At 34.5% G+C, this 72,089-nt stretch overlaps 8 non-coding genes across 8 annotated transcripts; 4 read left to right on the plus strand and 4 right to left on the minus strand.

Annotated features, from left to right (window-relative positions):
* Positions 1–14,131: 14,131 nt before the first annotated feature.
* On the minus strand, positions 14,132–14,203 carry Trnap-agg. The gene has a single exon. It is a non-coding gene; the product is annotated as a tRNA-Pro (tRNA).
* Positions 14,204–15,179: 976 nt separating this feature from the next.
* Trnap-agg lies at positions 15,180–15,251 on the plus strand. Its single transcript has one exon. It is a non-coding gene; the product is annotated as a tRNA-Pro (tRNA).
* Positions 15,252–16,882: 1,631 nt separating this feature from the next.
* Positions 16,883–16,954, minus strand: Trnap-agg. The gene has a single exon. It is a non-coding gene; the product is annotated as a tRNA-Pro (tRNA).
* A 514-nt stretch (positions 16,955–17,468) lies between these two features.
* Positions 17,469–17,540, minus strand: Trnap-agg. The gene has a single exon. It is a non-coding gene; the product is annotated as a tRNA-Pro (tRNA).
* A 1,277-nt stretch (positions 17,541–18,817) lies between these two features.
* Positions 18,818–18,889, minus strand: Trnap-agg. Its single transcript has one exon. It is a non-coding gene; the product is annotated as a tRNA-Pro (tRNA).
* A 2,111-nt stretch (positions 18,890–21,000) lies between these two features.
* Positions 21,001–21,072, plus strand: Trnap-agg. The gene has a single exon. It is a non-coding gene; the product is annotated as a tRNA-Pro (tRNA).
* A 383-nt stretch (positions 21,073–21,455) lies between these two features.
* Trnap-agg lies at positions 21,456–21,527 on the plus strand. The gene has a single exon. It is a non-coding gene; the product is annotated as a tRNA-Pro (tRNA).
* Positions 21,528–35,935: 14,408 nt separating this feature from the next.
* Positions 35,936–36,007, plus strand: Trnap-agg. Its single transcript has one exon. It is a non-coding gene; the product is annotated as a tRNA-Pro (tRNA).
* The last annotated feature ends 36,082 nt before the right edge of the window (positions 36,008–72,089 follow it).

Consider the following 72,089-nt stretch of genomic DNA (forward strand, 5'->3'; position numbering starts at 1 on the left):
ACTATCACTACTATCCTGCATGTTTACGTTCATGTATGTGTGAATGTTCTATTTTGGAGTACCATTTGTTTGTGATTGGCGATTGTGGTCCGACCATGCCCTTTCAATAGGAGTCATATCGTTTTTCTTTTTCATCGGTGTTTTTTTTAATATATCACACTTATCGGGACTTTTTGCAACATTCGGTATATGTCAATATCTTGCGTGTGTTTCTGCCCTTAAATTCTAACTGCTCTCATTAAAAACTTTATGGAACTCATCAATGTTAAGCGCGCTCATTCCATCAAAATGAAAATAAATGAAGAGTCAACATTTACTGACAAGATATGAAATTCATGAGTAATTATTTGAACCCCCAAATTCAACTTGAAACGAACATGAAAATCAAATTATATACTGATTCACGTTTAACTAACACACAAACATACATATCATGTTTATGATGAGAATATTCAGAATTATCTTAGAGGCCAAGCCGTTTTAATTTCTACCCTATCCTCGAATTTCCAAAGTCTAATTTTAATTGAAAATTATTTGAAAATTTGAATCCGCTTTATGAAATTTTGAACTTTATCCCTATGAATTTAGGGTCGTATTTGCAGCGCCAGCATTTTGTCATTCCATAAATTGAAATCTGATTAGGGGAGACCGGATTTTCGGACGTGTGGTTTCCATGGCACAGTCCAATCCGGAATTGTTTATTGTTATGGTTAGTCTGTGGTTAGTATTAGGCGTTGTGCTGGCGTACGATATGGCCGGTTAGGCTAACTTTATAGCTCTGGTTTTTAGTATAGAGCTATCGACGAGAAAGTACGATATGTGGGTGCAAATGAAGCTAAATTTGCATGGATTTTAGGATTAAATCAGCCGTGCAATCGGAAGCCAAACCGCGGTAAGAACTGCAGTTAAGTGTAATTACGGACTAAGTATAAACTGCACGTAAGAATTGGAAATTCTAAATGAAAGGTTTGGGAGCCGAACTACAATACTTCTTTGATGACTTCACAGAATCTTTGTAGATTTATCGAGCTAGATACGTTGCGGAAACTTCGGAGAAAACTGGAGGGATTGTTGGAAGTTGAGTCGTAATATAAGTAAAGAATATCGGAAACGAGCTTCCCTTTGCAAATCAAACCGTTTTTATCTGTGTAGTCGCTGAGAAAAACTTAGATACGGGACCGAGTGTTGAAGCTTTGTTGTTCAGCGAACGTTTGATGCTGAAACTAAACTTACAAGGATTCATGATTTAAGTTTGTTTCAGCACATTCTGTTTTCTATTGTAGTTTGTAGTGTGATGTAACATAGTTTCAAATAATAAAAAAAAACTTTTGTTTAAAGCAAACTCATCATCAGATCTCACTCATGTCTAAATAAAAGTTATTAAAAATATTATGTTTTTGCAATTTATGAAAACCTGGATAGGCTTTAGTAGTAGTAGTTTCACCAGATCGTGCGAGTCGGACCCATGTCACTGAGTTTTTCGTACAAATTTTAATAAGCTCAGAGAAAACTAATTTTAAAAAAAACGGCCGCCATGAAAATTTACGACCGTAGCAACAGTTGCTTAACATCAATTTTTATTTCACTAGAGAAATACATAATCGGTGAAAATTTAAACTTTCTTGCTGTTATGGTTCATGAGCTGTATCTTGTAACACAATGCCGTCACAATGCGACCAGACCTCTAGACGTCCAGAAGAACAGTGAGCAGAGCCTAAGTAACGTGGTTCCGAATACACCCTTTAACCGATACAGAACAAAAAAACTTAAGAAATAGCAATGTTTTAAAGAAAAACTGCTACTTTATTATTAAAATTATTCAAAATACTGATATTAAACACAACGAAGCAAGTCCCAACAAAATTCCATCTCTTGTAGCAGCAACACACCAGAAGTAAACCTAAATCATATGAAATCGAATTAATTACATCCAATTAGAGTCCCTTGAAAGCTTACACTTGGCATTTATGTAATGGTATGTAAGTACCGAACACTTTATCGTTCGCGCTAGGTTTAATTTGATTAAGTTGCTAATGGAGCCCGTTCGGCCCGATTCAATACTCAATAACCGATTTAAATAGTTCCTATATTGATTTTAAATGTATTTTTAACAGTTCACTCGATGAGAATTTCTATGTAGCTTCTTATTGATGTAAAAACTTAGAATGTTATAAGATAATATTGAGCAATAATACATTCTATCTATTTAAAACGTGATGTTTTGCCTTGCGCAGAATAGAAAATTACATGTCAAAGTTTATTTGAATTCCGTAATTTGAATATTTTCTATACTATTTTTAACTCATAAGTGTGCTTTTTCAAATGCGAATTCATATACATTTCAGATTTTCAGTTCGATAATTTTAACGATTACTCCTTACACCGAGCGATAAAGCTCACTATAGAATAAAATAATAATAGATAACTAGCCTCCTCGTAATTGATTCCTAAGGTATATTACAAGAGATCTTGTCATAAATAAAGTTCTTTTAAAATATTTGATAAACCATTTTATAAAGGCCTGTTTTCTAACGAATAGCAAAATGACTATGGCTACTTTTATCAATTTATTGTCAATATCAGGAAAGAGAAATAGCGTTGCTGATTTATGATATTGGGTTCTAGGTGAACGGAAAATAGAAAATATGTTATGTTGGAAGCTCTCAATAGAACGTACTTTAATTAATAATATTGAGTCGAGAAATTTAGAAGATGATAGAACTGTATTTGGTTTAAATCATGGACTCTTTAATGTTTATTAATAAAGTTATTTTCATACAGCTTTTTTAAATGAGGACGAACCGAGATGTCTTTATAATCTGGTTCCATCACAACCTTTGGGTACGGAACCCCAAAAAATAATAAGTTGAAATCTTTAGAAAAAGTAATTAAAATAGCAGTTATATAGCAAGCAGCAAGCACGCCTTAATTTATTCCGAATTTAACAATCAATTATCCAAGATGATTTTAACTATTATATTAATTTAATTTACGAATTATAACGAAAATATATCACTTACTCTATTTCATTAGTATAAAACAAATATCACTTGTGTGTAGTTTTAGTATTCCAAAGAGCAGGCAAGCCTTTGATGGCAGCCTAATTAGCATACTCCTATCTTTGCATCGAGCTCTACAAATAGAGTTCATTAAAACAAGTTGCTACCTCATTATTTTTCATAGGCAGTGCCTGAAAATTTAATTATGTGACATTTTTGCTTGATTTTTGAACAAATGTTGTTGAATACTTGAAAAGGCTAGTGAAAGTAGGTACCATTAAGTCATGTATGAAGTTGATAAAGCATGTTAAATCGATCCTGCACTTTATGGGTGCATAGGGGGTTTGGCGTGGTGATCTCAACCACTCGGCTCTCCGCGCAGTCAAATCAATGGAGAATAACCGGAAAGAAACTCCATAAAATCTTATGATTTATGTTTGCAAAAATAGCGTAAAATAAAATAAAATCATAGTTATTCGAAATTAGATAACTGGTACTGAATAGCTACTAAGTACATATTTAAGGAAAGGGAATCACTGCTTAAGGAATTCAAATTAAACATTTTGGATGTTAGTCTTCTCATAAATTTTTTGTCAAATCCTGTTTCAGAAATTACTAAATTACTATACTAATTACGTATAATAAAATTGTTCTTGATTATTTTTTTATTTCAACTCAATTTAATAAATATCCAACCTAAATATAAATATTAAAACCAGTTCTTACCTCATATCCATAAAGAGCGTATTCCGGAACAAATTAAGCGTCTCAGTGCCAAACTGGCTCGACACAAGTTTTGGTAGTATTTAATTACTGCTCATCTTCACTGCTTGCAAAACTATCTCAGTTGGAGTTTGTTTCATAAACAAGCTTGATACTTTATTAATTAGGACTTTAAGTTGCATCCGGCTAAATGACGGCTAGGTTTTATGTGATTTGCGGCCTTTTTTTGGGGGAAACCCACCTCCTAGGGAAGGAAGCGGGTAGAATCAGACTCTTACTGACTAAATCTAAACCGCCGTGAAATATTTCCGGCATTTATTCGGTGCTTGTCAATGCATAGCAATTCGTCACGCGCTGATTTGCGGCCTTTTTCCGGTTTAGAGCAGAAATCCTCTTTGGGGATGAAGCGGGTAGAGTCAGAGTCTTACTGACAAAATTTGAACCGCCGTGCAACGTCTCCCGAATTTAGACGGTACGCGGCAATGCATAGCAATTTATCACGCACCGATTGGGGATTACCACTGCTTGTTACAGTAAGAGAAAGAGATTGTGGCTGTGGAAGAGAAATGCCGCTCTAAGATGTATTCTATGGGCGTTTCTCTTCAACAACTTTACCAATCTAACATTGAAAAGTGAAAGGCCCCTTGTTCAAGTTAATGGTGTAGGTATTATTTGTGAGTGGGTAATTAATTACTATGATTTACTCACGTAGTTCTCGGGATTACTTGGCTAGTTTTAAAATCAACAGGAGTCTCTAATCATGAGCCGCGGGTGGTGGTGTGCCGAATTGAAGTTCGTCTTTCAAATACAAATAATTACAACACGATTGTAATATTGAACAATACCTCTCTGCTCTAGTGAAAATATTGTTTTCATACGAAAAACGTTGTCGAAAATAAATTATTATGTGTATATACGTTGTTTGCGGAAATTGGATACGCCCTGCGCCCGTTTAATTCCGACGGAATACCTGTGTGAGCTCCTAATCCTTCCGGACATACGGACAAGCTTTATTATTACAGCTACAGACTATATTATGTGTACGTACTACGTAATAAAAAATGTATCCCAGCAGAGGTCACGTGCTAGTTTAGACATTGTAGTCCAAGACTACTCAACCGATGGAATTTGTAAATTATAATGAATTATTTTTCTTATTGCAAATGATAATTTGATTTTTTCGGTATAAATGAGGAGATGAACTGTAAATAATTTTTTTTTAGCTTCCTAATACATAAATAACTGCCATAATAATTTCATCTATTTTAAAACAAACTCCGTCGGAATTACGTTTCATAATAATATTCGGAGAAGGACAATCCAAAAATGCGCAACAACATTTTGTAGATAGCAAGTATTTCAGTAACAATATTCCAAAATTCAGATGAACATATTTCGTGAAACATTCCACCTTTCATTACACCGTCCAAAGTACATTTATGAATAGTAAACACGTGTTCTTTGATCCGATGAAAAGAAAGGGTAACAAGGGCACATAAAGGAACTATAAAACTATAGATAAAGGGCTCAGGTATACCTTTGATCCTTTGAAATAAATTCTTCAGTCTTCTTGTGAACCCTTATTTCGATATACTTCAGAATACCAGGATTTATTTCCTCTATGTCACTGGTTCGAGTGGTAATTACCACCTACTCGTATTTATTTGTTGGTATCCATTAGGAAAATTAAGCTTCAAGAGATTTTTGGAATTTTGTCGAATTAGAAACCGATTTTATCTACATATCATTGCTTGTATTTATGACTAGCTGTTGCCCGCGACTTCGTCCCCGTGGGTAGAAGATATAAGTTATGATTTATACCTGCCCTGTTTTTTCACATTTTTTCATTGTATCTTCGCTCTTATTAGTCGCAGCGTGATGGTTTATAGCCTAAAGCCTTCCTCGATGAATGGTCTATTCAAACCAAAAATAATTTTTCAATTTGCACGAGTAGTTCCTGAGATTAGCGCGTTCAAACAAACAAACAAACTCTTCAGCTTTATATATTAGTATAGATTGTAGTATTAACTCAATAAAGAAGAATTCATTAAAGGTTTCTCTGCACATTTTAAGAAAGACGTGCTTAAACCAGATTCTATATTCTTTGATTGAATCATCCTCCATTCTCCTTTGAACTCTGACCAATGCCTGTACTCTTCAAGCACTGTAGTTTTTGGTAAAACAGAAGACAAACAAAACAAAAAACAAAGGGTATGGGTATCGAATAAGCCAAACAATACCAAATATGCAAAAAATCTTGAAATACCTAAAAGACAACTTAGTGATTTTTTAAGGTCTGTTGTTAATGCCCAGACCAGTCCAGTAATCCGAATGTAAATGTTCAAAAACTATATTGTAATTTAGACTAAGCTATTAAAATATGTACAAAAAACACATTAGTAAACCAATCTGGATTAAGTTAAACGGGACTATATAAGACGGAAGATATCAGAACTTTATGCACGATATACATCCTCAGCTGTTTTACTACCAATATCCATTAAGGCAATGCGAAATTCAGGATTTATGTCAGCCATCCGATATGAATGTGCAATACTTTAAGGCTCATATCTTGTAGCTTGGCCGGAAACATCGGGTTACGTTATAACGATGATATTTAAACCCGTCTAGGTTATAGTTTTTGTATAGTGTAGGTTTTTTTGGAGCAAGTAAGCATTATGTCTCAAGGAGTACAGGGTTGAAGGTATCCTTCAGGGTATTGAGGTTCGCCCTTTCTTATTTCAGGCTAGGTATGTATGTTCGAAATCTTGATTTTGGGTATGATTTTTTGAAAAATACCTATTGATGCCATACACAGATTAATAATGTTTTGATTTTACTGTAAACCACCTTATTTTCTGTTTTATAGGCACTAATAAATTATTTTTAAACTTTTACGGATTTTACAGTTAAATTATGCGCGAAATATCACTTAACTAAGAAGTTTATTATGTAACAGAAATATATAGGTTTGACAATGGGTGAACATAGAATTTATCGAACGTGAATCACAATTCGTAAAATCCTTGGAATATTTAGTGACACACGTTAGACACCAGCTGTTAGCTAAGAGGATTTACGTATCATTATCAGCATACATCATACTATTTGCAAGTCAGACTGAGGGTTTTGTTGAGGTGAGTACACATACACATATCGTTTTTTTTTATTGAACCAAGTCTCGACAATAATTAGAATAAGGATCCTGTATATGGGTACCTATGAAACAAAGCACGGTTAGCCGAGTGGTGTAGTTCACCACGCCATACCCACAGACGGTGACGTGTCGCGAGTTCGATCCCTGCATAGGACAAGCATTTGCGTGATCTTGAATGCTTGTCCTGAGGCTGGATGGCTTTGAATGGTTATGAAACCTCGAGCGCCACAAGGGCTAAAAGCCTTAGTAAGGTGCCGTATTTAAAAAAAAAAACAGTCTGTTCTTTGCCATAAACCCTTACGCAACTAGAAGTTGTTCACAAATGTGTCTGCTACCTAACATTTAGGCGAAAGCCTATAACGTTACAAGTGAATCAAATGAGCCTTGAAGAAACGCTAAGTACTAACATTTTTAGGCTTTTAACGACATCTTGCTGACGTAAGCAAAGTAGTTCGTTCACTTGAAGGTTCAACCTTTTGTGCTTTACTCTATTACGCGGTATCATTATATTTGCCTCAATCTTTATCGTATGAAGTAAAAACAGGCTGATATAAACAAGTATAATGAAAAGCATCACGAATAGTATTTAAATTGGTGACTTTTTTAAAGCCACTTAGTTACTGCTGGTATCCAAAGATATTTTTCAGAGAGTTTTAAAGTTCAAACAACTCACAAACACTGTCAGCGTCTGAAAATAAAAGTGGTATCTACTTTGGACTAACTAAGGTCGGAATCCAATCCAATTTACCAATGTCTTTTTGAATTCATATGAATTAAAAACATCGTGAGGAAACTAGCACACCTGAGATTTTTTTAATAATGTGCTAAGGCCTCATCAAAGTCTTACGAATAATCCAGTCTATTCAGTTCAGTCTGTAGTCTGATGAGAAAGTTCATAATTTATTATCAACCTTATGGTACAGACGGAAGTGCGATATTACATAATCAGCAAGTTACAGGAATTTAGCTGACGATTATAATTTCATAAACTGAATTAATTCCTCTATCCCATATGGTTGCATTAAGTAATAATGCCGCTGTATTTCTAAACACACTTGGACAAATTGGATATTATCGCAGCGACAATTTACACTGCCGTGTAACAAGTTGCTAGTAAATTGCCAACAGGCGCTAAGCGAGCAATGATTATTGAATTGTGTTGCGTATCTATCTTACAATTACGTCATTAGTAGGTATTACTTGGCTATTGTAGTTCTTATAGATTGTTTTGTATTTTGATGGTATATTAAGATAACTGATACATAATATGGTCAAGATTTGGACATTATTTCGAAGCACATAACAGCTTTTGTCTTCGTCGAATTGAAAGTTGTTTAAAATTTTTTTTGCTCATTCGTTTTTATAATATATAACGTATTGTTTTTTAGTGTTTCGTGCCTAAAAGGTGTAATGGAACCCTAATATTGAAACACCGCTATCTAACCATATGTCCTACTTTAAACAGGAGATACACTCATGAACCATTATGTAGTATTCATTTTCACAGATTTCAAAAACTACTAAAAACGGAGACTGAAATTGAGCAACGATGATTAAATTTATTGCCTATTTGAACGGCACTCTCCGCGTCACCAGCCCGTTTCACACTTGACCAGTCATTTCTAACTTGAAACTCATTCTACTTTTTCGACTCGCCCTAACTTCACCTACCTACTTCAAACTACAGCATCGCACCAGAGTGCTAAGTGATCCGGTCCCCGTAAAACCCGAAGCACAAGAGCATTACTATAAAACGTTAATCGATGCTCCCTTTACTGCCGCCCCAATGGGGCTGTAAAAGACTAAAAACTTCAGATGGTACTAACAGGCAATGTCTTAGTCTACAATCTGGAATTTTATAACGTGGTCTGTTGATACGAGTCTAAGTACTTGTGTCACAGATCAATTTAGATTCAGTTTTGTTCTGAGGATTTTTTACGATGTATCTATGATCTATTATTAAATATATGTTTTATGTATTATAATTATGTATAACCGTGATCCGTGGATTGCCCTCATAAATTTTGCTGCTTGAATATAAAATCCATCTAAAGGTTGTCTGTAAGAGATTACCCTTAGCGATTAGACCGTCCACTGAGGCAAAATGTTACTATTTATGGTTTTCAATTCCAATATAGTGTACGATGTGCCATTTGCTTTTAAGAGTTTTTTGAGTTTTTTTTGCTTATTTCCTTTAAGAGATGCGACACTATAATATGGAGAGGAATGATTCTGTTTCGCAATTATCTTACAGATTCTTCTTACCTTACAGATAAAAAAATAGGATAGGCATGATGAATTCAGCTGTGTGTAATGAAATACAATGCATTACCAGTCCCCAGCCGAATGTGGAAGACGTGTTGCACGGAGTTTCAGGTTAAGTCAGCAAGAGTTTTACACTGACCTCTTCCTCTAACGAAGAATTGACAAGAATCCCCTTGCCTCACCAAAAAAAGTATGGATTCAGCTTCTAAAACTATTTCATTTTTGTCCTTAAACCATTGACAAATTCTTCAAGTATTCTACTAATGACTGTATTTAATATTTATATAGTCTAAGTTAGGCAATAAAATAAACTTTGAATTTTTAGGCACTTAGCGATACATATTTAACGGCTTCGTTAAAAGACAGATATTAAACTACAAAGTTACTGGCGAATATATTATTCATTTTGGACATTTATTATCTTAACTTTGACAAACTGTTAACTATTAAAGTAATGACCTAAACGTTTTCTTGTGAATATATTATTTTATTCTGAGGACTATTCTTGATTTTGAAATTGTTTTATCAATGGCTCTTGAATGTTCAATTTCGTACTGAACTGAACACTTGTATGAAGCTCAATTGTTTCATGATTTTATGTCTATTACAAGTGGCTTTCATTTCAGCATATCGAGGTCGACCGTTGGACTTAGGCATCTCTTAAGTTACACCACAACACCCGGTCCTCGGCCCAATACTGGCTTCCTGACATGGTAATGTAAAAACAAAACTTTAACCAAATTATTGCTATAATCACATTCTAATTCATATCTCATTAAAAATCTAAACAGTATGAGTATACTAATATATGAAGTTGAAGAGTTTGTTTGTTTGTTTGAACGCGCTAATCTCAGGAACTACTGGTCCAAATTGAAAAATTCTTTTTGTGTTGAATAGACCATTCATCGAGGAAGGCTTTAGGCTATAAACCATCACGCTGCGACTAATAGGAGCTAAGATATAATGGAAAGTGTGAAAAAAACCGGGCAGGTATACCTAAATCATAATTTATACCTTCTACCCACGGGGACGAAGTCGCGGGCGACAGCTAGTCTTCTATAAAGTGCTTAACTAGCATTAAACGAAGCAGCAATGTATATAACTCCGTTAAAGCGTTAATTACCGAACGATCAGCTAATTTTGGACGACAAGCTGTTATAATGGGGTGGTATCACATATACATAGGTAGCTACATATTGTACGTAGGTTCATGCTTTGGGCAGTCATCTAACGCGGTCCACTTCGCATCGTACACTGTGACCTATAAAACGGCCTTCAGTATTAAATCTGTCAATTTATAACTAGTAGGTACTTATAAATATGATCAGGAATAAAAGGCTATTGAAATAATACAAAAAACATTGTTTAATTTAATATGGTTTTAGACTTTCGTTACTTATAATGGAAATAAATATACAGGTTAAGTAACGATTGCTACAGTCATGAGTTTGATGGGTGGTTATGTTATTTATATGTTCTGTAGCCTATTTTAACGAAACCCTCAGTTTCGCGAGCCCGTTTCACAGATAAAGTGTGTTTAAATAACACTAACCAACATTTTTTACACTTCGATAACTTATAAAACAGACTTTTGTATCGGACTGTACAGTGAAAGACACATACATCATGTGAAAACGCGTAAAAGAATTTAAGGCTTAAAGTAAAAGAAATAAAATCGGTTGTTTCATGTTATTGTACCTATATTCCTGCATCCAACTATACTACATTAGCTATTCTACTAATAATTGATAGGGTTGTTTGATTTTTCTTTTCAAGGTCATTGTGAATCAACTTTGAGTCGTTGTTGGTCAATGTTGTGTGGAAATTATAGGTTAAGTTTTCACAGAATACATAAATATTTCCATTATTGAGTCAATCATTGATATACCTATTTATATTACTACAAGCCAATAGCAACTTTGTTGGTAAGGAGCGTCTAATTTAGAATTTCACTTAGACTACTCGTGTTTGTTGTTTAGAGGTTTCATTTCAACCCGGTTATTAAAAATGGCGTCGTCTACATTTCTATTAGTTTTATGTACGTGGCGTTTGTCTGATGACACTGTAAATGTGATATGAAATAAAGCTACTGTAAGCAACAAACAAAACCTATGTCACAAATTTCAACCCACGTCCAATTTCATCCTCACCGCACAGACTTTTACTATTTCAGTGTTCATTCGAGTAAAAAATTTGCCGTCCTCCGTCCATTATGACGACTGACAATAATAATAATTTTAGTGACATCGTAAAAACTCCATTTAGCCACAATGTCGGGAGGAGCATTCAGATGGAAAATGTCGCGACATACCGACATGTACCGGTGTAGCACGTTGTTAGTATCGTGTTGCGTGACATTGGACGCTAGGATTGTAATGTCAGATTCAATCTAGATGGATACGCTGTGAAATAATGCACTGTTACTCTTTGTTTTGTGTTAGAAATAAATGTTTTTATTGAATGTTCAGGGTTAAATAGGTTGTGTATGGAGGATTGCAACGCATTGCCATACACTGACACAAAAACGTAGATGACGTAGCACGGCAGTTCAGGTTTAGTCAGTAAGAGTCAGATACTCCCATTTCCTCTTGGTGGATGTTCATGAGGGTTCCCCCACCCGGCCAAGAAAAAAAAGGGTTGAATAGGTTGAAATACATTTTAAAGGGTTGCTATTTTAAATACTAAAAATAAGGCGCAAGATTACGTTGCCTATATTTGACACAAACCAAAAAAGTAATTAAGTAAAAGCATTCAAAGGCTTGATTCTTACTTTATAAGCAGAATTTCATAAACATGTATGTATAAAGCCACTGTCATGCACACAAGACTTCCAGTAACATTTCCCTGTAAATTCAACACCACAACAATGTTTGAGACAGGTCGCAACGACCCGTATATTCCATATCTGTATTTATTTGAATCTCTATACAGCACTCTTATCTCTGACAGTATAAGGTTGAAATTCAGGGTGAAACATAAAATTCATCCCCACATTGAAACATGAGTACACAAATAATCTTTACAAAGTTTAACCCCAAAATGTTTGCGTGAAATTTATCATAAAGCATTTTTATCAACCCGCTGATTTCCGAATACCCTCGCTTTCAATAAAAAATGATTTATATGTTCGTTTTGTTGTTTTATCTGTACAGGAGGACTCGGCGTGGGACGGAACTGAATGAACGATTAATTCAACTGTTGTATTGTTATAAATATATCGTAGATTTTTTATTGTTTTTTTAATACCACTGGCTTATATGGGCATTCGACTTTTATAACTGGTTTAATGGTCCGTTTATGCCTTTTAATTAAAGCACTTAATTCCACTTTTTGACTCTAAATGGCTCTTAAAGGTGAAATCATGAAAGATAAGTGGTCCGACACCTCTTTTGGCAAACTCTTAAACTGTGTAGCGTAATAGTTAAGTTTCAAGAAGCCACTTCCACCAACAAAACACCTATAAGGACAAGAGTTCAGGTGGGTTCAAGCAGGAGTTCTTAACACAGAGTTATAAAGAAGTTTTTAAGCAAGATTTTTATATTTGTCGACAACGGTAACAGGCTTATAACAAAAGTTTGAGTATACACCAGATTAATAGTCTCTAATTGGCGACAGTGACTGTAAAAACGCCGCAGCCGCAGATGTTGGTCGTGTGCGGATTAGTGGCCGTTTGTCAGTCACCCGGCCCTCATGAGTCGGACGCGCTAATTACCCCGTCTGACGTTCGCTGTCCGTCGGCGCTGCCAGGTGACTACCTGCAGATGATAACTGACCATCAGTTGGATTTACTAATGTTCATCATGCTATCTTAAACCCGGGTAGATTAAAAATTTCTGATTCAGTAATTACGTAGGTTTTGGTTACATTAAAATGTTTGATTGTTAACGCTGCTGGTGTGACTGATCCCAATCACCACGAATAGTTTAAGATAAAAATGTTCTACCATTTAGTTGGCCAAGTCAGTAGGTGAGAAGTAGTATAAGGCGCGATCTGGTTTCTACCAAAGCCAATAAATTAGGTTTAGGAATTTGGTTCATCATTCGAATCACGTTTTTCATTGATGGTATGGAGTTAAAAGGCATACAACTAAACCAGATTAATCATGATGCCAATTATTAAATAACAAAATAAACCAAATTATTAAATTCGTAAATTACATGAACACTAATTACAAATCATTTGTACAATGATCGAATTATATAAAGTCATTAAATTTTGATTACATTTTAATCAACGATTTGAATTACAATGTTATTTAATATTACCATTAAAAAAGGTGGATAGAATGCTTCTGAAACATTTGGAGTAATTCCCTTGATCGCACCATAAATATTTGACCATTCTTCTTACAGTAATCTTCTGTTAACTTGTCTAGAAAATAGATATAAATCTGGGTTTCAACTAAACTAACAAGAAAGTGGTCTTTTACAACATTGCACTTATCAGTTTTTGATATCTATTTTTCTCTTAAGATCACTATGATTTATCTTACGAATGATTATTTTCTAAATTACAGGAAAGTTCTACGTTTTCAACGAAGTCTGTATGACGTAACGAAATACCTAACTTTTTCTATCCCCAGCCTTCTTCAAGTCCTTTTTTCCATGAATTTTCAAGCTCTTATTAAAAAGCTTAGTGCACCATTCTAGTCCGTCTCCGCTCCAAAGTTAGTGACACTCCAAGCAACCTGCACGGCGAACAATTTGCATTGCAAATCTGTGCGCATCTTACTACGGTACACGTAAATCCTCTTGTTGCAAATGTGAAGCGACAAAGACCACCCACTCGGGTAAGATCATGTTTCTGGTCCTAACCGCGTATCTAAGGTACCAATTGAATTTAACAGTCAAGACTTGAGTCAATACAAACTACTGGATTAACTATTCTGATACAGCTGAAACTAAGCGCCAAAGTGTTGTGTATTTAGTAGGTACATAGGAATATGTATAAAGTTTTCTGAAAATATAGGAAGAAGTGTAAAAAAATTGGGCTCGTCCGGGATTTGAACCCGGGACCTCTCGCACCCTAAGCGAAAATCATACCCCTAGACCAACGAGCCAACTGACTTATGACTCGAATCGTTGCTTTCCTTTCACGTGACTTGATATTAGGTAATAAAGATTAATGCAATCGTGTGTGAGTTGTGTAACTTACTATCAACTAATTTATACCATCGACTTTGTCGGCGCCAATTCTCGATCACTGAAAACTCAAACACTGAATTACATCGTATAAAAGAATAAAAGGGATTATAAGAATGTCCTGTAATTTTCTCACATTTTTTATACATTCACTTTTCTTGTTTGTCGATCTGGTTGGATTTTTCGCATTTCAATTTTGAGACACTTCTGGATTAGCTAGCAGGCTGAAATTTTCAGGACGGCTTCAAACTCAATGACAATGCAATTTACAGCTATAAAAACGGCTGAACTGATTTTGATAAAAAAAATATGAAGTGATATTTTAAAACGTTGTTTTAAAGATTTTTTAAATCTATTAATGATTAAAAAAAGTCGTTGGGCCAAAGTCACCACACTATGGGAGCCAACGGATGGACGGCGTCGTCGTGGGCGACCTAGGAAGCGGTGGCGAGACGACCTTAACGCTTACCGCGCAGGCTGGTTCCATGCGGCCCAGAATAGAGAGTCGTGGAAGGATTTGGGGGAGGCCTTTGCCCAGCAGTGGGACACAGTGGGCTAGAGAAAAAAATAATAATAATGATTATGTTAGCTTTTTCCCACTTTAAAAGAAACATGACGCATTTATCTAGCGGCAAGAGAATCCCAAACTTCCAAGAGATACTTGTACAAGTAAAATCTGTGCCTGTGAATATATTTGTAAAGATATTTCAGTTACTCTTCCCTATCCCTTACCTATATCTTCCTACACAACATTTAGTGTAGTTTTATGACTGACCTTGCGCAATAAAACTACTGAGTAATATAATCAGATGTTATACAGTGCCTTCCGTAAGTGAAAGGCGTGACTAAAAGAACATGTGTTAAACGCACGTCTATTTTAATATTATTACTATCGGCTCGTTGGTCTAGGGGTATGATTTTCGCTTAGGGTGCGAGAGGTCCCGGGTTCAAATCCCGGACGAGCCCAATTTTTTTCAAATTTCTCTCATGAACTCCATCTACAGTATAAGGACAAACAATTGTATGAAATACATTGACTTTTGACATACAATAAGGCTTTTGAATTACCTTAAGTTTATGTTCACCGTTACTTTTAATATTTCTTTTGAGATAATTTATAATATTCTTTACTAAAGTAAATATATTATTTCTAAAGAATTCAAACATATGAAGATGCAAGTTCTTAAAAAACCCCAAGATTATAGGCATCCTGCATCACAGGTAAAACCTAGGTGTGGAACACCTGCAAACACTAGTCTAGATCCGTTGGTTTTACATAATCCTGCTTGTTCAAGCTCCGCGCGGAAACCCGCTTGCTCCCAAAGATACAAGGATCGTGCATCAATACTTTTTAAATATTTGTTTTGCCAGAACGAATGCGAAATATGGAAAGTTTAAAATTTTACCAGAACATCGAATTGATATTTTGTATCTTGCACGTTTTAAAACATTTTGTATTCAGTTTTATGAGCGTGGTTCGAATGTTTTGATGGCATCTGAGATATTAATAGTGGGAAATAGTAACTTAGGTGTCAAACGGTTATGACCAAACTTTTTAACTGCGGTAATATTTTGGATGGCGTTTTCGTGTCTTTTTCAGATAACGTCAAAAGGAGAGTTATCGTTTGTGAGTGCACGTATCTATGTTTGTTTCTTTCTATAACCCGATTAGTTTGGCAGTTTTGAATGTAAAGTTCTTGTTAAATTCATCTTAATTGTGAGAGTTTGTTTGTTGTTGGTTTATTTCTCCTTTCACATGAATAACGTCTTCAGTTGAGGTATGCACTCAAAATATAATGACTCGATTAAAACCCGGCGCAAAAAACTGGATGTCATAGTTTAGGCGTGTCTGTTTGTATGTGGCAAAAAGGAATAAGCTTGTTGGAAAAATGGGATATGGAAAATCCGATTGTCAAGCGAAAGTATCAATTACTACATCGCATTCTTTGTGATACTGCTAAAGATGATTTGTCTTATGGATTATTTTCAGAGGTGTTATTATTGTTACCTCCGGTACTGAAATGGTGTAAAGTTACAAATACAGATTGTTCATAGTGAAAAGGAAGCCCACCATCTCACTTTGAATAAGAATAATTTGCTATACCTACGCTTCAAAACGTTGAATATCCAAATCTTTAATAACGCTTCTTGAACCTACACGACCGGGTTTTCATTCTCAATTCTAATCCGTCGTTTAAACATAATATTTCAAGTTGTGTCCTCGGTTACACACACCGCTTATCTACATCCCCGATGCCTCCAGATGCAGAATATTGAACCTACATCTCGACATGTTTACTCACTCCACAATATTTGTAGAGCATTAAACAGGAAATGTATGATCTTGGGATCTTTGATATTGATGCTATTATTTTATGTATGAAATATCTGAAATTGCGAATGGAAGGAATAATATTTTCGTCTTTCTGTATTGCATTTCCGTCCCGAAGGACCAATTGCTGTTTGATCCTTTAAAGTGTCGCGTGGAAGGTTGTTATTTTATAACAGATGTATAAACTGATGGCATTGCATGTATGTTGGTTTATTACCCAAAAGTCATTTTTTTAGTACGAAAATTCAAAAAGTATAAAAAAATTGGGCTCGTCCGGGATTTGAACCCGGGACCTCTCGCACCCTAAGCGAAAATCATACCCCTAGACCAACGAGCCAACTGATTACTTCGGCGAATCGCTACATTTCTTTAAAACTCTTTTATATAATCACACAGTTGCAGCAAGTATCTGACGACAGCTGATTTAAGAAAGTCACACATCGTACGTGCTTTTTTTTTAAAATTATATGACTTTGACCATTTTATAATAACTGGCTGGTGTATCACTGGTAAACTCGTAATTATATTTAAGAGCCTGTAATAGGTGGTAAAGACACTATAAGGGTAATTTCGCTTCAAAGCTGGAGTCCTTAACAAACACTTGTAAAATTAAAAACAGTATCCTCAAACGTGTTGCAATGGTGTTTGGTGATTTGCAGCGCTAATATTTGGCGTACATTACGATTCAAACTGACATTGCATTCACCGCAGAACATGTCTCGCTGTTTCTCAATTTCGAAGAAAAAAAAATGCGATGGTCTAATCACCATTCCATTAATTTATAGAGAAGTTTAATTTCCCCATTATTTGGATATTTTCCCGTCGCAAAATTATATGAAATCTAAAATTTTGGGCTCGTCCGGGATTTGAACCCGGGACCTCTCGCACCCTAAGCGAAAATCATACCCCTAGACCAACGAGCCAGCTGCTTATATCAACAAAAAAATAAGCTATAAAACAGTGTGTTCTGCCGCTTTTCACTTTAAAGTACGTCACGAAAACCTTATAGATAATATATTATACTAACAGCCACACATTCATTTCTAAGTAACGATTCCAAATGTTAATTCGGCTCTACATTTAACTATCCTCCACTGGAAAGATGTTCTTAAGGGGTATGATGTCTCCACATCATCTTATCTATAACATAACTTAGTATTTTCGTCTCAATGTCTATTTTAATATAATTATTTAGTATTATTAAAATAATTAACTATTATTTAATAAAACTAAGTATGAAAACATTGTGTGTAAGCCAGCTTGCCTGAAAATTTTGGATGTAAACTCTGAAACCAGTTTATATAATAACCATACGCAATAAAGAATGGTATCTTTTAAAAATATTGCACTAAAAATTTATAAATACTTCTAAGTACCACAAGTTGTATCCCAAATGTCAAGGACTGATTTTTCGTGAGCCTTCAAAACTGTAATGTATTGTAATTTAATCAATTAAGAAAATGCAAAGAATCTATTAGGTAAACCATTGGATCTTTATAATTGCAGTAATTAGTAATGTGTTGAATCATTATTAATTGAGTTATCATTTAAAAGTTGTAAAATGTAGTTCCCAGCTAAGGTAATTACCGCACAATGATTTTAGGATCATTATTTTGAACTTTAAATTACCTTCTATGGGTTATCACCCATAAACAGAAATAATATCTTATAAACAGATTTTCTGTGACTTAAAAATAAATCTTCATGTTGTTGACAGTTATTCTCAGATACCTTTGACAAACATGACAAGATAGAATCGCACCACATGATTCCAAAAATTCTGTATCTTAATTCGAGAATCCGCAATAGTTTTGTACAGGTACGCATATCTGCTTGACATTTGCAATCGGGTGTTATATAGCTATACTATAATATTATATATACATTATACTGAAAACTTAGCAGGCTTAGATTCGACATGCTATGATATTATAGTCACAACTGTGAAGCATCATTACACAAATATGTCCGCGCGGTGAATGAAGCGGTAGGTAAAGATTCATTCATGAGTAAACATTTTGGAGTATTAATCAAGTCTTATAAATATAAAACGAATTTTCAGAGGATATAAAGAAATGTAACCGAAAATGATCTGGATTAATGACAGTAGCCCTCTTTCGTATTAATCATGAAAACCTGATAACCAGAGATACTTTTTTATAATTTTTATTATAATTAATTTTCTTTCCATAAAAAATTTGGGCTCGTCCGGGATTTGAACCCGGGACCTCTCGCACCCTAAGCGAAAATCATACCCCTAGACCAACGAGCCGACTGACTAATACAACTAAATTAGTAGCGACATATAAAAATATGACGTCGACACGTTCACTCTCACTGTTCTAAAGTTAAAAAAAACACGTTTTGTTACGTCAGCGTCTTTTGGAATGCGTTTGCGAGTTATGGATCTAGGTCACCTTTCACTGCGTTTCGACGAAACTGGCTAAGAAATTTAAAATACGAAGGCAGTGAGTTCGTTTGTCTAAAGACATGATGTTTGCTAAAAATGCGTAAAGGTCCTGGTTTCAAATTCAGGTCAAGTCCAATATGGGTTGTTTAGTTTTGAGTTTTCACTAATAGAACACTATATCAGTAAGACTAGTTAAACAATCGACATGTAGCTACTACACAGTTTCTATAATACCCATAATAAAGATTAGTATAATGATAAGGGAAACGCCATAAATAAAATTCGATATTCTGATAAAATAATATTTGCTATCTCAATAAACGCCGACTGCCGGATATTAATTATAAAACAATTGATTTTTAATAACTGATATTGAAAGGTTCATTTACTGTGGAATACAATTACTTACTTTTACGTATTTTTTATATTACCCCAAATTGATGACAATAATATTTTTATCTATACTAATACTAATATATAAAGCTGAAGAGTTTGTTTGTTTGATTGTTTGTTTGAACGCCCTGATCTCAGGAACTACTGGTTCAAATTGGAAAATTATTTTGTGTTCAACAGATCATTCATTGAGGAAGGTTTTAGGCTATAAACCATCACGCTGCGACTAATAGGAGCGAAGATACAATGGAAAATGTGGAAAAAAAACAGGGTAGATATAAATCATAACTCATATCATCTAACCACGCGGACGGAGTCGCGGGCAACAGCTAGTTTATAATAAGGTTAAAATTGTCACGTAGAGTCGTTTGAATCATCTTTTGCTATGACACGTATAATTACATGCAATGATTTGCTTTACCACTAGAATGGTTTAATAATAATTATGTTAAAAATATTATTATAACTGCACTTCATTGTGTAATAATCAAGTTGATGCAAGAAAGTCGTATAAGGCCGAGGTCCAACAGCCAGCGGCGAGCGTTTAGAGATAAATAAATGAATAAAATTGATTTTAATTCTGTACGATATGGTGTTAATTTCGAAATTACATCTTATTTTATGATTACGTATATTTTTTTATTTTTGTGTACCAATAATTTTTGTTCCAACCTTAATTGAAAATATTCCATTTTTTCAATGGCACAAGTCAAGGCTTAATTGGCTAAAATCTGATTTGACATTCTTATAATAAAATTGTTATTTATTGCCGTATCTTTTTGAAGTTAGTAAAATTTAACTAATTTAACTTTTTTTTTAAATTTATTCTAGTTATCGAAGAAAACTGCGTGTCCCTATTACTACAAAATCTGATGCAGTTGTGAATGTTTAACACAACACAGCTTCGTCTCTTTTTTACCAAGGCAACGCAGTGGTGAGGTAGGCTTCAAGACCCATATTTAAAGTACGACGGCTTTGATCCTTGCTTATAACGCAATGTAAAATCACGAAGACAGCGTGTTATACTTGCTGTGTACTATCATACGTGGGTATTAATTGTTATTCAGTTCGTATTTGGTGAGACTAGATTTGACCCCAATGTAATTGGGTAAGGCCTGGGATAACAACGACTTAGGGTTACAAGTCTGGTCCTATGTCACGACTGTTATTGCTGAAGGGGTGGGTAGATATTGTATATGGCATGGTAAGATGAATGCTCACGGTTACTTGAGTTTAAATTGATGAAACTAATTATGAAGTTGTTTAAGTGTAGTTTTGTTAAACCTTTCAAAAAATTCAATGTCACGATAAGTTTAATAATACTAATTTGCAAATAACAAAAAACGAAGCCAATGCTATTTCAACATTAAATGGTCATCGACTTTTTGAAATCAAATAATTACTGGTATTTAGATGACAGCAATTTTTCTGTCGCGATGGTTTTGAATATTGGATAAAAACGCTCCGCTACTCTCCCCGCTTACGCTGTGACCGATACCTTACATTTATCAATGGCCAAAGTGAAAGGCAAGCAGTTCGTGGTTTGATATTGAATGTAGGTTTAAGTGTACATGTCAGCCGGCTCGTTGGTCTAGGGGTATGATTTTCGCTTAGGGTGCGAGAGGTCCCGGGTTCAAATCCCGGACGAGCCCAATTTTTATGCAAAATTAGTGAAAAAAAATGACAAGTATTCTTATGACAGATTGTTTTTCTTGTTAAATAACATCGTAGTGCTCTAATGCATACATAGTGAACTCTGTTTTTTTACTCATAAGCCCTATGGGACATCAGTCAACTCATGTTTTTTGGAATACTTAATTTGTCTATAAAATAATAGATATTGCGTATTAAGAAAGACTGCCTCAAAACAATTTGAACTTGTCACAGCAGACACTATTAAAATAAAGTGTCAAACATTATGGATTGATGGGATTACCAGCATATAAAAATAACTATCTGATATTATATATTACGTAACTAAAGCTAGCAACCGACAAAACAAATACGATAAAACAATTCTACTTACCTGACAGTTGGCTCGTTGGTCTAGGGGTATGATTTTCGCTTAGGGTGCGAGAGGTCCCGGGTTCAAATCCCGGACGAGCCCAAACTTTTTTCCGTATTTTAACGAGTTTAAAAGGTCAGGTCAGAACAAAGGGTCATTTATTGGAAAATTGGGGGAAAACGAACCCTTATTTGTTCGTTATCGATTCTGTGACGAGGCGGAATTTTTTGTTTTAGCTTTGTACTTGATTCGTTTTTATTAATTAAACTGTATCGAACCGTTCTCTTAACTTCGCAAAAAGGAATTCAATTTGGTTCAATGATTTTATATTATGTATTTGGATGTTACTGAAAAACTCTATACAGCTACACAACTAAGATAGCTCTAGGTTTCATTTATAAGTTTCAGATTATGACTCTAAGAATATCAGGATTTAATGCTACGGTACTTAGTTAATTTACTTAAGGTTTTACTAACTGAAACTAATACAGAAATTCATCAGTGGCTACTGACTGGTTATTTACGCACATACAACTAGTAATAAAAATTGATAATTTTCAATAACTTGCTGTTATGAGTAGAAGAAAACTTAATGAAAATCTCAAAAAATAATAAACACTTAGTTATCTCGATTGATCTATCATTATAATACATTCAGTTAGCTGATACGACAGGCGTGCTGCTGGTCGATCTAACAGTCCACTCCTGACAGCAGTACCGCGTCAAAACTATATATAAAACCAAAACTTTTTAAAGACAATCCCTGCCTATCCTTTATCCAAACAACTATAAACTAACGACCTAACGTACAAGCGTTGAATGTCAATTAAAACCTAAAATAATTAGCGTAAACATCCCAGCGACCGTAATTATCCGAATAACGAACGAAACTTGATTAAAATTGGATTACCAAACGTCAGTGCGTGGACCATACATGGCCCCTAATTAGCGGGCTAATTAAACAGATTTAGTTACCAATTGTCGCGATCATCTGACCGATCTGGACTTGTTGACGGCGTGACAGATGCTGTTGAGAGCTCGATTGGTAATTAAACTGTGATGCGTTTTAATCTCTACCAAGAGTTGAACAAGTGTGCTGATCTAATGGTCATTTATATTCTGTAAGACGAAGAAAAGAAGTTATAGGACTTTTGCAGGCGATATATCATTCTATTCTGCAAATCCTATTTCAGTATTATTTTGTACATTCATAAACGAGAAAAATATTAAAAAACCCAAGTTAGGATGACATTAGGTATGAGTTTTTATGTTCAGATTTTTACTTTTGCACAAGAGAGAGAGAGAGTTTTGCAATAACGAGTTTTAATTACGCACAAATAATTATTTTAATTATCATTTGAATACCATATTGTTTGCAGTGTATAATGTCAATACATGCAGGTGTTAATAAGCATATTTAATCAATTATAAACCTACAGCTGAAAAAACTTTTGTCCAAAGGTAAATAAAACAAATCACTAAAAACTAGGAATAAAAAACTGAAATAATATATTCAGGTCACGATTTAATTTAGCACACGAATAAAACAAACACACAGCTTAAACAGAAACAATTGTTTAAACCAACATACAGTGGTAGGTACCACTAAAACAACCGGATTGGATAATTTTTATAAGCAAAGTTAATGCCTCCGGCGTTCTATCTGATCGAAAAATATCGGATTACAATAATTAATTTAAAAACAAATTAGGTACGAAAATCAATTTGCAAGAACAAATTTCCGAGGTTCAGAGTTACCGTTGTGTTTTGGGATACAATTGATTTTTATATTTATTCGGTGTTGTTACAAGACTAATTTATAAAATCGAATTCTAGGCTAGAAAAAATATGTTAAACCTTTGCACCTTAACTACATACTTAGCACTAAAAGTCATATTTTACCACACATGTTGGGCTAAATAAGGTAAATGATTATACTCTGAGACTGTGTAACCTACCTAGGTTCCCATATCTTATGATTACAAGTCCCGTCATTAATAACTGTCGGTATAGAACTAAACAATTGAAGAAACAAATAAAACAGACGCTATTTCCTCCTCCTCCCCCCCCCATTCGCCCGGATGTCTCCGTAAGCAAAAAACATTTTAATTGAAAAACTTGCGAACCCTCATTAGCGAGGCTTATAATTATTTGTTTATTGTACTTTAGTACCTACTTCTAAGTCCAGATTTATGTTTTTTTGGTATAATTGTACATTATACATATGTCTACCCATCGCATCTCAAGGTAATATTAATTATAATGTGGTGTAAGTGAGACAATATGCTCTATAGTGTAGCTCGTTGTATCTCTTCTACATCTACGACAATTTTACTTTATTATGCGGTGGCGGTCCCGTTGATTCACAATGACAATGTGTTTCATTCTAGAGCTCCTAGTTTTTCAATTTCATGAACAAACCACCTTTAGAGTAGGGTACCATCATTCAAAAACTGGTACTATCTCACCATAACACTATCTTGCAAGGTTCATACACGGTTAAAAAGTCACTTCATAGAATCAAGAGCAGCGTCTTCTCCATGTTATATTCCAGTATATTTGCTTGTTATAGTAAATTCTCGGCTCGCCACACTTAGGCCGTAATAGGTGTAATCTCCACGCGAGTGGGTAATGCAACGACGCTTGCCAACTCACAAGCTCGGGAAAGCCTTATTGTAATATCTATGTAGGGATTTTTTACGCTTATTTTTTATTTAAGAAAAAAATAATTTGATTTTTTTTATTACAACTTTTTAGTTTGGAGAATTATCAAGAAAGAGTAAACATATTAATAGAATAATTAATTGAGGAATTAATTAGACTTAAATTTAAATTTAATCGACCAGACTCATGCGTGAAGGGATCGGTACAACAAAAACGAGCAAATATGTAATGTTAGCTGTCCTTAAATATTTATTTAAGAAATAGATCGTCAGTGAACATTTAGCATCGCTATAACGGTTTCATGCGAAGCAGCCTAACAGGCAGCTGGACAGAAAGCGGAGACTAAGAAATAAATATTTCTACTCTTTTACTTGATTTTTTTCCGGGGTGAAACGTTAATGTCTTCAACCCACATCGAGGGCACGGCGTGGGGATATGTTGGACTTTTGAAAAACACCCCGGGCCCCTTCTACTGCTTTAGCCAGAGTCACGGGATCGCTCGCGCATACTCTGCGCGACTCTGGCTGGCTCTAGTCCTTTGGAATCCTTCTCAAGAGATAGGTGTAAAAAGCCCACCCCTCACTCCTCATAAGACGACGCATCTCGTACGTCTCGCCCTAAAAAACCAATGTGTATAACTTAACTTAACTTCCTTAGCTCAATGCCTAGCTACGTAGGCATAAATCATCCAGTCTTATCCATTACAACTGAATAATTTACATAGAGCGCTCACCTATCTATTATGGACGGCTCTAACTCATTTGTTTGGTAATACCTGCCCTTAGGCTACTAGTTTCAAGACTTGATGACTGTTAACCTGTTATTATCCATTGATTGTAAAAGTACTAGGTACTCACGTTTAGAATATTGATTTAGAAGGGACAAGGTCTAGGTATATCTATTTTTGTAACACAAGGGAATTTTTATTTTCTTGTATTTGTTTTTCATGTTTGTAGCAAAGCAAGTTTGAAATGTTTAAGATCAAACGCGGTTATTTAATCGTACGGTCTTTTTCACTATCTTGTGGAATGAAATGATAAATAAGAGCAGCCTATAAACGCCTCGCTAGAGAAGGTAGGCGACGCCATGATCACCACACTAGCTCACAGCAATTTCGCGATATCAGATTCCAAGATTTAGAATCCTGGTTGACTATCTATGGTATATTATTTACTTCACAGTTTGTGTAGAGAACCTGATGTCTTAGAACCAAGCGGTGTGAAAAAACCCCTTGGAACGTTGGGATCGAGCGATATCGCCACCACGTCGAAATTACTTCTCCGGGCGTCGGTCTCTAAAAGAATACCACAAAAATCTCATAGTGTCTTAAATAAGCTGTTCTTACAAAAGAGCTTAACAGATAAATATTTGCGTACATAAATGCTAATTGAGTTGATACAGGTATTACCCTCGCATTATAAACTATCTATTGTAATCTTATCCATATATTACGTGTTATAGATGTAATACTATCTTAAGTTTCAATAGGTGTTACTCTGGAAACCCGACGTGCCTATTCTAATGGTATTTACGGACACAGATTAGCAAGCGAATGGAGTGATTAGGTGTTTGTGAATTATGTTAAGACTTCGTATTGCTGTAGCTTGGTTCTATTAATGAGATTAGCAGATGAGATGTCAAAGACTTGCGAGTCATTGTCTTTAGGTATATCAAATTTCCAGGATTGGACAACCCTAGTAGGGCTAACAACACGACAAAGGGCTAAGAAAACATGGATGGGTTTTACTCAGCCATAGCCTGAAACTCCCTTCTGCGGAAAAAAAAGATCTGACAAGCTGCTATCACAGTAGTGAGTGCCAGAGCCTCACAATAATAGAAACTGAAAGACACACCAATTACAACGTCAGATTCTTTTAAAAAGACTTACATTTTGTTTAAATTTTGCGTGCTTGGTAAACGGATCATAAGATGTTATTTCATGCATCAAGTCGTGAACTAAGTCAATCAAGTACGCATGACAGGGTTCACTAATTATGCCATAGAAGGTTGACAAATCTATAACTAATTTTTTGGCTTTTGGCTCCCAAAATCCTAAGTTATATCTTATACATCAATGTTTTGGGGGCCAGTAGAAAGAGTATGTTTTTCCTATTTGTTATGTTTATCAAAAGTTGTAAAAACTCGTTTTAATCAAATACCCGATTCTAATTTGTTTTTTAATGACATGCATTGTAACAAGGGTTGTTTTTCATTCGAACTGCTGGTCGGTTCTAATAAGACTTCTGGGTAGCTGGAATCGGGTTTGTAATTTAAAATAGAACCCTTGCATTATTATTTTTTCTCTACTTTACCTTGAAGAAAGTAATTCTGTAAAGGTGAGAAAAGGTATTCTCAAATTTTACCGAAAGATTTGACTTTCTCGAATTTTTTGGTGTTTCGTATTGATTTCTTCCTTTTTTCAGAATAACCTTCTTGAAGAAGATGAGAATCAAAATAAAAACACTTTTTTCATTGTCATCATCAGCTACATTGACGCTATAGCATCATAAGTACTAACACCCGAACATCCAATAAAACAGTACAATACAAGTTTTACCTTAACGAAGACACATAAAAACGAAGATCCCCGTTTTAAATAAACAACATTTACAATCACCATTCAAAGTAAGTTTAATACGCTACTGAAAGCAGGTTCACGTCAAACAGACCATAAACATTTAACGCTGAATGCTATAATAATGGTTCGGAACGGGTTGTTCCCAGTATATTGTTATTGAAGCAATAAGGTCGCTGCCAACCCTCTTGACATAATACCCTTGTTCTTAAAGTATATACCTCGAGAATATTCACTGTAACGACCTGGACGAGGAATCCGAAACTGTTAATTGGTACGACTCGTATTTCATCATCAAATGCTTGGCATATTTACATTTATAGGCGACGAAAAGAGGCAATAAGATGAATACTAGGTACTGACTATAAATTGAAAGTATTTTCTTCCAAAGCAGCAAATGCATTAAAAAGTTATTGACGCTAAAACATTTAAAATTTATAGTTAAAGGAGCATAACTAAAGTTCCTTTTGATTTAATACCATTTTAATAAATAAAGCTGTCGTTGCTTTTATATAATGCTCTTTATTTCGCAGTATTATAAAGTCGAAAATACAATTAACGATGCTTTAAAAATTGCGGAGAGAAAACCACGCCCGCAGTCACCACGACATCGAAACGTACAATGATGTATGTAAATGCGTTTCATTAATTTTGATCGAAGTAATTCTGTTGGTCACATAAATTAAGTAGATAATTTATTGGATAAATAATGTTAAACACATATTAATTTCATATTAACCCTGTCCTCGTACTACGGGAATTTGAAGTTGAGCTAGTGTCGTTGTGGAAGCAGGACAGCGCTATGCGCAGAACATAGCGCCATCTCTTTCAACAACAACGAAGGTCTTGCCAACAGAGTTTTTATTACCGGCACTTATCTGAGTGCAATAAATACGGAGCTTATCTTCCCGCGCAAATTAATTACGCAGTGAAGCGAAGCGAAAATATTGTTTAAATATGGAAATATTTAAACAATATTTTTAAATGATTATTCCATTGGTTACTTACTCTGTGTATTTATGATGTATGCGATGATATAATTGAACAACGATAAATTGGATTGAGGTATTCGATTCAGGAACGATGAGCAACATTGAAATAAATGCTATAGTATTGCAGAGTTTTTTTTTTGTAAGATTTTTTTAAAGAAATAAGAAAATTACTTTTTGAATTATTATTATAATAAACAGACATTTTCTACATATAGTTAGTATTAGTGTTTCGGTAGTTTCTGACCTCTAACTACCTTACAATATTACATTATCGGCCTAGCCTTTTCCCAACTACGTTGTGGCCGGCTTCTAGTCCAACCGGATTCAGCTAAGTACCAGTGTTTTACAAGGACTAGTCGTAAAGACCGTCAATGATGTATGAATAACAGCCGGGACCCACAATTTGACGTACCTTCTGAAACACGGAGGAAGGCGTTACGACAAAGATGGTCACCCATCTACCGACCAACCGTGTTAAGGATACCTTAACTTATGATCGATCAACTTGTGCAGTTATTACCTAGCCACAAGCTCAAAGTAACACATAAGTACCTTAAAAAAATTAAATAACAATAACTTTTCCTAACAATTCGTCTTCTTACCATACCCCCATAACTCATCCGCAAGCATTCCACTTAAGAAGCTGCTAACGCTATTACATCGATCCGAGAACCATAAATCTACCACCACGAAGGTCATAGAGGAAGCAACTTGCTCCCATAAATCTGTCAGCAACACTTAATTGCGCGACTGTACTTGACCCTGAAACTATACCGTGTAATTGTACAATCATGTACACACAACAACAAAAGTGATTGGATGTATTTTTGAATCCTACTTCCTACTAAAATTATATCCGCGAAAGTTTGTACGTATGGATGTTTGTCCCTCTTTCACGCAAAACCCACTAACGGACTTGGACGAAACTTGGTAAAAAGATAGTTTATTACCAGAATTAAAGCATAGGATAGTTTTTATCCCAATTGAATGTTCCGTTCCGTCAATTTCATCAGCAAACATTGATCAACAGCTAGTAATGAACAATTTTTAATTGATAATATACATGCTACTTCTTGTTTCGGTATCACCAACAACTGCTCCTTAAGGGTGTAAACAAAATACATTGTCTTTTATACCACTTTTATCCAGAGTTCTAACCCACTTCTTCCAAGGCTGGACAATTACCCGGGACTAAAGAAGATTTGTATCGACTTACGAACTATACATTATCTAGTAGCTATATGTAATGTCGGTTGCTAGTCTAATTAATTACCTTGCGGTTTGCAAGTTTAATGTGTTTCCTGGAGTTCGCAAATGCTTTTACAATTCCCGATGGCTCGTTAATCCTTGTGTACCAATTAAAATCGGATTCCAGTGTTTTGTATTGACGTGGTGACATGGATTTTGGTGGCTGGAATATAGGTAAACGCGTTTTATTCCTAGAGGAGGATTCCTAAATTATTGTGTAAATTTTGAATATTTTCTGTAAGGGATTGTGATTTCAAATGAAGCCTTAGCGAAAACACTCCGGCACCGTCATCGCTGACGACATGATTCGCCTACGTTTTATTTGATTGGGTTCATGGAATGATTTATGATCTATATAGAAGCACTAACAGTTTTTTGATGATAGTCGATTATTTGATATTATAGGCACTCTGTTCAAGGAACATATAGGCTATAACCCTCATATTATAACCATAGTTTCAGTTATAAAGATAAAAGATCATTTATTTGTAAAAACATGAGTATGCAGTACAAACAGGTTTGCAAGCAAGATCTTATAAAAGAAAGTTACGTCCTCACATGTTGGGTCTTCACATGGGCGTACAAAAATACAAAATTCAAGTAAGTATGACAATAGTAAATTCCTACTATTTATAAATAACTAACATACTTAACAAGTTAATAAAACTATACTCTGACGGCGGATGACATTATAAAATATAAGTTGATAATTAGGTATTTAGGATATCATGTAGACTATTAAAAACAATTTACTATTAAATATTTTTTGATGAAATTTAAATTTAGCGACTGTAAGTAGTTTTATGGATTTTGGTATTTTATTAAATACTAGCTGTTGCCCGCGACTTCGTTCCCGCGGGTAGAAGATATAAGTTATAGTTATACCTTCAATGTTTTTTTTCACATTTTCCATTGTATCTTCACTCCTATTATTCGCAGCGTGATGGTTTAAAGCCTTCCTCGATGAATGGTCTATTCAATACAAAAGAATTTTTCAATTTAGACCAGTAGTTCCTGAGATTAGCGCGTTCAAACAAACAAACAAACAAACTCTTCAGCTTTATATATTAGTATAGAAGTATAGATTACGGGTGCAAGACAAAAAACATTGTTGTGCATTAGTGCAGTGTTGAATGGTACAATACATAGTCTATCGCTGATTTATGAAGAAGAATCTGACTTGTCTGCTTGCAGTATCAAAAAATTTATCTGGACACTGTAATTTATATGGAGTGTCTACTATAACGTATTCTACTTACAACACCCTTGTTGAAACTGATATTAATTAAAAGTATTAATTATGGCTCACTGTAGCAATAATTGCAGAATATTTGTGCACTCTACATTTGTGTACGTTTGCAATAATGAGAGTGTCAACAATGAAATCCAATAAAGCGAAAAACTAAATCACTTTTCGAATAAATAACATTTTTCTGTTTACTACATCTACTGATAAGTTTTGTTTGTCTGTTACGCCGTGCGGACGAAGTTTCCTCACCTGGGGATCCAAGTTCTGCTGACATAGCGAGCTAGTGAGCGTATTGTTACATTGTACTGAGTTCCATTTGCAACAATAGACAGGTTTCTCTAAAGGAACTATCGATAATGTAGTCAATTACCATGGTTACAGATTTCTCCTTTCCCGTGAGTAGAATGCAAATCTCTGATGACTTACTTACACCAACAATACTCGAGTTCTCTTTCAATTGTATTGAGATCAACTAGTTGATCTTGGTTTGACAGGAAGATTTGATTCTAAATTAGAATTAGAATCAAAAACAAAACAGCTTCAGGAGTTAGTGTGCACCTTTGAAGAGGTCTTGAGTCATGTAGACTTGGAAGATACCAAAATCGACGTCTTTTTGATTTTCAAGCAATTTACATGTGATCGGTTTGGGGTCCTTACTTAAACAAAAAATGGGCATAAGTGACACCATAGATGTCGAAAATAAAATTACTTATTTCGTTTACATCGACACCCACAGTTCATAATCAGACTAAAACAGCAAAATACCAGTCTATTTCTGAAATCATAGTTAAGTCTGAAGCACTTCATAAGTGTCTATATGCAAGCAAAACCGGAGGCAATAGCTAGTGCATAATATTTGTTTGTTCACGAATCGGACGATGTTTAATTTGCCCTCGACGTAGCTCAATACTGTGTGCCGAACGCTGGATATATTTTGTTTAATTTATATCTTTGCTGTATTTACACTTAGTGCGAGTTCCATTTAAATGCTGTTTTGTATTTAAGACTGGTTCTTGGTAAAAGTTGCTTGATATTTAAAAAGTATCGATATCTGCATTTAGATCAAAAATTTTCCTTTTTTTATCAAGGTATCGTATTTACGCATAGCATCATCTTCATCTGCTTTATATTCAACTTTTCACTTTAGGTAGAGTTACTTCTCTGTCCACCATACTTTAATTATTAGCTGTTGCCCGCAACTTCGTCCGCGTGGTTAGAAGATATAAGTTAAGAATTTTTGAACGGAAGCCCTCGAAGATGAATAATTTTCCCTCTTTTTTCCACATTTTGCATTGTATCTTCGCTCCTATTAGTCGCAGCGTGATAGTATATAGCGTAAAACCATCCTCGATGAATGGTCTATTCAATTTGAACCACTGGTTCCTGAGATTAGCGCGTTAAAACAAACAAACTCTTCAGCTTTATATATTAGTATAGAAGTAAAGATTTGACACACAAAAAAAATCATTGCACCTATTCTGATTTTTTGCTGCGGCAATTTTTTTAGCAGACCTATTTGAAACTTCATATACTTTAAGCCATTACGAAACATACAAACTATGGCTCCAACATACAACCGCACGAACTTAAGATCTGTATTACATTAAACACTCTTCGAGCCCAAAACTTCGAACCTTCCAGGCAAGGGTGTCAAAGTTGTAGCATAAAATCAATTTGTGGTCACCACATGTCGCCGCTGTAGGCCCTATAATGTGCACTTATGCCAAACTTGAGGGCCCTCAGATATTGTTACGTGTAAAGCTTAGTGTAATTGTTTGATCCTGTTATAGGTGTTAAGGGATTTTGTACTTAACTCCATCTGATAGTATTTAACAAGGAGGCTTTAAGTAAAGGATTTGTATCAATATTGTTGAGGATTATTCAATGTAGAGTTTCTTCAGGTTATTCTGCGGAGGTATGGTATTGTGAACTATCTCTGTCGCCGTTTGGTGCGATAGAGTTTCTACAGTGTCTGTTAAAGTAGTCGACTCAGAGCTTATATCATGTACCAAATTGCTAGCGTACGAGTCAAAAAAACAAGTCACAACCTACTGCCAATGCCTATTTATATGTTATGGTCAATATAGCAGTTTCTAGAGTTCGGTCCCCAAAGGAAAAAGCGAATCATATATGGTCTTGCTGTTTCCTCTCCGTCTGTAAAAATGCTGTATTTTATAAAGCGCGATAGCTGGGCAGATGAATTTCACAAATATAAATTACCTCTATACCAGCAAATAATCAAAAAAACATGCTTAGCAACGCTTAGTACGGTCGTAACTTTGTTGGGTGACAAATTAATTTTGTGGTGCCTAAGGCAGAATCAGATTAATGGAAAAAACTCGATTAAATAATTAGAATATACCTAGAATGTTTCTATTGAAGTCAGATATTAATCACTAAAAACTACAGACTAATCATAAAAGCAATACTCCAAAACATATTTCCTTTCCTACACCTAAATGTATTTCAGCCAAACAACCCCCCTTCCAAAATCCTCACGCAAAACGAATTCATCCAAAGATATTCAACCCTCACTCAACTCGTTATTTATGTTTTCTGATGTATAAATATTCAATGGTAATACCTGCTTGTACGTCGTTCCGTATAACACGTCCTACTCACTTTTACCTACCTCTTAATAGCCGATCGTTACACTAGATTGCGAATACGGCCACTAGAGACGTGGGCTATATCGATAAATTTTTATTTTATATCGATACTTTTAGTGTATCGATACGAGCTTAAATAAAATGAAAATTTTACTTCCATTTTCAATATCTGTCGTTAAATTGGTGTTATTAAAATATTATGGTTATTTCAATCCTACTATTACCGCAATTTTATTTTTTGTATAGTCTAATTGTTTTCAAAGATACTCCTGTACCTTTTTCTGCCCGAAGTCCAAATACAAAAAAAAAAATTTAACATGCGACAAAAAATTGCAAATACCTTTCAGAGTAAAATGACATTTTTGAATATAATTAAATTACAATTTAATTACTTTTTATCGACCCTACATTTATATTCTCTGCCATCACTAGTACAGAAGCCGACCGGTATACGATAATATTAACGTTAATCACGGGATAGCCGCGCACTAATGAAGTTTCTTGTTAACTTTAGTAAGCACAACCTCTTGCACGCTACTGTCATCCTGGTACTCTCAGGACAATAGGCTAACTATAAAAACAATTTTACATCAAGCTTCTATTAAAAATTGAAACGAGTCTTTGGATTGAGGGTGTATTCATTGGTAAATGATGCAAGTAACATATAAATGATAGATAAGTAGGAAAAACTCGCCTAAACCTTTATTTCTATAAACTCTGAGAGAATTATACGCTTTGATCCAAAAGATATTCGAAGAAAAATAGAATACCAAGGACGTAATGGGATGATTTTGACGACTTTAACAAGAAGTGGTCTTAATCAGTTTCGTAATAATACAAAATAGTAAAGAAAATGAACTTTGACTCTTGCCTTCCAGTGCCGGAAAATTATACAAAAAGACTTAGGTATTTTCAATTACACTTGGCAGCTTATACATTAAAAGTCTTTATATTTTTATGTTTCCGTAATGGAATAGAGCTGCACTGAACAGGCTCCGCTGTCTGTCTATCCGTCTGTCTGTCCATTTACATTTAACCCTCAGTGTCGCGACCTTGTCAGGCATCTAACCGGTCTTATTAATTAACACTTTTCATCTATTACGTCCCATGTCCCATAAGCTGGACAAAGGCTATCAGAAAAGCTCATTATTCATTTAATCCAAAACAGACGTGTCTATCCATAAATTAGAGTCAAGCCCCGAATAATATTATTACGGAGTGTTTTAATACGTTCTCCTACATTTTAGAAGAAATGCAATTAAATATATATTCAGTAAAGTTGTTTTACACGATTCCACGAAAGCAATGAATCAGTATTCTTACACGCGTTGCATATTAATCACGTGCTATTAAGTATAATTGTTATAGTTTTTCGTTTTATTAATATTGTGCCGTTATTATAAAAGGTTAGTTGGCAGTTTCTATTTATAAAATAATCAAAAACAATTTTTCTTAAAAATAAAAAATAGCATAAAATGAACGCCCGTGATTCGTAGGTAATATTTCCCAGATCGTTAGATTAACTAAATTGAATTAAATGTAAAATAAACGCGAACAATTATAGTTTCGAAAGCTAAGTAACTTTTAACCAAATCGCTTAAAAATATTGAAAAGGACACGCCAACCTTACGCCAGTTGTCTAAACCATTTTTCCAAACGTCAAAGAGACTTGAACAGCGGCAAAGGTTCTAAAAACATATTTTTTTCTAAGGACAATGTTCTACTCCATACAATCCGTCAATTAAATTCACAGTACCATAAATGAGGAAGCAAACCCACAGCTTGTAACTAGTCCCATATCAATATTCATGAATTAATTATTCGAATCAATTGGATGAATCATTTTCTAACGAACTCACCTAATAATTGGATATTTGTGACCATCAACAATTAATTATCGGGAGCGGTTTAGCATAATAATTAATTTAGTTTGTTTACTCACAGAACGGTTCATAAATAAACCAATGATTGTGTTAGGAATGTCAGAATTATTTGTATTTTGTTCAATGGAGTGATAGATTTTGTTGTTCGAATTATAGGAAAGATGAAGTATTTAAGGAGATGTGATTTGAAAATGTCTGTTATGACAAATGAGTAAATTGTTTTTGCAAAACCATTTTTATGTTATTAAACTATGATTCTCATGTGAATTTGTCTTTACGTCTATTTATTCGGCAACCAGATTGAACCTACGTAAAGCGATTACTGATGGCGTGGTCACTAATAGTTTCATTCTTCGGCCTGCTTCTAATCGAAACGGGAATATAAAATCAGGCTAAACCTTTCCTATATGTGTTAATTCTAATGAACTATCTGTGTAGAAAGTTATCTGTGTAAAAAGACAAAAACCACTAAAAGGAAATCGTGGAGTAACAGGACAAACATAAAAATCCATACGAACAAATACAGTCGCGTTAACAATATTAGTAGGATTCGCAAATAAGAATCACGATACTTTTATCTGTTATTATAACAAAACGAAAAATTTACCTAAAACATTTTAACGAATAACTGCGTTTAGTACATGCAACAAGAATTTGTATTTCCATTCCTCGAGAGACTTAGTTAACAAAGTGCCAATTCATTTGTTTCTCAATTCAGTAAAACAGTCCCTGTCACGAATCCAGGAGCACAATTGGGTCAGCAGCCCCGGTCGATGGGGGCAAAGGGGGCCCCAATCTGGGTGCATACTTACATGTTTACGAGCCAATAGGCCCCCCCCAACCGTTGGATACAAACGTAGTTGAGAGATATTAACTTGTAGATTTGTTATTGATGGACTGTTTTGAGAGTGTTTGTTTGGGTAAGCGATAGATGGCGTTAGTGTAGGATTCTGCGTTATCGTGATATTTTCAAACACAGCGATTTCTCTTCGAGTTATTTATGCGAAAAGAGGTGGTTTTTTAATTTTATCGAATTTATAAGGTGTGAGTTATATTTTTCAGATCGTTACACCTCTTATTTATTTATTTATCGTTAGTTTTATCATTATCTACAGCACATAAGCTATAAATTGTGTTGTTTAAACTCATGGCTGGATTAAATATCTAATATTTAATCCAAGTCATAAATATTGAATATCCATTTTATTGTATTGCGATAAAAATAATTTAATCTTTGAAAATTTATAGCACGATAACATGAGGCTGAGAAATTGGCTTTAGCTATCATCTGGCTCGTTGGTCTAGGGGTATGATTTTCGCTTAGGGTGCGAGAGGTCCCGGGTTCAAATCCCGGACGAGCCCACCACTGATTCATTTTGTTGCAAAGACAGATAACTGTCTACAGTAAACTCTATAATACAAAAGTATCTTCTTTCAATATGAAATCTCAAAAATAATAAAAAATACTACATAAAGCAAAAGTAATGAAAATATTCACGAATGATTTTTATCACATTTGGATTAATTTTGATCCTCTTTTTCGTTGATTTACAATGTAGTGTCAATACTTCAGCCGTCACACATTCGTCGCATCTTAAGGCACCAGGCAATAATTACTTGTATTACGTACATGAATTCGAAAAGTCCTTGGTGCGAGCCGGGAACCGATCTTATGATCTTTGACTTGGCCGTCTAACAGTTGTACATCCACGTTTAAATTGTATATTATTACATATTATGTCCGGAATTTTTGAAGCATTACCCTTTTAATTGCTGCGACCAATTAATTGGGTTTTATAATTGAAAAAAAAAGACAAACCTCATTATCGGTGGGGAGCCGGTTTGCCGGCAGTTTAACGCGGTTGCAACGTAATTAATGTTTAATTGTTTGGCTTATGAGAGTACGTGAGCTGTTTAATGTAGTATTTACCTGTGTCTAACAAGACTGCATGATATCACAATGTACCAAATTTTTTTTTTGGAGTTCCGCACAAAAGTAAAATGGGAGACGATTACAAAGGCTTCGTTGTCTGTCCGTTTGTCCGTAGCCAAGGCTGCATCACATTAATTGTGCTAGGAATTTGGAATTTTTCCCTATAGTTTTTAGCCGCTATAACAAGGTTAGGTAACGGTTCTTATGGTCATAAATTTGTCCGACGCCAGTTCTTTTTGAAGATTTTATTTTCGTTAACCTTTCAGTTTGCGACTCTGACATGTATTTAGTTCTGAGGACGAACGATCTATTTGGCAATATTTGGTCACTCGTGGGATTGTCGCTGGTTGAACACATTGATTTTCATTGAAGATATCAATTTCAGCCTCCCCAGTATTCCTTCAGCTATCACAACCGTAACAATTCCATCGCACGGAACAACAAACGTTATTACGAACTAAATAACCACAAATTACTGAATAATTATTCAGCTGATTTCACATTAGTTCTCAACAAACACAGTTCCTTTACACAACGCCGCTCTATCACCCAAAATAAACATCGTATTAGAGTCAATGAACTCCCATCTCAGTATAATCAGGCAAATTGCGGTGCGCAACAGTGACAGTGTTGTTGTACGGCGTCCCCGGCCCTCCGCGCCCCTCCGCAGCCCTCCGTGGCCCTCTTTGGGCCCTCGCTGTGCCTCTGCACCCTCAGGAGCCTTTTAAGCTCCCGTGTGAGCAAACAAAATAAAATTAAACGCCAGCGTTTTTATATGAGGGATGCGGTGTGGTATGTAGATTGTTGGTGTTGGGTAAAAATAATAAAAATATTTGTTGCTTCTGTGAAGTTTGAAAGCAAATGTTGTTTGTACTCAAATGAAAACTTTTGTTTAGCAGTAATAGAAGATAACTGATAGAAGTAATGAATAAATAGTATATTCCGTGCAGTTTATAATATAACAAAATCGTTATGCAATTTTAAACTAAAACTTACCTAGATATGCCATTAATGTTGTTTATTTTACCATCAGATAAAACTATCACGTAGAATGGGACCATTGGTGAATAATTAATGCATTTTATCATTATTATAATATCCAAAGTTCTCCCTCGGGTCAATGAAATCATATTTGCTAATTAACTATTTAATGATATTAAATAGTATTGGTACTGTTGCTGCACCGATGTTTTTTTTCATTTATGAGGTCATAAGAGGCAAAAATGCAAAATACATAAAGAACCTACAAAAAACTGTTAAATACTGATTGCATTTTACACATTAGCTGATAAGATTGTAGTACGTGAATATTTTTATCTTAAAGTATTTTATTCTTACCCAGTAACTTACGGGACAGCAGCCAGAGTTTGTGTGAAAATTGAATTGTTTTGTTTAACGCTGAAGAAAGGGGAACTTCACAAATACGGTCTCCTCGAAGAAGCCGTACATTTATGTATTATGTATTTATTTGAACACATTACAATTGCTGATCGGAAACGACACCGGCATTGGTATTACTTATCTTACAAATTTGCCACCATTATTTCTGTAAAAATGACAATGTGTGACACGTTTCGTAATAAAAATTAAGTAAGATGCGGTTTTAATATAAGGCTGTTGTTGAATAAATAAATCCTCCTAATTAAGAAAACAGTTGTCAAAAAGTTTGTTTTATTCATGGATTACTTCTCAATAACAGTGACCTTACCCATTGCTAGTACAGCAACCTGACCAGCATTGGACCCAAAACAGGCCCCAGAAGCAGCCCGATTGGTAACAATTCAATGTTTACCCGAATAAAAATCTTCTATTCAATACTTCGTGGCTTTTTATATGTAGACGATGGTATTCCGTTCATTCCCGTTTTATGAGGCCAAAATAGGCCATTATGTCACAACTACGGAGGTTACAAGGGGAGTACTGCCGGGAACTTTATTGGCGCAAGATATTGAATGCCTTCGATACGTTTTTTTCTTAGAATTTTGGGTTGTACGCTAGTGTGTAGAGTTTCTGTTTATGATGCGATTGGTGGAGGGCTGCTTTGTCGTATTAGTAATGGCATAGCTTTTTATATGACTTCTTTTCATTGTTGTTGATCAACATATGTATATTTGTTACTCAAAAAGCAAGGATAAATAGGTACTTTTTTTCGCTTGGAAATGTTTGATCCTCTTTAAAAACTGATGAATACTATAAACAGAAGCATAAATCAAAACAGCATGATATTAAAGTCGTTTAATAAAATCATCCCCAATGGGTGCTGTTAACCAAAAATAATAATTTTATTTTGCCAATAAAACATTATTGACATTTGCATTTTTGATTACTGCTCACTGTAATAAATAATTTTTAGTTTTATGACTATTAATTTAATTATAGTTTACTCACTCAGAAATAAATACGCTTGAATAAACCTTAACTACATTTATAATTATGAATACGCCTCACAAAATCTATTATAATAATATATTAAACCATTTTCAATTGACAAAAAATTACAATTTTATATCTAAACGCAACGAATTTAAAAATAATCAGTTTAACAATACTAAGATTGGAAATTAAATTTGGTTAAATGACTTCTACTTTTTTTAATCTGGAGCCTTTAAACTGTAATTGCTACGTAATTTTTATGCCAACTGTACACTTATAAAGTATGGCGTTAAACAAACAAAGGGTGAGTCTCGTAAATTTAATTTGAACGCCAATAAACGCATTAATCTGATTTCAGTAATGTTTGATTTTCTTCCGGCGCTGAACTGATACTTGCTTATTATGGACACTGTATTAGATGGCAGAAATTAAATTATTTTTATCAGATTTTTTTTTTCTCTGGTTTTGCCCAAACATTGTAAATATTTTAATATTAAAATTGGTCAATTTGTCACCGTCACCCGAAGATAATATCTTTCAGAAATTTGAATAAGAAATCAATGTTCAACAGCCTTGCTAAATGAAGACAAACATATTGTAATAGAACAGAAGAATCTTTATTCAACGTTGATTTATATAACATTATTTAAATGAAGTTATCAGGAAAAGACTTGTGTATACAAACCTAATACACACAGGTACATCACTGATGTAAAAATTACAGAAAATATGTAGGTCAATATTGGAATTTCATAAAATACTACTCAAGACGATAGAAAAACCTTTGATCGGAGAAATATCTTGAGACTTTGAGACATTCCTTTTTATCCACCTTTGAATTATTTCTTTTTATGTATTTTGAAAGAGTTAAATAAACGATGCCGAAATAATACGCCTCATAAGATTGAGATATTATTTTATATCGAAACATTTCAGATAACTAATATCTAAATGATTGCAAATATTTACCTGTTCCATCCAATCACTGACCAACATTCTCCAAGTGAAACAAATTGAAAGCCAAATAAAGCACTTTAACAAATGGAACAAAACAATAAACAATTGAAATTCAATTTAAAAACAAAACCAATATATCACCGCCTACTTAATAAATGTCCTGTCGCATCAGCAGTCAGTAGCGCGAGTGACACCAATGTTTCCAATTTACTAGATTGCTCGAATTTAAATTCGTGGTTTTGTTTGTAATAAATAAGTGTTGTTTGCCAACTTCTTCTAAGATTTCTTGTAATTATAAGCAGTTTGTTGGAGCTTAATGTTCGACGAACTTTATTCTATTGTCGAATTAAACCGAAGTATTTGATTCAAGGATTTAATTTTCTTGTTGTTTTGTGTTTGGAAGGCCGTGTTATTATTTCTTTTATTAGTTGAGAAACGATGCTTTAATAAGAAGCAATTTTTTAAGTCGATACTGACCAAATATGGAATTTGGGAAGGCAAGCCCTGCACATAATATATAACAGTAATAATAAATATTATTATTTTAAAATAATAACTACAGTATTTAGTATATTATTATCATGAATGTGAAACAACGAATGACGACCTCCTCGACGGGCCTATTGGTCTAGTGGTTAGTGACCCTGACTGCTATACCGGAGGTAGTGGGTTCGATTCCCGCCCAGGACAACTGTTGTGTGATGAGCATGATCATTTGTTCGGGTGTCTGGGTGTAATTTATCTATAATATGTATGTATTTAGAAATATATAAGTAAGTTTATCAGTTGTCTGGTTACCATAACACAAGCTCTGCTTAGCTTGGGATCAGATAACCGTGTGTGAGTTGTCCCAGGATATTATAGGATATTATTATTACCTCCGTGGTCGAGTGGCGTACGCACCGGTTTCAAGGTGTCGCTAGCTCTGAGGTCCCGGGTTCGATCCCCGGTCGGGTCAATGTAAAAATTCACATTTGTACATTGTCTCGGGTCTGGGTGTTTGTGGTACCTTCGTTGTATCTGAATTCCATAACACAAGTGCTTTAGCAACTTACTTTGGGTTCAGAACAATGTATGTGATGTTGTCCGCATTTATTTATTTATTTATTTAAACAGAGCAAAATGTATTGAATTATTACTTGCAACTTCAAAATCTGTTCATCTGACTTATTTGTCACCATCACAATTCCTCAGCTCCACAAAGAATTTCCATAAGTTCAAAGTATCAAATTAATCTTGAGGGATCAAACTTCCCCTCCCATTCTAAATGCGAATTAATTACAACCTCCTCAAAGACACCAGTTTCACCATTGATGCAATATTTAATTTCGTTTGTTGAAACTTCAATATCCTTCATTTAGTAATGGAATATAAATTAAAACCGCGACGAATCTTCAGCCAACTTTGTAACAAGTTTGTAGACAGCTGACATCCGAAGCTCTTCACTGGCGTTTTAGCTGAACATTGAATTTAATGCGAATACAACAGAAAGATTTGTTTTTGGTGAAATTAAATATTCATTGTCTATTTATTAATGTCACCTTGCCCTAGAACTCTCGTCGAGTTGAAGGTTTTAAACATTTTAAATTCGACATTTCTCAGAATCTCAAAGCATATATGTAAAGTAAATTATAACCACCGCTAAACTAACAGTTCAGGCTCCAGACAGTTCCAAATCCAAAACTGATTATCAAAACACAATCAAACCATAACGCGCAAGTCTTTAACACGCAAATGAATAATTTAAACAATGAGACAGTACCAATTACCAATTCAAATCCTAACGCCAACCATCAAGTTTACGTTCGTAATCTGTCTTGTTGGCGTTTGAGGCGAGATTGCAATTAAACAAGGTTTAATTCGACGATTAGGATTAACGGGGAACATGACCCAATTACATGAAAAACAAAGATTAGGAAATGACTTGAGCATCGATTATTTCATTGATTTGGTTTATACAGGATCTTTGTTACACAACAGTTGATAACATGGGTTGGAACGTCGTGTTACAAGTAATACAGCACGTGTAACATTCAAGGGTTAAGAATGACAAGTCTAGGAGTTCACGTTTAGGTAGTTTTGTCATTAAGAAACAAAAAAAAAAGATTTTTACATTTGGTGATTTGTGCACTAATATGTTTTCGTGGATTCTGCTACTGCTGACTTAATACAAACAACTGAAATAAAATATCTATAAAAAGACTATAAAAATATTTGTCAGACAAACACATCTATTTGTACAAAGATGTTATCTAGTCAAAACATATTTTCAAATTACTACACAAAAACATGTTTGGCCGTAGCAACGTTTTGAATAACAAACAAAATCTTCCTTTTATAATAACATCATTAGCATAACAATATGGACATCAAAAAACCCATATCAAGGTGCTTTTACTTTGCATCTAACGGAATCTGTACCCTCGGCCGAAGCCCAGTCGAGCCGAAGCGATCACGAATCGACGGACATCCCAAAATGGATTGTGAAAAAAATAGGGATAACGGTGGTTATGGGCACTTTGCATACAAAATGGACGGTAAGTAAGCAAAATTTTGTCCCCAAGGCGTATTGCAATGTACACAGTGTTGATCGAGCATGCCTGAAGTCCTGAATGGATATTACTGGATCGATCTTGGATCCATTACCCACACCACGGCTGGGGTTCAGCAGCGTACGGGCGGGTGTCTGCGGCGGGCGCGCGGCTTGACGTGGCCGTACGCGGGTCTCTACTGATACCGTGCTAATGGTGTTGTGGTGAGATGTGTCTCGAATACTGTTATTATATGAACACTTTAAAATAAACCTTTACGGTATTTCAAAGGGTTTAGTGGAAGTGTTACAGTACTTGAAGATTTGGAATTTCGTAAAAAGTCACATAATTTCAATGAATTTATTTTTAAGCGATTGTTTTTTTTTTGAAGTCGTTTTTGTTTATCATCTTCAAACATTAATTCGACAAAAATATAATTAGTTAAAAAAATATTAGGATAAAAACGCTTCCTGCAACAAAAAAAGAGATATATAACGACGTGTAAAAATATAATAAATCCCCGTGTGTTTCCACAATTGTGCGTCTATGATCGCTATAAGAATTCGCAAATGGTATCCTTGAAATGAAGAATAAAATTCTCAAATCGTATCTATAGGAATATCTTAAAGAGGAATTTGATCTTTGCTATGAATTTATAAAGGTTTTAAATAACTATAATAAAGACTTGTTCTTCAGAAAAGGCAAAATATAAAATGAATTTGGTTCATGTTTCTTATCGGCTGAATACAGATTGATTTGGCATAAAAAGAGTGTCCTTTAGCCGTGCCCTTGTTCTGCGAGGATGTTGTAGCCATTATCTTATATTTTTTTAATTAATAAGTTTACTTCAGTTAGAATGATGAGATAAAACGAAGAATGTACCTACAATAAATACACTAAAACCTAGAAATTTACGAAACCGTCCCAATTCGTTGGTTCTGACGCAAAATCAGACACATCAGCTGACTCTTTAAAACAAAACAGCATAAAATAAAGAAGATTGAGCATCTGTGATTCAAAGTTATAGCAGCAATACAAAAATACACACGTACGGAACCAAGTTAAGTAGGATTTATGACGGCGTGTGTCGCTGCGATCCAGGGCTGCCACTACATATCAAACTTATGACAAAAATTGTGTAGTGCTAGAAAGATTTTTACTTAAATTCTGAAAGTCAAGTTTCGTGAGCACAAGATAGAATATTTCTAGAATGATGAGCTGAATGATTGCTTTTTTATAATATGTTTGCTTTTACTGGAGACTTGGATTGAATGTTATTTTTTTACAATTTATGTTCATCGTAGTCATTGTTGTCAAACTTCAAAATTTGTTGGAAAAAATAATGTTTCAGTTAGCAAGAAAGTTGGGTTGAGTATCAAGAAATAGTATAGTTATTCTGTTTTAAAGACAGGATAGTCTTAGTTTTAAGATTTATAGGTAGAAATAAAAATACAAATAGTTTTGATGAAATAGGATAGATCGACTGCCAACTTTTTTAAGTGTGAAAACCCTTACAAACGCCATTAGCAAAACACAGCTAATTTAAAAGCCACATGTTTAGTACGTAAACGTAAATCATGCCAAAAATTTACGTTTCTAAACACGTAGTTTGAGTCAGCCGTAACGTTTCTTACATTCGTTATAACGCACAAAGTTTACGCATAAAATTAAAGCCGTGCTTATATTACGGTAACTTAGCCAAAGTTTAATTTAATTTGAGGAAGGTATTTGTGTATCATATAGTTTTTATTGCTGTTGAACATTAGGACAGGAACGTGTTTGGAAGTTTCCAAAAACATACAAATAGGGATAAATTAATTCATTATAAAAAAAAAATTAAATGTTTATTTACCGCAATAGCCAATAAGTACAATTATAAGCAGAGGAAGCATCTGAGTTACAACAATGAAATCAAGTCCCGTTGCTTTAACTACGATTAGAATCATATTTGTAAACTCCCTCCTAGAAATGTTACATTCAAAAAATACCAACGTAAAATATATGGTCAAAAAAAATATACTCAAAAAAGACTTTTTTCACAATAATTCAAATAAAAATAAACTTTCCCATTTTCTGTTTCCGTTCAGCCCTAAGATCCCAGCTGAGCGTGACTTATCTGGCCTAGAAGTGAGCTGCAAGCAAACAGGCTGTTGGCCTCATAGTCAGGCCTCAGGCCGATTGTTGTCCCCTTGACTTATTCTTCAGCTATCGTCGCTTGCCACTTTGCAGCTATTCGCGCTTCAGGAATTGTGTGAAGATGTTTTGATGGAGTTGAATATCTGATTATGCATATAAATTTGGTACAATTTTTTAACATTTTTTGGAAAGATGGTCATTTTTTACAAATTAACCAGCTAGGCTAACTAACCTTTATACCGTTTTCACAGTTTACTTTTATAAATATATTTTTTAAGAATTAAACTATATTTTTTAATCAAGCATAATTATGCAATAAATCTAGTTTTAATCGACTGTTGAAAACTCGACGGTACACTCTACTTCAACGGGTGATGATGTATTGTCTTAACAACATGTTAATTATCAGGTAATCAGGGTAGTATTAATTTGTATAACTCCCATCCAATACAACAAAAACGATCACTTTACAAAGCATCAAAATCCATTGAGTTTTAAAGAAAATCTTGAAGCTTGAGATTTTTATGAGATTACTTCAATCTGATCTCAACAACTCAATTGCCATCATAAACTTAAGCTGGTTGTTTGTTATGACGTTCATAAACTGTCAGTTTTACCAACACAATATTCAACCTTGAGTTTATATAAATAAGGTTCACATTGTGAATCGATGTCCGTTGAAGGCACCACTTGAATCCATTTCCCATATTTGTCTATCACAAAGTAAAATCTGTTTTCATTCCATCCCGAGTAAAGTAAAAACATTGTATGTATAATAAGGTATCTATGCTACGAAGTCTCTTCTAGTATAGAATTTCAGTTCCATTTACAATAGATTTTAAAAAGAAGGTTCTCCAGTTCTGCTCTTGCTGACGACTTTGAGACGGCTTCGTACTACATAATTAACATCTACGAGTAGTTTAATTTTCCCAGTTTATTTACATGTTATTGTTATATTGTATTACAGTTTATTATGACAAAATTACATTTAAGATTTGAAGTTAGATCACTTCAAGTATTGCCTATACCTAGCCTTTCTCAGATTCGAATATATTCTACAATAGTTTTTGCTTTTAAAAATGAGTCTTGTCCTCGAAATTCACTGATAGCCCACCATAACTTACTGAAACAGTCCTTAGCTTTTACGATTGGGACCGAAACATTGTAACGTATATCTACGAGGATCCCGATCACTTTTCCAAAGAGTCTTCCATCGAAAAAGTTGCATAAACGTTTTTGCTTCGTAAATATTGGCCCATAAATACGGCTCTGAGTGCCTTCCCGGCTAGGCTCGGGTTACAAAAATAATAATCTTGAGTCCTCACAAAGGCCCCCAGAGAGTGCATCTCTCGACAATTTGGGCCCTCCTTCCGTCATTAAAGTTAATCACCGTTTTTAGGTTAAGCATTATCTGCAGAACTCTTGTTTGTTTGTTTATTGTCTTAGTTTAAGCTGCTGGTAATAATAGGGTTGAGTTATATAGGTGGATTGTTATTTTTATAGTTTTTCGGAAGTATATTTTTTGGTTTAGATATACCCAAAGAGATGATTCATGATTTGGCTTAGAATTTTCAAATGTCAGATTTATTATTTAAACCCTTTGGTTCTCTTTACACTGAACCTCAACTGGCTTTATAACGTATGCTGTAAAAATAAAGTAAATGAATGGAATTTACGTTGATGAATGAATTGTTGTTTTTGCTGTGACTAAGCTCTGGAAAACATATTCACACAGACGAAGTATCTTCAGACATAAATCTATCTTTACTTTATTTTGCTACATTTTTGTTTATTAAAATCCTCTATTTTTTCTCACGATACTTGCTCCTAGATCTTGCTCGCAAAAAATATACCCCAATATAATATTTGGTGGCAGAATAAGTGTTTGTTACTTGCTACCAAATGTGATATTATGAATTTCTTGTCGTATTTGCTCTGTATATTTTTATTTATGAGGTTCGTGACACATGACGCCAACACCTAATATTATATGAACAAGGTCTAGTTGAAGAAAATAAATATATTTTTTCTACTTTTTTCACAATAATACCTTTTTCGTGAGGAATGGGGTAGTTTATATGTGGTAAACGGATGGCCGAGTAGTTGACGTCACTGAGCGCCTCGGGTCGCGGGTTTGATCCCCGTGTAAGACAAGCATTTGTGAGATCCAAGAATGCTCGTGCTGAGTCTGGGTGTCTTTGCGCATGTGACTTAACACAAGAATTAATTACTTAGGTATTTACATTAGTCGTCAGGTAAAAACAAAACGCCCGTCCATTTCCAGACATAGTTTGAGATAGCTCATTAACGGTGAGAGTATTTAGAGGGTATTTTAGTAATATATCATGATTATATTAGTAGAGCAGTTATGTAATATGTTACAAGAACGGAACGAAGTTGCATGCACTCTGAAACTATAATCCGATAAAAAAAATCCTAACTTATATTTTCAAAACCACGTGGACAATGTAGCGAGCTAGAGCTAGCAAAAAATAAAAGTAATATCGTGAATCCCGCATACTTCAGTGACAACAGTGACAGAGCTGTCATTCAAATAAAAGTTAAATATCTTTGTACAATTAACTGGTTCGCTTCATACTTTCATATCGTAAACAATTGAGGGACGAGTCTTTGTTTTTGTGTATTTTTATATTCTGATGATATAAAGCTGAATGTTTATGAAGTTTTCTTTATCAATTGATAAGTTTGTGTAAAGAGAGGGAACTTTTATTTCAAATATTAGATTGTGGCCGAAAAAATTCTTAAACTTTACGGAGACAAAGCTATGGGATTTAATTAGTTTATTGGGTAGCTATATTTTATTCCATCGATATTTACCGAAAATTATTTTTTTACACAGCGTCTAATTACAATGTGCAGTCGACATAAAACGAAATGAAATAAAATACAAATTAAATTTAAATTCTTAATCATTTGGTACAATAGACCGTAATTTTGCATTTTCTTTCAGACGTTTTGTAATAGAAAAGAGAATCGTATCGGGTCCGTCTGAGTTATACTGAAATCAAATTGAATTTATAATTACAAAGATAATGACATTAATTTGTAAGCCATTACAAGTGCAACAAATAATAAAAATAGTTAACTTCTTCTTTTCGTAAAGTTATTGTGAAAAATGGTGACAGAGTTCTGTGGAACTCTAGGAAACCCATTAGAGCTGATACCTGCCAAGCCAACGGGATTGTATGAGAAGCTTACTGATACTGCGATCTCGGTACACAAAAAGCAAAGGGAAGGGACGTGGGTGGGTTTTGGTCAGTAAAAGTCTCACACTTCCGTCCGCTCAATCCAAAGTGGGAGGAGTTATTTGATGATTTTACATCCAAAAAGGCGTCTAACATGTTTTAACCAACCTCAAAAAAATCAGATGTGCTGGTTTGCTCACGAATTTTGAATTCATTGTTATTAACAAGTAATAGTGTTTAGGAGGGAATTAAACTAACGAACTTTGTCTTGACAAAACAACGGTCATACCAGCGGTATTCACTTTATGAATTATCTAACATACTATACAAGTTACATTTTTTGTAACCACGTACATCCAGATACTACATCTTAACAATGAAGCGACGTAATATCCGGTAGTCCCAAAACGAAGTGCTGTTGACATCATTTGAAGCCGCCAGAGTACATAATAATATATTGAGTATAATAGTCCAGAGCTAACAAATGTGAAGCTTGGATAGAAATGAATAATGTATCTGAACAACACTACATGCAGTGGTACCTAGTAGGTAGAACAAGATAAAATGTTTTTCAGTCTAATCTAGTTAGACTGGGAGAGTAAGACAAGCTTGTTGAAGACAACAATGCTTGGAGAACAAGCAAAGGGGAAGAAGACAGTTTTAGGTAATATCGGAGCCGGATCCGTCACCAGACTATCTCATGAACCGTTGTAACTAGAAAGTTCAAATTTTTCAGATATTGTATTTCTGTTTTCGCTATAACAGCAAAAGATCCAAGCCAAGCAAAGATTGTTACGGTCATATATTTTTTGTTGAGTAACTAATTAGAGGAACCTATCGACAAATTTACCTGTAACACAATATAATATTTCTGTATGTTTAACTTACTTGTACGGAATCCTCAGTGTCGCAGGTCCGACTCGCACTTGACCATTTTTTGTATTATAAAAACATAATCAAAGTTTACTTTAAGAAATTTTAAAACGACATCTGAAATGAGATGTCCATTTATTATTTGGGTATCAATATCAGTCTGCTGAAAATAAATCACTTTCAAGATACTATTGCGTATTAACCCTTCCAGCTTATTGAAGGCATATTCCGTGCTAACCACAAGTACAGTAAATTATTTTTAATCCGAAGAACCATGTTTACAATAACAAGGAATACAAAAGTGGGTTGTTTATGAAAACAAAACAGTACACAACAATAATCAGAGTACAAGAACTACAAGGGAGCAGTCGCTTTGTTTTTCAAAACCATTTCATTGACATGAGTTTGTCCCAGTTTTCTTGAAACAAGAAACAGTTGTGCAATAGACAAGTAAACAAGATTATGGACTTAGTGAGGCTATAGTTTTTGGATGTTTTTCGTCTTTGGTCGAAGTTAAAAGATATGTTTGTGTTTGGAGTGTCATTAAATATAGATTTGTTAATGTGTAGAAATATAATTTCGTTTTAAAAAATCAGCTTATTGCAACTGATAGATTTAGATTCCACTGCTCCATTCTTTCCAACGATCTCGACTCCATGACATTTTAACCATATTTACAAGAAAGAACTACTGTCTTGCTATCTTAATTCATACTTTATCATTTAAAAGATAACTTTTTATATGATTCAGATCATAGTTATGAATGTATAATAAATATATATATATATATATTTATCCAGGCTAATTTTCTGGTAACACGTCAACTACAACTCCAAATACTTGTACTTAGAAAGTAAGGTAAAGTAACCTGTTCAAAGCACTAACGAATAGTTTTGTTTGTTGCCTCCTAAGAAAATAACTTGATCTGCCTAAATCACAGACGATTCATTCCCGACTTGGCACCGAACACCTAAACAGGTAAGACATACTGCTCGCAAACTTCTATCCGACTTCTTCGTACCTTGCCAAATGGTATTCCGTACAAAAGTTGAGGGAAGATTCTCTCTTGCATAATCAGGCATTTTTATGGGTGAAACTGGCTAGACGTGAAATAATGTAAAGTTGTCAAATAACGCGCTGTTAACGCTGCAAGTTTCTAGGAATCTGTTATTAAATTTCTTGACGAAGCGCTTTTTATCGGTGCGAATACTTTTGAAAGCGCTCATGAGGGTTTCATCTTATATGCTGATGGGTATGCTGAAAGTTTGTCTACCAACGCTGCAGTGTCGGAGCAGGGTACAGAAAGTAAAAGGAATTGTACTTATAATGATGTAGTACTGAACCCAGAGTGCTTAACTTTACTCGGTCCTTGTCGCTGTATCATGTGTCATTTTTTTGGTTGTTTGTGCGGTTTTGACGTACAAAACAAATAAGCATTATCAGACAGCATTTTGATGTAAGCTTGATCAATTACTCCTAATAGCAACACAAACAAATAATTAAAGTACCTCTTCTTTGTAAGTTGTATTTCTTCCAAATGATGGTGTGCATCTAGAAATTATAAAGGTAACCTAAAAGATATTGAATATTTGATAATTTCCTGCAAATCTTACCCTAATCGCTCCCACATATTCGAAGCTAAATGTTTAGAAACAAAGTTGTTAACTTTTAATTATTTTAACATTCATAATTCATGCTTGACAGAGTTTAGAATTAACTTGTAAGGACTTGACGACGAAGTTTGTTCGTTACTCCATTATGTAATAATAATGAGTGTGAAACAAATATGTTGATGTTATTAATGTTTTATGTAACAAAATTTGTCTGAACTTTCCTTATTTTCCTTGATTATTCTTGACGACCCCTGACAAATGGTGGAGAAACATATCATATAAACTGTATTAAAAATAAATTGAAGACTGAAGTCGCAAGAGGGCGTGGTGGTCGATGCTTAAATCTTCTGTATAAGGGGAAGCCTGTGCACAGCAGTGGAACATCTATAGGCCGGATTTTTTACAGTTTATTTTAAGATTTTATTTCACAAAAAAAAAGAATTTCCATTCATATCCTCAATTGTCTACTACGTTCACAAAAGGTTTCAGTTTTTGTGTTGTTCAAATAAACTACTGACAAGTTTCAACAACATGTTCCAGTGGAACTCGCTCATATTTCGAATGCTATACTCGTTTCTATACTCGGCAATAACTTTATCAACAAAGCCAGTCGATTCCAATAAAAATGTTAGTCGTCGCTTGCAAATTTCTATCAGCTGATGACAACTTTGGCTGAATCGTTTTTTTAAAGCATTGACAATTTTTTGTCAAAAAACCACTAAGTACCACTTAAATTAAGAACTGTTTCCGTAAAAATGCCGTAATAAATCAAACGATCTTGAATACAGTAAAAAAAGAAAAAAATCCTCTAAAATCAGAGAGAACTTTACATTACGACTAACGAGTATCCATCCAATGAACCCGCTTCTGACTATGATCATCAAGTATGTTCTCTATAATAACATGTCCTAACAAAAACAACTTCAGTCAAACTTCGAGCACATTAACCCAATAATAAAACGAAACTAAAAAAAACGAATAATCGTCAAATTAACTTTTTATACGAAAAACACGTTAAAATTCATGCGTTCGTAAAAAATAAAAAAATACATACAAACGAGGCTGTTTATAAAAATAAAGAACTTATCTCACATTCGTCGTGAAAACTAAATAAAACGGTTTATGGTACGTAAAGTTTATGTCGAAAATTAACCCTAAAAGGCCGACGTAAAAAATATTCAAGAGGTGAAAGCGAGTGGAGTGAGAAGGGTTAACCTTATATAAATCAAATGAATAATAAATATAAGAAGTTTTATTATAGTTTGCGTCGTTTTTATAGCATTAATAGAAAAAACATGGTGTACTTACACATGTAAATTTGGCCTTTTAACATTTATTGTATTGCAATAAATTAACACTATACTCGTCCAGCCAAGTTCTAGGAATATTAAAATTTAGGTTAAAATTCAGATGAAAAATCATCTTTTACCCAAAAAAAAATATTTAGATGCCCCTTATTCATATCATTTTTACTCAATATTGTTGTCTTACTGAATTATAAAACCTAAAATAATTATTTTCCCAATCCTATATACAAAATTCAAACCAACAAAATAACAAAAGCAGGTGTTTTTGAAAATTAAATAAATATTGAAAGTATTCAAAACATTTTCATCTGTTTAAATAAGTTTGAAACAAACATAAACATGTAAAACATTTAGATAAAGCAAACATTTTCTTTTACGATTCATCAAATTTTGATACATTGAATTTACTCAGTTGTTCCATGAACAACACCAACGCTTACATATTGGTGTTAAGAATATAGACAATTTTACTGTTAAAGTCAATGTAACAATTAAATATAAACTTTTAAACTTGTATTATCATTTTTTCGACTCCCATTCTAAGGGATTTAATGCTTATGTCGAGGGAGGTTTCGCAAAGTGTCAAGTCACACGCACAAGATACCCTAGAATTTGAACAAGCAATCGTGGATATCACAAATACGTTTTCTAAACGGGGATCAAACCCGTGACAGGTTGTTCACGAGTTTGATCCCCGTATAGGGTGGGTGACGTTTTCACACTCTGATATCCTTGCAGTCAACCTTTGACTAGGTTGACTCAGATAATGTTATTAATTTTAAAACAATCCCCTATAAAATAAACATTTTTAATTTTAATTAGATCGCTAGTTTTTTACGTAGAAAGCGTTAACGGCAGCTCTGATGAAAACATTACAATAGACTCTCGTTTTTAAAATTAGCATGAAAGCTTAAAATGTAACAATAACGGACGATAATCTTCGATCATTTACACATTTTATTCGCCGAGTATTACGTATTCCGTCGAATACTATCCCATCCCCAGGGCAAACCAGTTCCACCTCACACTTGAACGCGCATATCCCCGACCTCGAGTTTTCCAATCGATTGCGTTTATTTTATTTTTATATATTTTACTGGATGCCTGAGAAATGTGGACAGCTGGAGCGTTTGGTTTGGAAATAGTTAGACACTGAAAATCATCGTCCTAGCCTAGTACCCAAATATGTTGGGGTCGGCTTCGAGTCTAACCGGATTCAGAAGTACCAGTGTTTTACAAGGAGCGACTACCTATCTTACCTCTTCAGTCCAGTTACCTGGGTAACACGAAACCCCTTGGTTAGACTGGATGTCAGACTTTCTAGCTTCACAAATAACAAGGAGACAGATACAGAAAGAAATTAAAGGTCACCCATCCACGAGTGTTGATAAAAATTCTGAACAAATCTGGATCCTTAGATAAGAGGTATTGCAATTTTTGACGCTAGCTTTCTAAGGTCCCGTACGACAAGAGTAAAAACGGACCAAGTAACAAAGAATCCGCAGTCTGTCCATCCGTCTGCTTCCTATGAGTGAACCGTGATATTTAGACGGTTAAATTTTCACAGACAATTCACATCTTTTGCCGTTTTCACAAAATGGTAAAGAACGATCGATGCGGTCATCAATTTGATGGAAAACTTTTATTAAATTCTTAATTGAGAGCCTATTCTAGGACCTGACGGGTATTATACATGTCATTTACCGCTACCCAATACTCTATCTATAACACTTTTCATATTGATTAAGTATATAAGTCACGTAATATAATATAACCGCTCTGCTCACCTCATCTCAGTCTCAACAGATCCCCTTATAGCTCATAATACGAGCTGTCAAAATTTTACTATCAAACGTATCGTAAAAGTTATTCGTGAAACCGACTCCGCGTATGTAAATATACGTTTATTAAGAGTTTATGTTACATCCCTCTAATATCGCCGCAGTCTATTAGATCTATTTTCTTTTACAGCACCTAAACATTGAATAAAGTTGTGTACATTTTGTTTTTATGTGTTTACGAGGAGGAGACAAGTAAAGGTGTATATTTTTGGCGTTATTTTTATCAGTTTTTTGTTGGATGAAATGCTGATACTAAGAACAGCTGTTTTTTTAACACCTAGTTTTTTAGGGTGGCGTAAAAAATCTTGTACCTACTGATCATGGCTTCTAAAAAAGCATGCTTCGATCACTACTGTGTTCTCTCATATGCACTTTATGACACAACTAACGAATAGAGTAACATCTTGTTAATATATTAAAAATCTCCTAAAACCCGAGCACTACGTAATATTCCAAAAATAACACATTTTCACGGTTCACTGGGACCCTGTGAAGGTACTAAGATCAACCCTCCAAATGACCGTGAAGGTTGTTTCACACTACAACAAAATCAACTTAACCCTCCGTCGCTGTTTCAATTAATTTCGCTTGAATGCAGTCAAACCAATTAATACAGTCAGTAAATTGAATGGACGTTTAATGTGTGGTTATCTTGAGTAAATACGAGTTTGTAATAAGCTGACCGCAGTACCGTGGGACTCGTTGAGGCTTCTATTTACTGATTCAACTAATAAAGGCTTAATAACACGGAGATTATGATGTTTTCTTGCGGGTAAAGTGTAATATATCAATGTTAAATTTGTTTGTTAAAGACGAGAGTTCATTAACATACTTTTTTTTCTAGAAATAGCTACTTTTTACTATTTAATAGATACCTTACTTATAATTATAAAAGTTCGTTCGTGGAATAACATTGAACTTATTTCGACGAAGCTAACGCAGCTAAAGCCAATCTTCTTTAAATGTAATGCAAAACTGAATTAAAATAAACTAATGTCTTAAAAGCCAAAAATAATTACGAGCTCGTGAATCTACGCCTTAATAGTGATACACTATAAACTTAATCTCCATTCTGTGCACTAAGCTAGATAGATGCAATAAAATGTACGGCAGGCAAGATGGCGACATTAGCCGGTATATTAAACGTCTCGCCATCTCATTTCATTGCTAAGACCATTAATTGGTTTCAGTGCAATGAAAGCCATTTAATTGAAAATGAGCAGTGGAGGGTTAAATATACACGTAAAATCATGTTTGAGGTGAATTAATTGGATTTAGATTTCTGTTACTAAGCTCATTTGTGGGAGTTGTTGGGAAAATATATATTGAAGCCTCGTTTACTCACTACTGGTCAGTAATACAAGATTTTAATTTAGAAGCCAGGATTTCTCTCGTAAAAATTTAAAAATGTACACATAACTTTTTAAAAAGTGCTTGAATTTGCAATCGCTATTTTACAAATCCATTAATGAACACAAAGCCGCCGTAGTGTTTAATTAAAGAACATACATTAACATTTGTTTATGTTCAGCCGATAACATACAAATTAAAGAGCCAGCTCTCGAACTGTTTAAATAAACTACGAATTCCAATTTCAACGCTCTCGCATTTCTTTTCGACTCATTCCAACACATTGATTTCAATATATTCTTTACCTGTAGGCACATAAACAAAATGCTCGCCAAAATGGTATACAATACTAGCTGTTGCGCGCGACTTCGCCCGCGTGGTTAGAAGATAAAGTTATGATTTACACCTGCCCTGTTTTTTTCCACATTTTCCATTGTATTTTCGCTCCTATTAGTCGCAGCGTGATGTTATATACCTTCCTCGAGGAATGGTCTATTCAACACAAAAATATTTTTTCAATTTCAACCAGTAGTTCCTGAGATTAGCGCGTTCAAACAAACAAACAAACTCTTCAGCTTTATATAATAGTATATAGATTATTATAGATAGATAATAAACCTGGTATTTTTTGTTTCAGGTAAGAGATGAGTTTTCAGAAACCTTACCTACTTAACCTAAATAGGTAAGACTTTAAAGATTTGTGTTTTTTTTTTGAACAGGTCGTCATTTTAGATTGAGTGAAACGTAAGGTGTGTTGTAACTCGATAAAAAATGGCGACGGATCGCTCGACCCGCGATAATCTGATAACGTATATCTCGGGTACAATTATTGTTTTATGGCGATGTTTTCGACCCGTACGTCGCGCTGTGAGGGTTGCTGGGATATTGATATTTATTGAACATATCTGGATACAATATTATGACGATTTTTCAATACATGTTTCCTTGTTTTGACGTTTGTTTTACTGGTATCGACAGATAAATTAGATAAAAGATGGACGTACAATGTTTGTTGTTTGTGAAATCGTGTTAAAAGTGACAAAATATTACCTTTTACCTATGCAGTAGAGGAAGAATCACTCAACTGTTTTCAAAAGTATTTGCTCCTCGCTATAAAAATGAATGCAAGGTAAAACGTCAATCCCGCCCTAACAAGGATGGCTAGATCACGAAAAAGCCCACAAAAAAGAACCAATAAATTAAGACAAACGTAAATAACCTCACAACTCCGCCAAAAAGGAAGATAAAAAGCGATTAAAAAAGCTCCGCATCAGCTAGGCAACCGCGTGAAATCTGTCAGTCGCATAAAGTCATGTTAACGCGTTCGGGCATTCTGTCCGCGTAGTATACCTCACGGGGAGTGACATGCGCCGCGGCCTTCGAACGATTAAAGTTCGTATTTAAATTGTGAATTCCTTTTTTAATATTTTCTTTTTTTTGTAATGCTTTTAAGTGTGATATCTATTTTCTTTTATTCGTGTTTTAGTTTTCTTAGACGTCTTGGGGCTAGGGTTGTCTATCGTTTTAAATGTTTTATGAACTAATGTCGTAGAAAATTTTTACTTCAATTATGATTGAGTGCCCTTCTAAGAAAATTTTGTATTGAGAAACAAGTAGACAAATATATTATATTTAATTTTGAAGTACATTATTATAATTAATGCTTTTTCTCGATAAAAAAAACATATCTCAAGACAGTGTGCTGCAAACAAGTAGACCAAATCTAACATATATAAAATAGTCGTGTCACGATGTTTTTAGTTAAATCCCTTAAAACTTCTTACATGAATTCATTAAATTTTGCGTGCATTGGGCACACTGAGAATTAAACCCCATCTATTTTTTATACCCCATTATTTATTCATAATTATTCATACCTAATATCAGCTTTCCCAAGGTCACCTACTCAATTTATAAAAAAAAATCCAAACCAAACACATAACAATGATCACATACAGTATTTTATTTTCCCACTAGTACTCCCATCTCTTGCTCCCCGCATTTCGGTGTGTCATGCTCTGGCTTACAGTCCGGTCACGTTAGCGCGCCCTGACAGCGCCACCGCTTACCGCCCGAACATCAGATTAACTATGAAAGTGAGTGCAATGTGTTATAGCGAGAAATACCCTTTCATATTTTATTAACAGTGTTTTTCACTGAGGAATATTTAAAATCAACGTTGGATTGCTTGAATTTGTGTAATTAGCCTGGACTGTTAGCGGTATTGTAATAAGGTCGAGTCAAAGTCACGTGATCACGTCAAATAGAATTAAAGATCAGTGTTACCTAACGCAGGTTAGCGGGAATTAACGTAAAATGTTTGCGTTTTTCTGTAGAAAAAGAGTCAATCTTATAGAACTTTCACTCACATAATATAAAAGTACATATATTAGATTGACATCGTAAATAATAAAAAAAGACACAAATTATGCCAAAAATACTAATTTGGCACCTGACATTGTGCATTTCACGCCCATATTTCTTTGTAAACTTTTCAAGCCAAAATAAAAGACATTTTCCAACATATCAGTGTTAACACAATTATTTTCTGTGTCCCGCTCCGAGTCTGGTCACGTCAGCTCGCCGTGACAGCGCGACCGCTTACCACCGAGCTAAGGGTTAAGTATGACAGTGAGTGGGCAGCTTTATTTAAGTTAATGTTTGAATATTTTAGAATAGACTTGCATTGCGCCGAGGACAAATGAATGTAGTAATAAAAGTTTATTAATAAATAATTGGGGGTACTTGAATTGAAAGTCAGAAAAAAAGGATGTGGAGGTTAACTCTATTAAAAATTCATAGTGTTTTCAAAAAGCAGACGCAATGCAATATTTAACTGATTAGTGTAGATATTTTATTTAGCTCCTTTCATATCCATACTAATAACCTAACGTCACTTCGCAATTTCTTACTCAACACAAAGAAAAAGACTTTCAGACCCATAAGTATCCATAGAATGTCCATAGAACGAAAAAAAACCGTAAAAATAAACTGGAAAAAACATTTATTTCACCATACGGGTTAACAAACATCTCAGTGCCACTGAGAGCAGATTTCTAAAACACAAATCAAACATTTAGATATTCAAGAGAAACACCTACAATGTACTCTGGAATGAAGCTTAACTATATGGCTAAGGTTAGACTGAATTAGTTAGGTTAGTTAAGATAGTAACTATCTTACCGCAATCAATCTGTACTTCATTAAAAATGTAAGTACTTCTTTTAGTGAAATTGAAAGCACGTAGGTCGATAAAGTAAGCTTTCAATGTTACCTTACGCCCAAAAATAAGTAGGGCAACGCCTTAAACGAAACTAGATGAAATAAATACGTTGCTAGATTGATATGTCTTCGTCCATCTTTATACAGCAGTCAAAAGAATTTAAGTATATACAACTCTTTTACATAATACACCCGATCCGGGTCAGGTAGTGGAATGGCCACATCTGGCCAAACTGAAACCCGACCCAAACATAAAATAAGAAGAAACTGACGGTGATGATTTAAATAAAGGTTAGTCTGGATGAGGACTTAAAATATTCAGCAAAAGGATCAAGGATAGCACTTATCATATACTACTCCCCCGAAAACGTAAAATTTACTGCAACCCTTATTTTATCCCTTTTTCAAATTCATACAATTTATACTAATAGCACCTCAACACATACCCAATTTATTTATTAAAAAGGACCCATGTGTTCCACCCTGAAAACCCCCATAAATGTACCTTCCCAGAATGTTCCTAACGACATAATTAGGTCCGCACCTAACCGTACGAGCTGTCATAAAAATTGCAATCAGCGGAGGAACCGTAAATAAAAAATAAAAGCAAATAGCTGGCAAGAGTCGATAAATTATATCGAGAATCGTCGTTTAGTGATGGGCAATAAACATCGACGTTTAAGTGCCGAGTACACGCTATAAATTCACGCTTACTGCAATAGGGGACCGGCAGATTTAAATTTGATGACGATTGACAAATGTGGGGATTTATGATAGTAATTCAGTTGTTATGTTCCTGGGTGATAGTTGTTGAAATATCTCTGACCATAAATGTTCGGCTATCAACCCGGTCAGTTGTGTCAATTTTTTCACTTTTAAATTGATAGGACATTTGAATAAGATCTCTATGATCAATGAAATCTCATTCGATTTCTTCTTTAATAATTATATGATCACTATTCTGTCCGATCTCGTCTCCATACATCCTAACTACAGCTGGCTGCCAGGCACTGTATCTTCCAAGACAATAAAACAAATCCCCATATTATTTCAGTTCAATGGGTTTTACGTGATGCCAGTGCAAATAGATTTATCTGGCTTATCTTCACGCTAGCATTGTTTTATAGCGTGAGCTGTTCTCCAAATATTGGATAAGGTTGTTTGGGACACGGATTTTATTTATTGACACAGGAATTTTAAGACAAATTTACTTGAGATTTTTCTTCCAAGATTTTAGTTAATGATGAAAAATTAAAAAGATATATTCAAGATTCATCAATAGGCGCAGTGGATGTTACTACTGCTTTTTTTATTTATATTATGTGCGAAATATTCAATAATAAGTAGGAAAATTCGTTACAAAATTTACTAACGTCAAAAATTTTAATAGCTCCTCCAAAATTTGGGTTGATACCACAAAACCTATTTGTATTGAAACTCATAACAAGAATATCTATTACAGCATCGTCCTTAATATCTATCGGGCTTTGTGTCTTTATGTATCTTTTGTTGGAATCTCCAAATAATTACTGCGGTCTATTGAATGGGACCAAATATCAAATATCGGACATCAAAGATATGGGAACTTGGTTTCTTTGGCATTTGGGTTTCGTCATTAGTATCGGTAATGGAAATTTGGTTTCTCGTTATTTTATATTAGTTTGTATTTATTTGTAGCTGCTGTATTGGCCTTATCGATAAGTAATGGAATATTTTTATGACCGCTTTCTAGATCGTAACATTTGTCTGTCGTTCTATCTCTGTCATATTTGTGACTAGCTGTGGCACTGGTAAATATTCTGAGACTTAATTTGTAAGTTTGCGTCTTCATTTTAAAACCAAAAGCTGACGTACCACTCAACTTTTCTGCATGACTTCTAAAATGGCTACTCATCACGATATTTCACATTATACCGTCAAAGGTAGAATAACACATAAGGGTTATATTCATCTCACCTTCTTGAATATGGCTCTAAATCTCTCCTAACTTTAAGATTCAGAACATTTCACGTTCTTCAAAGCTTCAGTGGCTACCTTGTTCCGGTGCTGATCACCTAATATTCTCGGCACGGACTGCCGACTTGTGTAGAGGTCAACACGCCAACTCCCACAGCGCGACGTGTCGACGTGCTGCGGAATAGAGCCTTGCTTCGAATTAACTTGTCTTGGTGACTTTGTGATCCTCGTTTGTTTTAAGTTTGAGGGGTTCTTTATGCATATCATTTGGTTTTTTTTATCTTTTCTTCTTGAATTTGTCTCAATCTAAGCTATTCACCTGTTCTATGATTTTAGTTAATAAAAAATAATAATTTGCCCCTTCACAGTTATTTGACAATACATAGGTTCACAATTATTGAATATATCAAGTTGAGAAATCACACAAGCCATCTTTAATATTTCCGCAGTAAGCCTTAAGTTTTTATCTACCTCAGTTGTTTCGTACTTTCTCTCAAACTTAACCGAATAACCGCACACTGCTTTATCTAAAAGTGATTTATAATAGCCGCCTGTTCAATACAAAATTTCAGGAGCGCCTGAAAAAATATCCCTTTTATATCAAAATTTATGCCCTTAAGATATATTACGTGGTTTATTTATAACCTGCTTATAAATACTGAGCATTTTCTTTACCTAGGTGGGCAGATTAAAATGCTATTATGGAGGATTTATACTGTGACAATATTTCATTAAGGGTGAATTTCCTGTGTCGGTTGTTGGAGTTAATAAGATATTACAAGAGACAGCGTTATTGAACGGGAAGATGAGTTCAAAACCAGTAATAAAGTATTGAATTTAGAAAATGTAATGATTGATGACCATGGTTATGTATGAAGTAAAAATGTTATATGCCTGATAAAGACTATATAATCAGAAACATAGTAATAAAGGTGAATTTTATAGAATCCATTAGTATCTGCTTTTCATACCATATTTCATCGGTTGCGTGAAAAAATGGCGGGTTCTTTATAAATCTCCTATGACAGTTCTCGTTAAGTATTCAGTGCGTGCGGTCGTCAACTGGCATCACGTGTCTAAATAGTTTTTACAACGGTACTCAAAAAGTTTTTATGCCTAAAAAGATAAAAGTGTGCTTAGGCTTTAGAAATGCTTTATAATCTTTTTTCTTTGCTAAAGTTGTCAGTAGCATTCGTTCCCATTTTATAATTCACTGGTCTGGAAAGGCATATGTTTGTTTATCAATTTAACTAGCTGAGTAAAGTGGTTTTGTCTGCGATCTTCTTGCTTTTATGAGATACGTTTTTTTGTGACCACATTTGAAAATATTTCTCAGTTTAACTACCTTCAAATTTTAAAAGCATTAATTTGTATTTTGAGATGGTACATGTTTTTGTTTTCTAAAAAATGTACATTCAGTTAAAATGCACGTGTATTTTTAGTTGAACTCTCAGTTCACTAACAAAGCGACTCCAATGGTATGGTTTTATGTGGCAGAGTATAAAAGCGTAGCCGCGTAGCAGATTGCGCTACGTTCAGCTACGCTCGTAGAAGGTATTCGAGCTCAAATTTTCCTTTAGTAAATAAGTTTTAAGCAGGGTATTTAACAGTTTTTTAGAATGCACTTAACTGCAATGTTCAGAGTGTTTTGTCTTGAACAATTATTGTAAAATGAGCTTTATCTTTTAAGCTGAAGGATTTCGTATGTAAAATAACTAAATATGAGATGGAGCTAAAATTGTCTCGTTACAGTTTGTCAGTTGACATTTTAAATAAATTATCATATGCAGTCATGTGATATGATAATGCAGGCCGAGCTGATCACACGCAGGCGGAATCGGAATCATGAACGACTAGTTTAATTAATTTTGATATTGAATGCATATTATTCCACCAAAAGTTTAAAAAAAATACAATTCCAGACAGAAAAGCAACAATTACTTCACAATTTACAAACTTAGAACTCATCAACTACTATCGTGGGAAAGGGACGGCGCTCTACACAGTGTAGAGCGGCATCTCTCTTTAACACAGCAATAAACTTACTTCCTCAGTCCTCAGTTCTATTCACACCCTTCTCACGAACACATGTCGTTACGTCACTGACAATCGAAGCGATATTGTTTTGTTCAATCGTTTCGATCAGTTCCATGTCAGAAACAAAGTCGGATATTACTCAACTCACAAGCACTGTTGTTCTCAATGTAAAAGGTTTACTTCAAAATAGTTTTTATCTTATAAGACAAGTGTTGTTTTCTTGTGTTGAAACTTGATCTTTGAAGTGATTGTGTTGTGTTTTTGTATGGATGTATTTTTTGTAATGGAATAAGTAGGGAAAGTTAGTATTGAATCTGTTATATTGTCTAAACGGGTGCTGATACCTATTTGTGGTTATTGATAACTTCTATCACTCTATTAAAAAGATCTATCAGATTTGTCCCCTCGTGGTATATCTTAAGATTCCAGACCAGCTTTTTCAATTATTTGGGACTTACAAGATTACTAACTATAGGTGTTGTGATGCTTGTGTCAAGTACTTTCGGAAATACCTTTAAACTGCATTGACGAATGATGAATACTATAAATGCTCCTTAAAGCCTGTTTTTGTGCATCATATTTTAATGTTTGCTGTCAGGGTAGAAAATCATCGTGCTTAGTCTCTTGGGGAAAGAAGCGGACACGCAGGTAGTGTCAAATTCTTACTGACTAACTTAAACCGCCGAGCTACGTCATCAGTGTCGGTGCATGGCAATGCATTGCAAGACTTCATGCATGAGAATATACTTAGCTTCCTAGAAAATAAACTCAACTAGTAAATTTAGACTACTTTCACATAAGGCTTAGGAATATATTGTTAGTAATGAAAAAATACATTGTTGTGCTGCTTTTAGTGTTGTCCTGTGGAGTGCAATATGAACGTGTTCCTATAAAACATTGCGAGTGTTATTGTGTTACTGTATATTATTTGCAACAATGTGCAGCAATGTATGTTCAACAGTCAACTTTATGATTTCTATAATATTACCTGCTTCTTCAAGCAAGTCACGTTATTGTGGGTATAGTATAGGTGAAAGCTAAAGCTTATAATGTATCACAGTCCGATTTATGTCTACCCATGTAAAGAAGAATTATGCATCGGTCAAAATTACACACACTTACTCATTCAGACATTATTTCAATTCTTTTATGATCTCAACTACTTTTTGTTATTTTATTAGTTGTAAGTAAAGATTCACTTTTAGTTTTAAGTGTTTTTCTATTAATGTTTATTATTTCGAATGTTGGAGCACTCCCCATCTCGGAGGTGGGCGCTAACAGTTGCAACACAGTTTTTTATTAACTAATGCGGCTGTTAACGCATAATTAATGTTTGTCACTGGTTTTTGTTCCAATAACGATTTTTAATTTCTGAAATTGTTGGCATTCATAGGAGATTATTAGCTTTCATTTGCTAATCATTTTGTAACTTGTGTATGATGCTAATGATGGTAAAAAACGTTTTTTTTTATAATGTTTTACGTAATAATAACGTATCCTTATACTTCTGATAACGATTCCAGTTGGGTTCCGCCCGCAAAAAAGATATAACAATGATTAAAAGAAAAGAAAAAAGTAAAAGAAAAGGAAGATTTCCTTTTTAAAAAAACAACTCTAAATGATGATAATATTGATTGAGTTCTGACACGTCAACAAGTTACGTTCAATTGAATGAAGCGTCATTTGTAACTCAATGCGTTTGTAAAAGATATCCATTTGACGTGTAATGATGATCGTTCTTTTAAAAATATTTTTCTTTTATTGTAATTTATGAGTGATTCATGTTTTTTTGTGATATAAATGTCACATTGATTTGCACACAATGTTTTCGAGCAATGATCACGATTGAAGAAATGTCATTGTTGTAAACTTTTCATAAGTTTCACCTGTCACATTGTCTGTCTGTCTGTCGGTCTGTACTCAAATCTTGCAAGTTGAATTTATCCGATACTCGGTTTCCGAAAATCTGAAATTTTGGCAGAATATGTATATTGCGTTACAATACAATATTATCGCATAATCACAAAGAGCTCAGTAGTACTCAGTTATCAGATCTTCGAGTTGAAATGTGGCCATAGGAGCTCTGATAAAGACACTATCGAGTTAAGTTTCGTTAAAATAGTCTTCACGAAATTTTTGATTTCAAAGCAAAAAAACCATCTAAAGGCTTGACCAGTTTTCTATAGAAACAATCTAAACCCCCAAAACCTTTTAAAGTGAAAAGTCTTAAAATTCAGTTTCAATTTTTTATTAGAATAAAATATGAATAACAATAGCATTCAATATTCAGTTCACACGCACGATCTAAACTTCGTGGAGACTGCAACCTCGGAGCCAAATGCCTGCGCTCAGGAAATATGGAGACTGCTTTGATTTGTATTACTTGTACTTTGCCAAAAATATCTATAAAATCTATGCTTTTGCAGTGCTTAAATTATTTTTACTAATGTTTTATGTATGTAATGGCTTTACATATTTTGAATTAGGAGTTTTAACATACATTTTCTTGGGATGATTAGTCGTAGAGTTAATTGCTATCATGTTTTAAACAACTGTCCACATCTTTTGCGTCAAGGGTGGTCAATGTTCGTCAAAGATTACCTGTAATTTTAATATTTTAATATTTTACAATAAAGTCGCCGTTACACACTGCCAAAAGATTTCCTATCTCACCAAGGTAACTAAGATTATATTTTTTAATTTTCTTTTTTGTAACCATGCTCCCTATTCGTGAAGGTCAAATGTTTGTTCGTCTGTCACCGGTCATGTTCATGAGGCGTTTTAGCTCGACAGTTATTTTCTGCAGATCATGACTGTGTAAGGTGTGATGTAAGACTAATTAGTAAAACCTCTTTTCCTTACATGCTTCCTAATTTTAGTTTTACGCATACGAGACTAGTTCTAAAAATGTTTATGGTCACCTTTAACCTATTTCACGTTTATCTTTTTGGCTCGGTATCGAACCCGGAAACGATATTCGACGAGTGAAATTGGCAGCCGCGCCAACGACCTACTGACTAATAGTTTTCTAAAAATACATTCACATTGAAAATACAAAAAAATGTAGGTACTACATGTCTATTTTTTTTTAATTTTATAAATATTTTAATTATCTTGTATGTACTTACTCAGCACTTGTAATATTATCGTTAGTATCTGTTTTGGAATGTAGGTAATATTGCACTATGTTTGTTTCAAATTTGTTTTTTTCATCACATATCAGATATTTTTAAACGACTCCCACACTAAAGTTGTTCCGTTGCGTCGAGGTTTTACAAACGTTCAAATCAAATGCAAAAAGATTAACTAGACATTGTTTAGTACATCTTTAAAAAGATTGTCGGGTTTCCTGGTTTTCTCTTGAAGATTTCTTTTAGCCGTTTTCACTAAGAGATGATTACTTCATTATTGCAAATGAATACGAAGAGACATTGGTAAGTGTCGGTATTACAACCTCTTCCTTGGCATGCGAACATTAATACCACTGCAATCCCTACTGTCTTTCACGTAGAACACGAATTTCAAGAAGATAACCCACCAGTGCACTCTTGATAGCATAATCCACACGATTGGTTCTCCTTAATTTCATAAACAGTTTTGACTTCTTTCCAAAAACATATCTTATCTTAACTCTTAAACTCAAGTCATGAAAAACGCATTCACTAAACTCCCATAATTCTCACGATTTTCTATCTATAGTGGTGCAAAGTATTCTTGCAATGACATCCAAGTGAGCATGAGAGCACTTAGCTATTATCTTAATGCTTGGGCCCGAGCTCGGCTTCCGCTAAACTGATTCTACTTGCATTAAAATAATTACATTTTATTTTCAAATGGAATTGAGATCGTCTTACAGATTTTTAAATTTTTGAGTGCTATGTTTGAGAGATTGACATTTAAGTACATTGAAAGCAAAAGGGACGTCCTAATTATTTTCTTAATCGGTTTCTATTTTAATCAGTTACAATGTCAATAAACTATTGAATATGTAGAATCTACATCACAGCGTTTACAAAGAGAATGTATTTAGGCCTTAAGATGTATCCATCGTCTATAACCTTTTCCCAAATGTTTATCTAGTTAAGCACAACGGTAAAAAATTAAAATATTATTCGAGAAAAATTAATCAAACAAAAAAACACAAACTCCTTGGAAATTCCTCTTATTTTCGCAAAAAGCCTACTCATTACCGATTCCCGTCGTTGACAGAATTTCCCATTAAATTCCCATAGTTTACGGCATTCCGCGGTATGCGGTACATCACGATATTAATCTCCCACCTGAGGGTCCGCCGGGACCTTTTAAATAAAGATTGAGGCAGACGTGAGAAAGAGAAGCCGCTATACGCTTTGTACCTCACCGTCTCGCTTCCACAACTTCAATAACCTTACTTTAAGGGGTGGTAGCAGGCCGCCTTCGTTGCGACGTCTTTGGGGAGTCAAATTGATGGCATAATAAACCCCATTAATCTTTGACTTGATGTCGAATAAGAGTTTTATGCGCTCTCACCTTTTTGGTAATTTTCTCAGCGAAAATAGAATTAATTGCCGCTTGCTTACTTGATTTAAAGGTGTTTTCGAACTTTGGAATTCGGGACGCGCAAACAAACATTACGCTGTTCAATATTTTGAGTAATTGTATTTCATAATGTGCCCTTCTCAGGAATTATGTAAAATGTCCTAAATTGATGGTTTTTATTTCGATATCAAGCATTAATACGTATTTAATTAAATATCTCTCTGTTTTTGAGAAAGTGTCAAAAAAATAGTGTTAGAATAGTTTCTGAAATAATTATGAATCGAAGGCTTTATGATGAACCTACAACTACTCGCCTATCTTTGGCTACATTACGCCTTTAAGTGATAAATCCAACCTGACACTTAAAATGAATTGTGCTTTTGGCTAAAACATCCCAAAATATTTTGGGACATTTCTATAATAACATATTTGTGTCAGCATAACCTGGCCTCATATATGCTTAAGGTCCAATAGAACATACTTGGACCATAATGATTACCATTAAGCCATATTATCCGTATTATCTTATATAGAAGCCCAAAAACGTCAGGAAAAGGTAATCGGACTTCAGATGAGGGGAAAATTAGAGGAAAATATTGCTTCCGAGGGTCTGTCTGTAACTGATTTTGTTTTGAGAATGAAAATGTGGTACAGAAAATGACGAGTTTATTATATTACAGGATCAAATAGAAACATTTTATAAGGATTGCAATCCTAGATATTGGAGACTTATTCCATTATAGTAAAAGTTACTTAACAGCAAAAGTAAAGAAGGATGGTTGGACATAATAATTAACTGATATAGTTAATCCGACAAAATCAATCCGAATAAAAAATTCTGACCGCAACAAATATTCCCTAAAAGTTTTGTTTTTTTTTATTTGTTTTTACATCTTTTACGGTTCATGAAATGCAGGTTGACAGCCAGACAAACATATTTACAAATACACTTTGGGTACGGGACCCTACTAACATGTACTACACATATTACATCCAATCCTCACCTCACTCCAACATACTGATGATAAAAACATGACGAAAACTACTGACACAAAAGACCAAGAAACTTCAACAAAATAATTATGTCACCTAATGATTACAACGTAGCATACTAATCCATTACCCTGACAACAGTTAAAAAGCACACTTAACCTACATTCACACAATACGAAAGATTTAAGATAAACGTTCTTTCGAAGAGTGGGGTGCACTTAGACCAAAGTTGAAAAACTAGTCTATTGTTGGAATCACGCGAAATATCTTAAACGACGTCTTCCGAACGGATGCGTGCCTTGATTGCGAGGCTCTCAGGGGTGGCGGGGTCAATCATCACTGGATCATGAAGGGGGCTAGCGGAAAATTGATGATAATACTGATGTGGTAGACTTTTGAAGGTAGCTAGCTGACCTAGTAACTTTGGAATATGGGAACAACAAATCAATGTCACAGGACTCGTCAAAATCATTGTCCGTTTCAGCTTTTGTAAGCTCTTTTCAGAGGTTGTTTAGGATGTTAATAATATATATATATTTTAGTCTCTAGTATTAGACAACTGATGAGTTTAGCAGTCAGTGTCACTAAAAACTAGACCAACAGGCAAGTCAAATTTTGGAAAACCCCTAATAAAATACCTACGACTTTTTTGTCTAAATTTCAAAACTATCCCAGCATCTTCGTCTCAGCCCTGAACGACCGCAGGCTACCGTTCCGCATTCACAGCCTTTGTTGAAATTCCTTTTCAGCCGCTGAAAGAACCTTTATCTTCCGTCTTCTGAAATCTCTGCACGTGACACAGTTTCAGAACGCTTTGTCGAGCTAATGCGATTATGTTGGATTTAATTAATAATTTTAAATGTCATATCGCTATAGAATTAGGTGGAAAGAGGGGTGGAGGGGGGGTATTGTCTCGCAGTGAGTCGTAGCTAACTGACAACAGATAATAATTGTGTTTTATGTCTATGTGCGGACAAGAGACAAAGAAGAGTAACATATACAAGGAAGTCGTTACCTAGTTGCATGGCATACAAGTCTGATGATAATAGTTAAAAGAAATCTGTTTATTATTCATTTTTTTAGATTTAAGTCGCGTTAAAACTTATTTCGTAAATATTGTAATCACCTTTTTGGGCCATTTATAGACAAATGGCAAAAATTAGATCGACTTGAAGCATCTAAAAAATTCTTAGTTTTTTTTTAGTTTTCTCTCATCCTACATTGACCTTTTTCTTTGAGCACATACTATATTTATCTGAGTTTCCTACCTCTATTTCAATGGGCAAGATATTTACATTTGTAAGGGACGGGACCATTGTCATTCATTGGGAATGATTCCAAATACCGAAATATATTATGTTTGTTAATTCTATTATTGGTGGTACCTACGAGTAAGAATAGAACTCGAAAGTGTATTTCTCATACAACTTAAGGATGGGTATGTAAAGGATACTTGGGTTTTCTATTTATGGACCTTAAGTAAGCATAATTGATGTAATATCCTTTAATTATATAAAAGAAAAAATAAGAAGAGCAAAAAAAAACAAGAGAAAGACGCTTTTTTGTTTCAGGTAAAAAAATCTTTTTTACGACTTGCTCAGTGTGTCTCCTGAAGTTTTGCAAACAACCAAATGAACTGTAAGCAGAATTATAAAATAAAATGTTAATGGCACAAATGTTTTTAACTTTGTGAGGACCGGAATCTAAAGCACGTCGCGCACCTCAATCAATGGAGTGATGACTCAAAAATCCTTGCAAAAGTGATAATTCTATCTTAATTGCCGTCTCGCATTGCAGTTACAGGCAAAAAATAAAGTCTCCAGGGAAACACATCGACCTTTCTAATTAAGACTAATTTAAATAAATAAGCAATAAAGCGCCATTTTGTGTGGCAATCTTTGCGAGAATTGTGAAATTTGTGGAGATACGAGGGTCGAATTTTATGTGCTATCCCAACAATTAAATATAATGTTATGTTATATCAGAGATACAATGAAAAGTATTCTGATTTATTTCGGTTAACTGGGTACGGTAAGCAAAATATATCTATATATACTCGTATGTCTTTCTGAGTTTAAAATGTTAAAAATAATCAAGATTAGTTACTGAGGTTTTAAGATTCTTTTAATAAAATTATCAAGTTTTCTGTTGGTCAACAAGAATGTGGGTATTTATGCGTATTATTGGGTACTTTATGCAATTAATAAATTAAGATTAAGAGTCTAAAGTTATAAAAAAGTGTGTATTATTTAGTGAGTTATCTTTAATCGTAACCGCAATAAAAAACTTTTGTTAACATTTAAACTATGGATTAAAAAAATGAGCCTACTGGTACAGCCACCACATCTCCCTCCAGAAGCATAGAGGTCTCCTGGGACTCTCGCAGGCGTCTGTGATGAAAAAAAATGGAGTCGATCAAAGGTCATTGTCAATTTCAAAACCTGTCGTCCTGTAGGCAGAGCGCGGACCGTCCGAAAAATAATTACGATTATAAATTATATTCATACGTTCTAAAAATAACTTTAAAAGGGGTCCAAAATGGTTGACGAAAATAGCACCATAAACCTAATTACGGTCACACTCGCCCGGAATATTTTTAGAAATATCGATAATTAGGTGCAAACAAAACACACGACAAACAAGTTTTAGAAAAGCTGACCCTTATCACATGAGCTGTCACCGGCATAATGCTTCGTGTAATCGAATTAATTACGCCAAATAAACGCTGAGTATGAACGTAGACGCGGGCGACGCGTACGACGAGTGCGGCACGACCGACACGGGCGGTACGACCGCCGCATGCGATGCGAGTGACTCGTGAGATCGGAATTGCGACACGCCCGTTACTTACATTATTCATCACGTATTGTGGTATTGACAATTACTTGTATGGGGTATGGAATCCATTCAGGCTGTATCGCTTTACAATGGCTGTGAATGGAAACGTGTCCGGGTTTTGTTCGCCTTATTGTGTTGCTAGTTCGGTGGCGGCTTTTTATGTTAATACACTTCATTTATATTCAAGCTTATAAACTTTTTTACGCAATTTTTTTTTAATTTTGAAAGTTAAATCTCATGTGGTACAACAGTTAGGTCTCATTGGCTACAAAAGTCGATCATGTGCTACGATACTTAAGTTCTATTTGCTACGAAAGTCTGATCTGTCGTAGGCTTTACAAAATTTGATTTCATATCATGAAAGTTGAGCCAGAAATGCTACGAAACTCATCAAGTCTCAAAGTCGAATCTCCTATCCTAGCATGTAAGCTACAGGAAATGCCAGTATCGAAGCAGAATTTTTGACAGCTTTTTTGTCATTGACACGACGAGAAGGAGAACATCGTTCATCTTTATCAAAAGGCTTATTCCTTCTCCTAAACACTAGGTACAGTACATAATACCTTCTTTTACTTGGAAGTGTCAATAAGGTCGTCTGTTCAGCAGGCGTCCTTACCTGAGGGCCCCCTATTGCGTAGGGCCCCATAAATCCTTTTATTCGCCGGTAATAAAAGGTGCGAATAATTGGATTGTACACGAAGAGAGTTATCTCTAAAATTGAATCTATTACGACGGGTCTAGTTGGTGCTGTTGTTCTGAATAGCTCTGATTGTCTAGAATGAGGCAATTAAATGTAGGCACGACGGTTAAACAAGAGAAAACTCAATCTCTAGCATTTAAGAGAATAGTTTTTTTTTAGAACAATTGTTTTATTCACGCTTTTCGTTAATTTAAGATAACATTATTATGTCATACGTTGATTTTAATTTATTTGAACATAATTCTAAATAAGAATCGATAAAATGAGGTGATGGAAAGTGGAAACAAATGCTAACATATCAGGGTAACATAAAAAGTATGAATGAAAGAAAAACACTTACTGATTGATGAAGAAATGAATTCCTTTGGAGATATCCGAATGTACAAAACTGAACACGAAACAAAACAAAAGCGTTTTCTTTCTCACAAAAATCTTTACGAACTCTCGGCTCCTGATATAATGAATGCCGTTTTTTTAACTAAGTCCCAGTAAAAATGGTAATTTCTTACGGATTGCTACTAAATTAGTTCCACAGCGGGCCTTGGTGTATTAATTACGAAGCCACTTTACTGAATTAGTACTTTTTTATTCCGTATTAATTGGGGAGAAGTATGACTGGATTAATGCTTGTCATTCGATTTCGAAGGCTGGTGATCCGGCCATCTTGCCTGATACCTTTCTAGTATTTGTTGAATTTGCAATATGTAGGTTGATGTTCGTTTTTGTAAGTAGAACCAATTTACAACGCATTACGAAAGCACAAACTTGTAATCCCCTTAATTGTTATTTACACTTCTCTATATAAACAAGAATTACATAAGTATGTTAAAACAAGTAAAATAAATTGAAAGCAGCCCAAAACCAAAGCCCTGTATAATATACCATCCCCGTTTAAACAACGTCACTTGTTCCTGAAACACGTTTTGAAGGAGCCTTCAGTGGTCGTATATTTTCATTAACCCGGCAAAATTGTCATGTCGCTGGTATGAAAGAAATATAGTATAATTAGCAGCCTCTTCATTTAGTCGTCTTGCCGGCTTTTGTTATGGAAATTGTGTCT

This window comes from Trichoplusia ni, chromosome 20 (genome assembly GCF_003590095.1).
Source record: "Trichoplusia ni isolate ovarian cell line Hi5 chromosome 20, tn1, whole genome shotgun sequence".
Classification (NCBI taxonomy): domain Eukaryota; kingdom Metazoa; phylum Arthropoda; class Insecta; order Lepidoptera; family Noctuidae; genus Trichoplusia; species Trichoplusia ni.